The sequence below is a fragment of the Bactrocera dorsalis genome, chromosome 4, assembly GCF_023373825.1.
Source record: "Bactrocera dorsalis isolate Fly_Bdor chromosome 4, ASM2337382v1, whole genome shotgun sequence".
Lineage (NCBI taxonomy): Eukaryota > Metazoa > Arthropoda > Insecta > Diptera > Tephritidae > Bactrocera > Bactrocera dorsalis.
The window spans coordinates 60,964,479-61,036,567 of NC_064306.1; the positions used below are offsets into that span (position 1 = coordinate 60,964,479).

General features: G+C 38.8%; 4 non-coding genes across 4 annotated transcripts; 2 read left to right on the plus strand and 2 right to left on the minus strand.

Annotated features, from left to right (window-relative positions):
* Nucleotides 1-50,159: 50,159 nt before the first annotated feature.
* On the plus strand, nt 50,160-50,231 carry Trnaa-ugc (transfer RNA alanine (anticodon UGC)). Its single transcript has one exon. It is a non-coding gene; the product is annotated as a tRNA-Ala (tRNA).
* A 477-nt stretch (nt 50,232-50,708) lies between these two features.
* Nucleotides 50,709-50,780, minus strand: Trnaa-ugc (transfer RNA alanine (anticodon UGC)). The gene has a single exon. It is a non-coding gene; the product is annotated as a tRNA-Ala (tRNA).
* Nucleotides 50,781-57,049: 6,269 nt separating this feature from the next.
* On the plus strand, nt 57,050-57,121 carry Trnaa-ugc (transfer RNA alanine (anticodon UGC)). Its single transcript has one exon. It is a non-coding gene; the product is annotated as a tRNA-Ala (tRNA).
* Nucleotides 57,122-68,412: 11,291 nt separating this feature from the next.
* On the minus strand, nt 68,413-68,484 carry Trnaa-ugc (transfer RNA alanine (anticodon UGC)). The gene has a single exon. It is a non-coding gene; the product is annotated as a tRNA-Ala (tRNA).
* Between the last annotated feature and the right edge of the window lie 3,605 nt (nt 68,485-72,089).

The window sequence follows — 72,089 nt, forward strand, 5'->3', positions numbered from 1 at the left end:
TATAATGTTAAATAAAATGCGTATCAAGTTGACATTTCAATCTGGCCAGGCAGGCGATTTGTAGCTTTAGTAAACAGCCAACTAACCGCGCGACCGTTCTTGACTTCCTCATGCGACCACCGACTCTTCTGGGGCATGGTCTTCATCTAATCTCTCTAAATGTAACCGGCACTGAATTCCTGCTGGAATATCGATTAGCATATATGTGTTTGTATGCAAATTGTTGTTGTTGTTATTGCCATTTGAACTTCTGCTTATCTCGAGCACAGCTTCTGGCTACCCACAGACATATACTATATACATATACATACATATATGTGATGTCTACATTTGTATTTATGTGAATCCGATATTAACCAGTAAATTGTTGTACACAAGCATCGCATATACAAAATGTTTTTGTTGTTGTAGCATCTCTTTCATTTATTCAAGCCGGCTGTCTAGCATGCCTGTCAGTCAGTTTGAAATTTATCAATGCCCTTGGTTATTCATCAAGCACACATCTAAATTATTCAAATGCAAATTGCGCCGGTGAACTGCCTACCAACGAGGGCAATTGGATAAGTCAGTATAAACTATTGGTTTATTTTATAAATCTCACCTTTCGACTCGAATTCTACGGAACTACTTTCCTGGGACAGGTTTTCTTAAAATCCAAAATATTCTGATTGATATTAATTATAACCACTTTATTCTATTGAAGAATCAATGCAGAAAACGTAATGGAATCAGAAAACTAAGTCTAGAGAATAGATTACGAGTTGGAGCAAAAATATATTAAGCTTTAAGGGAGTCTTTATCTGTCCCCTATCCTTTATTATTCGAAAAAAAAAACTTTTGGAATCTTGGAGTTTATTGCTGGTATTTTCTTGACATAAGATTGTAAGAATGGTCTTCCTAAGGCGTATTCCACATCAGTTTTCAGCTAGCTGGGGGTCCCCCTTTAATAGACCTAAATGTTCAACGTCACTTGTGATCAGTTTTACTTGGATTAATCTATTGCATCAAAAAGTCGGAGGTACCTGAAATATTTGCCGAAACATATTGGTTTTATATTGATACATAATCTACTACGTAACTCACTATGTTGATGTCATAGATTAACTATCTAACTGCTCTCTTATAATCACACCACATACCATAAATTCCTTCTTAAATACATACATATATACGAGCACAGAGGTTGAGGTAAAATTTCGGCCTCATTTCACTACTTTTGCCGTAAAGCTTTAAATTCAATAAAATTCTCATTACTGTCTGACTGAGGTTTAAATATCCAAATTTTATGAAGCGCTTACATCAGCACAGCCTTTGTATATTTCTAAGGCGTTGAAATTATTCGAATTGTGGTGTGAAAAATGGAATAAAAATAATAAAGCATTCACCTACAGATATATCTAAACGGTCAAGTGAGACTAGGCTCAATTTCAATTGACTTTCTTACTCGAACTTTGAAAGTATTCTATAATGTATATGCTGACTATGTCAAAGCAATGGTAGGGAAAATTGATTGAAGGAGAAGAAAAGAAGCTTTGGAGCCTATATTATATTGGTAACGCCGACTCATCAGATGTTGTCATCGCTTGTGCCTCAGTACCATATACATTGTATATGCATATGTAGTAGGACCGGGATGGTGAACGCTTTTTGAATTTGGTCTTTGTCCCTCGAGAGAGTATTTTACTTCTCAATTACCTACTCAGTCCGAAGTAGCACCTCTTGAAAAGAGTTGTTCTGCTTTGGATTCCGAGACTGACATTATAGTTGGTGCTAATGCTGGTTCCAGGATAGACGAAATTATCTACTACTATCTACGTGGGAGCCAAGTCACGAGTGCGATGGCTGTCTATTTGATGACAGGAGATATTACGTCTTACCCTCGATCACTACCAGACCCATCGGGGTACGCCAGCAGTTGGACACTCTTATAGAAAATTGTATCTTCTCTCTTCAGATCTGCTTGAATAATTTTCTTTAGAAGTAAATTGAAAAAGTCGCGCGATAAGGAATCGTTTTGTCTAAAACCGCGTTTGGTACCGAATGTATCGGTGAGGTTCTTCTCGATCCTTTTAGAGCTTTATTTGCTCATCGTCAGTTTACACAGCCGTATTAATTTTGCCGAGATATTAATGTCAGACATAGCGGCATAAAGTCAGCTTTTCGTGATGCCAAAATCACCTTTGAAATCGAGGAAAAGTTGGTATTTGCCGATTCTGTTTTCACTTGCCTTTTCCAAGATTTGGCACATAGTGAATATCCGGTTAGTTATTGATTTTCCAGGCCCAAAACTACACTGATGAGATCCAATCAGTTTGTTGACGGTGGGCTTTAATACTTCGCACAATATGCTCGATAGGACCTTATATGCGATGTTGAGGAGGCCTATCCCACGGTAGTTGGCGCAGATTGTGGGGTCTCCCTTTTTGTGGATTGGGTAGAGCACACTTAAATTTCAATTGTTGTACAAGCTTTCGTCCGGTTCTGTAATTAGTATGCTAAAATCCATGAAAACCGTATAAGCACCGAATACGATGAATGCTGGAACCGTTTGAAATATGCCGTTAGGGCCAAAAATATCGAAAATCCACTTCCTTTTTTTGGAAGGCTATAAAATGAAGTTGATTTAGAAGCTAATAATCCGCAGATTCCAAGTAAAGGTGTTAGACATACTCTTCAGAACAATTTGGTTATGAAAGCTCTGTGGAAAATGGGTTCAATGCGAGTTAAAAAAAACAACGAGACAACGAACCTCAGCGGGTTTTACCAGTTCTCAGACCCCAAAAAAAAAATTTAAATCAACGAAGAGATGATCGTCAAGGCTGAGACCTATTCTGAAGCAAATACGTATTTTGCTATCAAAATAGTATAGTAAAGTTGTCCATGACGATAGGAATCAAGTTCAGTTCGACTCAAATCGTCTGTGTAATTAAAGAAATTAAATCTTAAAGACCTCATTGATTCGTATAATTATATTTATATTTCTAACATCTCTCATATAGGTGCAAGCCAACAAGAAATCATATAAGTAAAACGCACGAAAATCTAAAAACAAAAATATTGAGGTTTCGAGTGCTCGCAATCAATTGGTACACCATGGAGCATTAATCGCACCATCCACCGGCGCGACTGCAGATGCAGCGATGCAACGAGGCGACTGCATTTACAAGATTCTTAACGCCAAACAAAGTAAATGCAATCAATGAATGAATGGGCCTGCGCAAAGTGCTACGCAATTAAATGCGACGCAGCCAACAGCCGTTTGGTGGCAACAAGTGCACTTGCCGAGCGCGCGCTACAGCAGCGTGAGTGTGAGCGAGTGTTCAAGGCTTAGGCGAGCCTATTCAGGCAGAGAATGCGTCCAGTGGAGCGATGCATACGCAATCAGTCATACGATTAAGCAGAAGAAGCAGGAGATGAAGAACAACAAAAATTAGTGCAGTCAGCCGAGCCAACGGTAAGCAGTCACCTGAAGCGCCAGCAGCAATTAGAAATCGCCAATGCGCGCACACATACACACAGGCAAGCGCACAAGTTGGTGCAGCATTATGCCGTCGGTCGCCACTTGCAGATCAAGTATTTTGCGGCTGCGAGGTGTTTGCTTAAGTGCGTGCCACAAAATGTAGTTTCGGAGACGCAAGCTGCTTACCGAAGTGTCACTGGTGCACGGCAGTGTGGTGGCAAGCGTCAGGCAGCTCGCCGCACAGCCGCGCGTTGAATGCCTTTAGGAGAAAGCAAAACTTTTTGTTGGCTTCCAGGCGAGGTGGCGGGTTGGCGGGCGTGTAGCATGCTTGCCGGCGCGTTCAATGCGGCCACTTGAGCCTGATTATTGTTGACTGCTGCAATTTTAAGTGCAACTCATTAATCGTAATCGGCAGCGTAAATACGGCGGCTCACATGCCTATGCGCTTTTGGTACGCGCCAGCGCTGCTTGGCGTTGCAAGTGGGATTTGCCAGCCGCCGGCGCACTACTTGCAGCACGCAGTGTTGTTGTGCTGCGATTTTAGGCTTAACGTTGATTATGGCTTTACAATATTTTTACACATGTTCATTGAATTCCAGCGCTGTTGTTGTTGTTGTTGTGGTTGCTGGTGTTTGCGCTTTTAATTGGAATTATCCGGCAGCGCGAAAATTTCGCATTTTTTCCGCATCGCTTAACGCTCCAAGTGGTTACGCCTTTTGTCATTTGTTAGCGCTTTCGCTCCTCTCAATGTGTGTGTGTGTGTGTGTTTGTGACCCACCTCGGCTGGATATGCAGCTCTTTAACTGGTGTTGGGAATGCTAATGCCAATTGCTTGCAGCTGATTTTGTTGCAAGATAATAAATGTAGCTAAACGAATATAAATTATAATCGCGATTTATGAATTTTAATATAATATTTATGAATGGCGGGAGAAGGGTACTACCAAGGTACACAACAGGTAGTAAAAATGTGGGTATTTAGGAGAACGAGGTCAGAATGAGCGCAAAAGAACTGCAAAGGGAGAGACATATGAACTCAGAGAGGACCTAAAGCGTACCTACGAATGTGGTAATTTTGCCAGCTATACCGTTAAAGGCTAAGACGCGCTACTCCCGTTATTGGCAAAATATTTCTGTCTATACTCTGCTTGATTAAACCCGCACCAAAATGTTGATGCATTTTCGTAGGAAGTTCTTTCCAGACAGAAAAAAACAATCGGTTGATTCCCCCTGCGGACTTTGGCAAGAGAATTGGATGGATCAAGGTTTGAATCGATGTCGGTCCCCATCAAGTATTGCACTCTTTTAGTCCCTTCTACGGCAAAACTTTTAGAGCATTTCCTCCAATTAGAAATATAAAGAAAAAATCAGCGCGGACGTCAGTACTATCTACAATGGTAGAATTTCGAACTCAGACTTAGTTAAAGGCTTAAGCTTAGTATGCAACAGAAAAAGATTCAAGGTGAGACACGTCAAGAAATCAGTCGAGTTGCGCTCTGCCTACTATAGCATTAGGCTAAACGCACGCTTGGACAGAGCCGTCTGAAATCCTTATATGGAAACTATGAATAAAAACAAAACCTCTAAAACTCCACCAAATAGTTTCACAAGTTGTACGAATTGACAACCATACGAGTGTAATAAATTATGCCCAGAATACGGTTGTAAAATAACTTATATGGAGTTTTGGATTAGATTAGATTATGTACAAAAGTTCAGAGTCTAAGTCAATATCCTCTTATGCCCGAATTCCTATGAAGCTCTGACCCGGGCAATAGATGGTTCAGTGTTTAGGCACACTATTGCTTTTGAAGATCTAAAGTGGATAAGCTCCGCCAATCTTCTTATTTAAAGCACTGTCCTGGTTTCTTGCTTGGTCGATTGGTCTAAGGAAGAAAGCAAACGACTTTTGACACGACCGTATACACTTAAGTCAACATTCGAATTATTCTGCTTTCACGTGAGTCCCATTCAAGCACTAGTCAACAACTCGCTGGATTTGATAAAGTCTCTCCAATCCTATAACTGTAACTGTGAAAGTTTTCGTCTCAACTATCTGAATGCTGGTGATTTGAAAAACATGCCTCAAACGTTTTATCAACCTCAGATGTGCTTGTGATTCTTCCGATTCCATCACACCTAATTTGTAAAGGTTTGATCTCAGAGGAATGTGCTTATCCTAGAAAGTTCCTGGTTTGTTCACCATTCTCACCACTTCGCAGTAATTTTTTGATATGTTTTATAATGCTGTTGTTCCAAGTCAGGAAAGGTTTCTTTGTCCATCGTTTCAAATAGATAGGTAGGTAATAGTACTGCCACTTTAGCCATAATAAGCAATGGATGCGTCATTTTGATGCACTACAGTAGGACTTCTAGAATATTGTTATCTCCTTTCGTCGTTGGTGATCTCAATCAAACTACCTAACGCCTTTACGCTTTTTGTAGATAGTCATTTAAGGTTTGGTGCGTAATGTGTTCCAAGTAATCTTTATCTGATTTATGTTTGAGCTGGGCATTCACAGAGAAAATGGAAAACCATTGTCTCCTTATTTCGTTCTAGATTTCAGCGTTATTGAGCATCTTCTCCAAAAAGCCAGTACTGCATTCCATTGTAGTATCTGTAAATCTATAAATATGATTCCTGGACCTTTAAAACAAGTTCTTAGTTCTATTCTTATTATACTTGGGCCATAGTTGCTTCGTTACTTTTCAGTTGATTACTGATTTATATCTGCCCTGAAATATTTGTTCAAGAAGTCCATGAAATATATTTGATCTTTGCCAGTTACTGAATCAGAGAGAATTTTGTTGCTTATGATAGGTATATTTTGAGCTTCTGAAGAGAAATGCTTCTTGACTTAGTTTTTCTCAGTTAAAATTAGGTTAGGTAGAACCATCCATGGAGTGTAATGCGGATTAGTCATGCTTCTGGGTAAACAGTTAAAGTCGTAGTCGTACCCAATTTCTACTCTTGCGTCCTCACCGCGCACCTTGGAAACGTGAACAACCTTTGTGGAAGATGCGGTAGTTAACCTGTATAGAGCCTGGTTTTAAGCCTAAAACAGATGATGCAGCGGAACACCGACCTTAAGCCGATTGAGGGTTCGCTGAAGTGTAATTGCAACATCAATACAGCAGAGGTACGTCTGCGAGCGGGCGTCGGTCTTTTGAAATAAGCGGCTCGCTATATAAATGTATAATAAATATTTCACCACTCGCCTAGCGTGGTTGAACGCTGGGTTTGTGACCCGCTCCGCCAATTAGAAACCACTCCTAATGAAAAAGAGACAGTAGCTTCGGATGATGAAATACCCTACTTTTGATACCGCAATCGTTGGAACGATGAGCTGTACGAGATATACGATGAGACTTTAAGAGTTATACGATGAGACTGACTTAGCCATAATATGAAAAGAAAAACACTCCAGCCTTGAAGGTGTTCGATTCAGAACCCGTTGTTAGAGGAATAGGAAAACCTTCACTCCGTTGGAGAGATCATTGGAGATGAACCAGGAGCTAAAAGAAGGCCAGGCTATTGTTAACTCGACTCTAACCGCGTAAGCGGTATCTAGTACGGAAGAAGAAGAAGGACCATTCGTTATTTTCTTTCAGCAGAAAATCTTTTGTCTACTCTCTTTTGGATCACAAACTGAGGTTGTTTTAGTATGTAAAAACTCCAAAGAATTGCATTTGCGCCAGAAAATATCGATGAAATAGTGAGCTGCAACACATTTGTATATCAATTTCTTTTCATAGGGGAATCATGTATCATCATTGCAAAGAAATATCTTCAAGTCTTCTAAACTAGTAAAAAAAAAGGTTCCGAGACAACTTTCCCCAGAGCCAAAAGTTTATTGATGTGTCAACGTAATTGCTTTGACATTTCGCTGCGCTGCGCGCCGAACATTCTTGCTGCGAGCGCATAGATTTCGCTCCAAATTGAGTTCTATGAATCGCAACGACAAATGTGGCAATTACCCGTGGCGCTGCGTGAATCTGCCACATGTGATAAATATGCATACATACATATATCCACATGTATGTGCGTGTGTGTGTTAAAATGAATTTCGACTTACACTTTAAGCCGCAAACATTAGTCACACAAACTGGCCGCCGCCAACAACCTGCCACACATGCATGCAACAACTGCAACGCAGCCAACAAGTGTCGCCGGCAATGCGCTACGTGCAACACGAGAGCCTACACGACGACGACGACGGAGGATTAATGTTGCATTTTGATTAAGTTTAAGCCAATTTTCTCAGAGTTTAACTTAATTAGTTCGCGTGCGCGCTTGCCACTAAGGCGGCCGTGCAACATTTAAAAACAGGTGCGTGCCACGGCATTCGCGGGCATACAGATGTTTGCGCGCACCATATGCAAGTGTGCGTGTGTGTGGTAAGAACGCTGCTGCACTTTAATTTTTTGTTTTCGACATTGTTGCCACACAGTCGCTTGCCCCTGTTGTTGCTCGCTGGCATTTGCAATTTTCCAGCTCTTTTGCATTATCATTATTTATTATTAGCCACACTCATCCATCCGGTTTTCCTTCACTGCCCGCCGCACTCGCGCTGCCACATTCAAATGCGCGCGGCATGTTGCATGCATGCGTATGCGCTTGCAACAGGGGCAACAGCGGCAGTACCGCCAGCTTGGAGCCGGCATTCAAATGCAGTTTGGCGCACGTATGTGTGTGTTTGTTGCACGTTTGTGTGCGTGTGTGCGCGTTGCCCAGTAGCTGTTTGGGAACAATTTGTTTTTGACAGATTTCGCTATTGACAGCGCCTTAATGGATTAACATTTGTAAATGTCGTGTTGCGTGCATTCAGAATGTCTTAATATTTGCAAGCAATGCTTATGCCCCACCATATATGCATGTATGTTGCACACAAGCGTTGTTGCAACAGCGAAGCGCGCACATTTATTGTGCAACCACTGACACTGCCATTTGCGCGTTGAGTTTTTATCTCTCCTTGCTCTCCAAGGCGATAAATTATAGAAATCTCAAACACAACAAAGTGACCAGCAGCAATAGTGCAACACAACAACAGCACATATCTATGTACATGGGTGCATATAACATATCTGTATTTGCAACATTTATTGTTGCCACAAGCGGTTGCCAGTCATGACATAGTTGTTTGTTTCTATTATATCTTTTGGGGAAACTTCCTCAGTTTTTTCGATTTTCTTCATAAATTTTGAGAAGTGTCCGTTATGTTTGCTGATTATATCTGATTTGTGAGACAAAACTTTTTCAATAAGCAAACAAATTCTTAATGGAGTTTATGATTGCGCAATGAACAATGTCAAGTAGAAGTATTTGAAGACAGAACGGCATACTAATGCATCTACAGGGTGTTCTAAGTAGTGGTTCCATCGATGCTTCACAGTAAAGCATTCTGAGCTTTGCTACCAAAGCTTTTTGACAGTTTATAGCTCTATCTCACTTGTGCTTCACGGTACCGCATAAATGATAAGGTTAAATGCTTGAAACTGCAATCCTAAAGAGACCAACTGACTTCGAAATGATGGCTGATAAAACAATGAACGGTGATAACTGATTATTGACTTTTCACTTAAGAAAATTGGCGTAGTGCTTTTGCTCGATTATACCCTGATTCGTCCAAAGCAAAGGAGAACTCGCAGTGAAATCAAAGAGCAGAAATAATCACCTGCATTGTCGTCAAAATTTGGCCTAACGAGTTTCAATGTAGTCGCCAGTCGGCCTTTGATATATCTCACTAGCTGACACGTTAACGGAAACCACCGAATATAACGTGACAAAAGTCTACGATCTCGTATAGTTAGACCACCGATTGAATTGCGTGAGATAACTGAGTTAGCAGGCATTTCAGGAGACTACGCAGTCATACGCTAAATTGGAAATATTAGGCATGAGAAAGCTATCACAGTAATAAGCGAGACTTTTGCTCAGTCCGAACAACAAGCTCTACATATCGGGAGACCACTTCACAGTAGTATTTGAAGGTTTTTAAGCGAAAGCCGAAGAAATTTCTGCATCGTTGAGGAAACATGGATCCACTGGTACAAACCAGAGACCAAAAATAGTCCAAATAGTCAACTGTTCTTTACAAAACCTGCTCCGAAGAAGGTGAAACCTGTCTTGTTGCCCAGTACGATGATGACTGTTTTTTGAGAACCACCTGGACACAGGAAAATCGGTTAAAGTGTTCTACTTCGCCGAATTATTTTGCTGTTTTGACGCTAGCTTGCAGAAACAAGGATCTCAGGTACACACCAGAGACCAAGAAACAGACAAAACAATGTACTTCATCTGGAAAAGCTGTCTTACGGAAAAAAATCCCACCGTTTTCTAGGATTCAGCAGTTGTAATCTACTTCTACCACCCGAAAAAGGGAAAACGGTGTCTGCATTCCATTACGGCAAATTATTTTGACATTTCGAAACTAAATTGCAGAAAAAGGTCATCGTTTGGTCAAGAAAATAGTATTCTTTCACCGTCTTAGACCTTAAGCTGTTGCTATGATCAAATCGATAGAATAAGGCTATGAATTTTTACCACATCAACGAAATTTTGTAAGATTTTGGACAGGCCGACTTTTTGGCTTCTAAACTTGATAAAGTCACTCATCAGTCAGTCACGGATACCCTTTTTACAACCCTCACGAAGCATTTTTGGTACTCTGATTGGAGTATCTTCAAAATATGCCTTCTGAACTCCTCAACCGCCTCTTTAGATGTCGAAAAAACGTTGAACACTTAGTCTATTTTTTACGTACGGGAAATAAGTCACAAGGTGTCAAGTCAGGACTTTACGGAGAATGACTCATAAAATCGATGTTTTGTGTACTCAAAAATGCGATTGTTTCAGTCGATGTGTGAGAAATCGAATTTTCGTGGTGAAGAGTGATCCGTCTTCGGCACTTGGTTTTACTAACTTCTTGAAAGACAACAACTGACAAATCAATGGTTGTGTACCGCTTAGAATTTACTGTTCTGTGTTGTTCTAATGGTGTGGTTGCGACATTTTCAGTTTTTCAACAAACAGGCAACCGTTTGCTTGATGCTTCCTGCACGAACAACTTTTGTTAGACTCGCCTCATCTTGAAACATCCGTACAGTCGACCGTTGTTTTGCTCGGACTCATAAGCGAAAATCCATCATAGACGTGTTTCGAATCTTATGGTATATTTTAACATCTTTCCCGACCAATCGTCACGAACCTTTTTTGAGCGATTGACAAATTGTGTGGGATTGAACGTGAACATTTTTTTATAAACAAATGTCAATGCAATACTAAATGTATGCTGCACCAAGTCACCTGATCAATCTTGCAATACCAGCTTCTACATAGACTCAAAAGTTCCCGGTATAATAACTGATTTTGGACGACCTTCACGAAATTCGTCTCAGAACGGATCTCGATTGAATTCATGAGCGTGGCGATTTTTAAGTATGAAAACACGATCAAAGACAACGCCTATGCAATCTCAATTTCACAATGATAGTCTTAACTTTTATACCAGTTGCATATTTTTGATTCTTCTCTATCCAAGATTTTACAAATCGAATCAATATATTTTGATATATTTATATATAGATATTGATATTAGTGGAAAGCGAATGAACTTATCTTTCTACTTATGTGAGGCAAACAAGTCCGATAGCCTACATTTGTAATGATCTGAACTTCAGGTCCTGAATATTTAAGTTTCTTTGAGCTATACCACAAATAGAAAATCCTACAATCCCTAACTGCCTCTGAAAAGCTGATTGATTTTTTAAAATTTTCTATTTTGACGGAATCGATAGATTTTATACTAGTTATGAAATTTTGTTTCTTTTTTATGAAGATTTCAAATCAAAATCCTGCGGATAGTAGCTGCAGGGTCATTTCACTATGCTATGACAACCGATAATGTTCACCTACTCTTAGAGCTAACGCACTTCAAATCAAACGAAATAATGCGAATATCTTCACACAAAAAATTTTACTCTGTTCCTTTAAATTCACACTAAAGTACCACAAAACTTTATTGATAACTCACCGCACCGGAAATCTCTCCGAATATTATGTTTACATAATGAAAATTGTGGCGCTGCCTTTAAACTGCGTCCGAAAGCAAACTCCAATCATACAAACAAACACATGGACCACAAACGCGGCAAGACCAGTACAGGAAAGGCGAAAAAAGACGAGACGGCAGAGATGTCGTGGAGGCATTCCGCCGACAGCCTAGAATCACAATGTCGCACTGAATATGGCAATTATTGCTTGTTACAACAAAAAACATTGTGAACGCGTTATTGAAATGCCAGTCAAAGTGTCACTTCATCGAACGCCGAACGCCAAATGCCGACCGCCGACTACCGCACGCCAAAGCGCTGGAGGATGAGCGCGTTCCACACATGCCCCCACATGTGTGTGTGCGAGTGTGTTGAGCATGCTTCAGCTGTCGCCGGCACTGAAGTGCGGGTAATGAGTGGAGAAAGCTTGTAGTCGCACGAAGTGATGCAAAGTAAATAAAATTCTCTGTGTATATTGAAACTAGCGACGGCAATGTTGCGGCGCCACTTGAATTTGCCAAATGCCAATTTTTTCCGACGGCATTACAAAGCGCTGCTGCGGCGACACAGCGCCGTGGAGCTGGGCAATGTGAGCGTTTAAAAGGTTTTCCGTGTTTGTCATGGCACACAGTGGCGTTGAGGGTATCGAGGTTTTGTCGACAAATTTCTGGAAGTTGGGCTTGTGCCGGCAGTAGGCAGGTGTTGTGGCGCTTGCTTCTGCTACACACGCGTGTGTGGTGTATAAACTTAACTGTCTACCTGCAAATTTATATGTCATCGAGTGTTGGCACGGAAGTGTTGTGGGCTTTTGGTTTGATATTTCAAAATTAGCACAAATTCTCAATATTTAATCAATGAAAATCAATGGTTGCACTCGTTTGCTATTGCGGCGGTTATTTAATGAGGTTAAGGGACGAAAAGTAACGGTATTCAAAAACAAAAAAAAATGCGAAGTTTTATACGTACCCTTAAAACAACTTTAAAAGTGAAAATATTGGATATCTGTCAACTTAAATTTATGTCAGTGGCTTGTTCGATTCGCTACTACAAGGTTTGCCAGGACAGCTTACCATTTGACTGAAATTAATAGAAAAGGTCTATTCGTATTATTTACTTATTTTTTGTTATACTTCACCACAAGTTCGCTCGTATTTTTGAAACCAAGATAAACCCATTACTTCTTATCTTATAATTTTCTACATTATGTGCTCTCGCTGGCTTTCACCGCTTAAAACAACCGAAGATTTTCAGTATTAAAAATGCAAAACAATACTTTAATACTTTTGAAATTCTTAAATGTCTTGCTCCGTTCTCAAAACTCGTAAAGCTTATTCTCCGTTCTCCGAAGTCGATTTATGCAACGCAATCCTAGTAAAAAGCTTTGTACTAATCCCGTTCTTAAAATACTCCAAGAGTCGCCACAGCGTTGAATTGACACTGAACAACCGTCTAAAATTAGTTTTGCTTAGGTTAGGTTACGAGGTCGATCCTACCAGGAATCTTAGTGTGAGAATTTATAGCCGGTCGGTTTTGGTACCTTTTTAAAAATTTACTATACAACCCTCATAAATAGACAAAGCGCTTTAAGCCGATCACAAATTCACTGAGGCCTTTTTGAAGCGGAGAAAGTGGCTGAATGTTTGGACTTCACTTTCTTCCATATAACTTTAACGTAATAGTTTGCGTTAAACTGGATGTTTAGCCTAATAGACAACGTTCAGTAAAAACTCCTAGGGTTTCGAAAAGATAAACTTTGCCAAGGACAAGTAGTTCTATAGATCTTCTACATTCTGCTCTAGGTCAGAAGAATCTCGCAGTCGCGCAGAGGCTGGTCGTCAACCAATATCTGCTAAACGCACGCGAGAACCATAGGTTCAGCGGTAGAATTCATGAAAACGGGGTTCGTTTCCCACTTGGATATGAGCAGGGTAAGGATTCCACTATGACCAGGTACCCAAACAAATCGGAAATGTAGTAGCTTGATGTTATATCTAGTGAGGTTAAACTCTACTTGACTAACTTGGAGCACACAGTTAGCGAGCTCAACGCTAGTATTGCCTCGCTGCTGTTACAGTGTACGCTCATTTCCCTGAAAGTAGCAACTCCTCGGAGCAGTAAGTCCACTGCTACTTTATTAGCAGACACGACTGCCTAAAAAACATTACAGTAATCTGGTAGCCTAGATCTAAGCTTGACTGAGAGCAGCTTTTGAAATTTTAGTTTAATGTTTTATATTTATTTTAACTCTTAAATGCAAATATAGTATTAGGTTTTCTTTTCTGGAGAGGGTTAATATACAAGGTGCGTTGCAAAGTAAACAGTTTCAGCAAAATCAATTTATTTTATTCAACATCGTCTTCTTCTGCTTCAATACAGCTTTTTGCACGGTTCAAAAGCATGTCGAACGAGTGTTTTAGCTCTTTGGCCGGTATGGCCGTCAATATGCCGGTGGAAGCCTTTTGAATGGTCTCTACCTCGGCATAAAGCTTTCCTTTCATAGACAAATGCATTCTTCCGAAAAGGAAGAAGTCGCACGGTGCCATATGAGGTGAATACGGGGAGTGGTTAATGGTTAAAATGTGATTTCTGGTAAAATAGTCGGTCACAAGCGTCGATCGATGAGATCGGATTACGAGCAATTTTTGATCGTCAGTCAATTTGTGCGGAACAAACCGTGTACACATCTTTCGTAAGCCCAAATGTTCGGTTAAAATGCGACAAGTCGATGTTTTAGAGATGTTCAATTCCATTTCAATGATGATTTCAGCTGATTTTTGGTGAATTCACGCACAGTTTCCATGGAATTTCCGGTGATCACGGATTTCGGTTGGGCCACATGTTGATCGTCATTTATGTCCTCACGACCACTTTGAAAACGTTGAAACCACTCGTGCACTCTGCTACGGGATAGGCAGTTTGCTTTACAATACAGTATTTTTCTATAAAATCGGAATGCTCGAAAATATTTCTTCATCGGCATTATTTTACAGTTCAGAAGAGTCTGTGGGAATGAAGGTAATGCGTCTTCTGTCAACCTGTAATGCTCTCTCGCTCTCTCTTCTCTTCATCTTCTGTTATAGCCATTCACACCCTTTTGAGGATCGAAGGATTGCTTTGGTCATTAATTCCATCCTAAATATAGACTTCACTGAATCTGTCTTTGACAACTTGATAGTAATATTGTGAAATTTAGCCAACAATTAGGCATATTTTAGTTAAGTCACACACCTAAGTAAAAATGAAGAAAATTTACAATATTATTTGCTGATATTTTTTGTTACAATTCTTATTATAGCTTTCAAATTAGGCTCGTGTTCAGTCATTTAATTCTCAATAGCCTCACTCAGGATGAATTTTGTTTCCATTTTGGCAATATAATTATCACATTCCTTGTAGAAAATTTTAAGTTAAGTTACAATTGGCTAAATTTGACAAAAAAAAACTGTTTAGTGACAACTTTTATTTGGCAATAACTTCTGTTGAGATTGTAATGTGAACTTCTTGGTATAAAAATTTGGTTATTTTAATACGATTTTCACCACGAAGAGGTAAAGCATTGCTTGAAATATGTTGTATCAAGCAAAATGCACTGTTGAATGTTGTTGGTACCTCTCTAACGCTAAATCCCTAAATTTTAGATTACCACTTATGATAATTTTATACTTCAGAAAAGTACCAGCAGTTTTAAGTAAAATTTATACTCTCCAAAGAATATAATTTATATATAATAATGAATTACTTTAAAACATGCTTGGAAGTACAGTATCATTTTGTTCCCACAAATATATTGCTTTCCTAAAACGCGCACTGAAAATCGTTATCCGGTTTCCGATGTTCCACTTAGTACACTCCAAGAATTTGAGAATTCAAGTGGCTAATTTGTAATGCAGTTAAAAGCAGTTAAATAATTTCTTTGCTTTAATCCGCTACTTTCGACGAAACCGAAGAAACAACAACCGAAGTATCCTCTTTTTACCACAAAGAACAGTTAACAAGAATACAAGTAAAACCGCTAATTTATGCAGCCTTAAAAATGTGGATTAAATTTTTGTTTCTTTTTGAAATTATTTGTAATTCCTGCTTTATCTTTTTCAGCTTAATTCCTGCTTTGGCAGCGCCAGAAGTGCTCGTATACGTACTTACCGCGGTAAGTGTATAATTTTTAACTAATAAAAAAATTCCTCCGCATGTGTTATCTATCCCTTTGCGATACAAATCACCTGTCGCCTTGTTGCGTTGTTGCTTGCTGTTGTTGTTGTACTCCAGTTGAGATATTTATTCATTCGCCTGGCAAAAGCGATAAAAACCGGGAAGCCCAGAGTTGAATAACCTTATTAGTGCGAGTTTTGAGTGTTGAATTGCTGAAATTGGGGTGTATTTAACGGTACATATGCAATTTATGTTGCATTGATAGCAAAACAAGAAACACGAAAGCAAGAAACATCACTTAAGCCAACCGATAAAAGTGGCAACTAATTTGTTGCTTTGAAGCGGAATTGAAAAATTAGCCAAAAAATATTGAAGATAAGAACATAAAAAGGGTTTGCGGTTCTTGCAGTGTGTTGAGAGTGTGATGCAGTGATAGTTAAGGGTTTGAATGCCACACATTGTGGATTTTGCTGCAAGAATTTGGCTGTAAGTACTGGTGTTAAGCCGGACTTTGAAGCCACCGAATTACCAAAAGAGACAAATATATGAGGCCTGTTTATAGATACTGTGTACATTTTTCGATAAAATCTATTTTACGTTAGAAGCACTCCTCCTTCAAACTAAAGTCATTTAGTCAAACCTTCCATTTAATAATATTTCCCTCTAACTACTAATATAGACACTTTCTAATTTTAATTATGTTTTTGGTCAGACAGATCCAAAATCAAATTGTGAAACTTTGACTGGTCCTTGACCTCTAGCCATACATAGAGGTCTAACTTTCGCTCAGGTTGGTTAAAAATTAAAATTTTTGATTAAAGTTTAGCATCATCACACAGATTTGGAAGACGTTCCGTAGATTTCCTAAGCAATACTACATACTTAGGCGGTTTTTTTGGGTTTGTTTGCCTTAAAATGCTCATTAGGATAATAAAAGCATTATTGAATTATTAAACTATTGAAAAAATTCTGTTTCTATGTCCATTTTGCTGTAGTGTCCAGGCTTTCAGTTCAGTATATTACAGCATTTCATGAACTAAGAAAATATAAACTCCTACTCTTACAAGGACATCAACCAACTTGACAGCGGCCTTCCCATTTAGCGGCCGGACATACCAATCATCATCATCGAAGGCTGTTTTCTTCCATTCATTGAGGGTATCCTAAACCAGGCCCACAACCCTGGGGAGGGATGGTTCGCCTTCAAACAGATGATTTTTGGCTACCCAGAGTACGCTTAGTCTAAGACCGGAAGTCGTGAGCGGCTTGAGCCAAGTATAAAAGCATCGTTTCTGGTCATTCCCAAGTGAATAGCACCCAGAGATCTTCCCTCACTTGCGTGAACTTCTACGCATGACTCCAAGCCTCCATCTGTTTCTTGTTAACATTGCTAAATTAGTGTTCCGAGGAAAGCGAAGTTCTCAACACTTTTTTATTATTCAACTGTGAAGTTCGAATTTTTTTTGAGGTTACGAAAGTAGATCATGGATTCTACAATGATCTGTATTGAACTAAAATACCATCATAAGGTGATGAAATACTGCTTCTTACCTCATCTTACGATATCCTAAACCTACAAGTTTTGAAACTGAACTGAATTATAGTGAACAGACTCCGTTTCGGATAGTCTTGCGAATTGCAAGACTAGCTTCAAAATATCATTTGAAAAAACGAGATTTGTAATCATTGCCTTGGCGAACTTTATTCAGCAGACTCCATTCTGAAACGTTTCAAGCCATGCTATAACCCCCTAACCTGCTTGAGGTCACCTATGCCTAACATATAAAAAAGTCAAACCTTCCTTCACTCCAAGCTCCTCAATAGTACTCATTTTATTGCATTCGAGTGGAAGTGCATAGCTTTCGTCAACCTTTCGCAATTATTTACTGTTATTTTTTTCCGCTAAGAAAAATGCAAAATTTCTTGGCAATGTAACGTACATGAGCTTGCTTGAGTCATCAATTTACTGTTATGCCTATCGGCGTTAAACTTTTTTATTTTTTCGGTTCTACTTATTTAACTTCTTTCAAGTTTATTTCATATTTCTATCTTTTATTTATTTGTTTTTGTATAAGCAAGTGTCGCTGGAATAACTGAATAATGAGCTCAACGAAGTTTTACGATGATATGCAGGCTTGATAAGCGTTAGAGTTCTATAGGTTGAACTACCCAGCAGGGAAAAGTTGGTCATGAAAAGGGTATCTTTCTATGGTATATAGATCTTTAAAAGATTTTTCTGTTTCAGGCTTACGTAAAAACAATCTATGCTAACCTCATATTCCGTAATGTCTCTTAACTTAAACGTAACTGACCTAATATGATTTGAAAAATACTTCTGAACTTATCCTTAACTGTCAACATAGTAATCTCTATCTTACAACTCTCATTTTCAAAATCTGGTCCTCCAGTTCTCTTGAAAAACCTGAATTTTTTGTAGTTTCCCTAACCTTAACAATATGTTATGATGACTTAACTTAACTTAACTTAATATAAATTAACTTAATTTTTCGCTACTCTTTAATATAAATTAGAACAGTTGAACAAAAATTAAAATAGATAACTTAACATAACGTAACGTAACCTTATAAATTATGTAGCAATTATCACTAAAAGTAGTGTGTGCTTAATTTTGCTTGTAAGAAATCTTAACGTATCTTGAACCAATCTAACGTAATGTAACTTTATAGATTAGGAATCTACTATCACCAAGAGTAACATGGTCGTAACTTCATAAAAACTTAAGGTAACTTAAACCTAGTTAACGTAACGTTACCTTATAAATTAGGTATCCATGATCGCCAAAGGTACCATAATACGCATAGCTTTGATTAATAAAAACTTAACGTAACGTAAACCAACTTAACGTAACTTAACTTCAAAAATTAAATATCGATTATCACCAAGAGTACCATAGCTTAACTTTGCTTAGGAAAACTTAACGTAACGTAACTTAACTTAACGTAACGTAACCTTATAAATTATGTAGTAATTATCATCAAGAAGTGCCATGTGCTTACTCCGCTTGATAAAAACTTAAAACAACTTAACGTAACGTAACCTTACAAAATAGGCAAAAGTATCGCCAAAGTAGTATATGATTAAATGAACTTAATAAAAGCTTAACGTAACGTAAATTTATAAATTAGGAATGAAGTATCACCAAGAGTAACATAGTCGTAACTTAACTTAATAATAATTTAACGTAACTTGAACCAATTTAACGTAACATTACCTTATAAAGGTGATCGCCAAAAGTACCATATGCTTAACTTTGGTTAGTAAAAACTTAACGTAACTTAAACCAACTTAACGTAACTTAACTTAACGTAACTTAACTTAACGTAACGTGACGTGACGTAACCAATTATCATCAAGAGTACCATACATAAGCATACTTCGCTTAATAAAATTATCATCAAGAGTACCATACATAAGCATACTTCGCTTAATAAAAACGTAACGTAACTTAAACCAACTTAACGTATCCTTACATATTAGACGTTTAAAAGTCAACAGAATTCCCTACGAGTCACTCAACTTTATGTTGTCCACATATCCTTGCCTACTTTAACCAAACACCTTTACCAGACAGTTGTGGCAAGTGTAAGTAACTCAAAATATTTGCCATTATTTTCATAATTTTTATGCTTTTATTTATGTACTTGAGCGACTAAATTTCTTACACTTCTATGCAAGTGCTCGTACCTTAACTTAAGCATATGCATTTGCATGTGTGTATGTGTGTGTGTGTGGCAGTGTCAGCGGATTGCTTGCTTTCTTCTTCGCTTACATTCTCCCTTACGTTTATGTGCTAATAAAACAAACTTAATTGCCACTCATCCGCTCATTTGAGCACTGTGCACCAGTGCCGCCACACACAGTTCCCCCTACCACACCGCCACACCACACTTTGCCGTAGCTGAGCGCGTCGGGCCGACAAACAAGCGCGACATGCTTCACTTGCAACACTTTGGAAAGCAGCGATCGTTGCAACTAAAGCAAGCGGTGGAATTGTTGGTGCAACAAAAAATAGCAACAACAACATTAAGTATAATAACACCAACAACAACGGTGAGCGGCACCACCTTTAGATATTTGCATGGCGGCCGCGCGGAATGCGATCACATTACAAAGTTCGTGTTGTACATTTGTTGTACTTGTTGTTGTTATCGCACTCAAATGAAACTGCAAAAATTTAATTGCTGTGCGTTGTACGTCATTTCGGGCGTTTGCTACGCTCGTCTATTTGCATGGCTTATGCATTTGTTAGCTGCCGCATTTTGTGGCACATTATTTTCGGCCAACAATGGCGCTGTGCTTGTTATCTGGCGATCATCGGCGCAGTCGCGCAGAATGTTTTCTTCATTCTATGCCGCATATTTGTTGCATTTACCGTTTTTTATTGCTACTATTCAATAGGTCGCGCTGTTTTTGTTGCTGCCACCGCCGGTCTCGTCTTACACAGTACATATTTTGTTGTCATCTCTACGCCTGGCTGCGTTTCTGATACGCAAAGTGGTAGCTGTGGCGCCGCAAGCGTAAATACACACACATACACATTTGCAAACGCGGCTATGTAAATTCACACGCACACACACACACACATGCACTCACCTGGTGGCACTCATCCAGTCATTGGCTAAAATGATTAGACAGCTTTGTAAGTAAATTAGCCATCACCGGCCGCCGAAGTGACGCTCGTTGCCGCATGTACGAAATGGCTGTGCGCATAGGCGAAAAGCCGTCTCGGACTTCTGTCTCACAGCGCCTGGTTTTTATTTGAATTCTCAAAAAATGCTCATGCAAATAACAATTTGCAAATTTATAAGCCAAATTTGGTTAAGTTGCTTAGCCCATGGTTGAGTAGTAGCGTTTTTACAGCCAAAAGTCTAAAAAAGCGCGTCTAAAATTTAGTAACTGACTAATTCATCCACTTCGTGTACAGTGTGGAGACCAAAAGCAGCTTAAAAGCGTATACTTCATTACAAAAATGTACATCCATGAGCAAGAAGTTAGTATGCTACGCTCAGTTTGAACATAAAGAGAGTTAAGCACTTACAAAAAGAGCGAGATTGAGAAGAGTCTAAGAATTTATATTTTATAGCCTCCTTTTGCCGAATCAAATCAAGTCTCAAAACTGAAACCAGTATGGAGGAACACATTATAGTTAGGACATAATTGAGTCTCCGATCTCCGAAAAAGCAGCCTTTGGCCGAATAATATCCATGGAAATTCAGGTAGAGTAGAACCGGCTGTAGTGGGAACTCAGTCATTAGCGGTGCTCCTCAAGATCTATTAAGGGGCATTCTAGTCTAGAAATGCTATTTAACGACATTTTTTAAAGTCCAATAAAAAAAAAAAACTAAGAACATTTTTACTATCCAATTTTTTATCAGATATTTATTGATATTTTAAGAATAAAAAAAAAAATAAAATTGTGATAATTTGATTAATTGCGGCGTGGTGGCATGGCGGAGGTTGAAAATGAGGGTGCGCCCTTCCTGACACGATTCCAACACTTTGGGTGATCAGAAAAAAAAAGAAAAAAAAATTTTAATCAGTACAAATGCCGCTATCGTCTGAACTAGGATAAATAAAAAAAAAATTTTTCATTAAATGGCGACTGTTTGAATTTTTTGCCCGTTTTTTGGCAAAGATCAAAATTTTTTAAAAATAGTAAAAATCAAAATTTTTTAATAATCCTAGTTCCAACCATAGAGAGATATATAAAGAAGGTCCACACCAAATTTCAAGTTAATCGGTTCATTAGAACTTGAGAAATCATGTCAGAAGTGTTGAAAATAGTAGTTTCGAGAAAAACGCGATTAAAATTTTGCGTTATACGATATTCGCTCACTAAAATGGCTATAACTTTGAAAATAATTTGAGTTTTGAAAAATCCTTTTAGGGAGATATTTTTGAATATCAAAACTATCAAAATATGAAAAAAAAATTCGTTATTTTCAAATTTCTAGACTAGAAGGGGGGTACCTTAAAAAAAAACAAGATCTCTTTCACTCGACGAACCCGAATTCAGAATTAAAAAAATCTCTGCATTGTCTTATACCATTTTTTTGTAGTATAATGACTTACTAAAATATTTTTTGAAAATTTTAAATAAAACCGGCCTATTTTTTCGAGTTACTTGCGCCCGAGAATGTTCTAGAACGTTCGTGTCCAACTTCAAAGCTCTTGTTTTGTTTCGTTCAAGTTTTACTAAAAGTAGGTTAGGACTGTTGTTCCAGACTATTCCAGACTGTCCAGACGGGATAAGGAAGCGAAACAAATTGGTCTAGTAGTGGATGAGGGCAAGGCGAAATATCTGGACGAACAAAGAAAAAACTCTAGAAGTCACTAATTATTCCTGTCGTGTAATATGTCGCAGAGGCATAGGCAATGACAACATATGATGATTCAAGGTTACGAGTTTTCTGCGGAGAATGTATGATCTTTTGCGCATTGGCAACACCGAATACCGCAGTCGATAGAACGATAAGCTGTACGAGATATACGATGATATTGACACAGTTCAGCGAATTATGAGACAGCGGCAAACCTGGATAGGTCGTGTCGTCCGAATGAATGAACACACTCTAGCTCTGAGAATATTCGACGCGGTACCCGCCGGGGAAGCAGAGGAAGATCTCGACTCCGTTGGAAAGACTCGATGGGAGAGACATGGCTACATATGGAAACTCCAATTAGCGCGAATTAGCGAAAAAGAATCACGACTGGCACGCTGTTGTAAACTCGTACGCCAATAAAGAAAAAGAAAGTTAGATTAGATTTCGTCCTTTTGTCTTACTCATAAACTTCCAAAAGTTAATCATCAGACTCTCTTACCATAGATCAACGAGTTGTTTTAAGCCAGCAACTTCGCTATGTCGCCAAATATGTGTCACCGAGATATTCCCATCTCAGTCGGGCTTGGCAATAAAAGAAAAATGGACAAATAAAGCCCGCTCCTTCTTATGTACAACTTTGACAAAGAACGTCCGATAAACTATTTAGCCGCGGGTTTAACGTTGACATTCATTTGTAGATCGACAATATAGGAACCTAGATTTCCACCTGGCACATATACTCACTGGCGATGATGCTTTAGAAGCTACTTTTACAAAGTTCGTCAAGGCTTTAGTCCGTACTGTGCAAGTTGTACAGAGTGCCTAGAGACCTCTGAACACGTATTCCATCATTGCCTCAGTTTTTACTTGGCAAACTTGGTAGAAAAATTGACCGCACTTATGCGTGGGTCATCTGTTAAATGGAAAGCTGTTAGCTAACCGTAAACTCTAATTTTGACAAGATTGAAACATTTTTAAGAGATTAGACGTCAGTCGGTCCGTACAATAAAGCAGAATTAAATAAATGTCTTCTTCTCCCTCATAAAGTAATAATTCCAATGTCCAAAGGTTCCGTGGGAGAGATATGAGATGGGAGTAGCTTAGGTTTTCCGGCTCCGGCTTTCGATGCTTCTTCCAACTATAAAAAAAACTTTGCTCAGAGCAAGTATTTCGTAGGACTTCTTACGGTTCACTCTGAGTTAGAAGGATATCGCAGTCGTATAAGTTCTGGTTTTTGAACAGCGCTTACCGGGCTAACTGAAGGTCCATAGCAGCAGCGCTGGAATGCACGCGGAGATCGGAAAGGTAAGGGTGCTAGAATTCAAATCTCGGTGCCAAGTTACTTATGCTTTTTGGTTTGAAAAAAGTGGATTTTAAATAATTAGCAATCAGTCCAAAGAACTTAAGCTTTTAGACTAAACGAACTTCTGATATTATTGTCGTTCAACACTGTAGCTCATCACTGTGTCTCAAAGAGTGTCCAAATCGAAAGCGTTCGCACACTTGTTCACTTCAGCTTTTAGAACACCTACTTGGTCACTTTAGCTCAACACAGTTAACCGCGGCGCACACACTTTGACAATATAAGCGATGTCGCCCGTTAGATATGCAAATTTGTTATAGAAATTTCTAGGCTCATCTAAATAAGTAATATTCGTACCTGCCTTTGCGATGTGAGAAGCATTTGCCGAACTCATGCTTAATTTGAATTTTAGTGCCACAACTCAACTGCCAAGCGAATAACGCCGTGTGACTGTCCATCTGCCCAACAAGCCAGCTCTCAGGCTACTTTCTGTGCTGTGCAAACGTATGTTAAGCCATGCTAAGTTTCAGCGCAAATTTAATTGACCAAATGGCATAGAGCGTACCCCGAATGGATTGTAAATCCACTAAAGCCACTTATTTACTCCGTAGATGAATGCCATACAGGCTGACTCCCAGCGTTGCTGTACATGCAGTCGTGTTATGACATTGATGACGTTGACTTTTTATCAATGTGGTTGTTGTTGCTATTATTTCGGTATGCCGTTCTTGTCAGCGTCTTTTAGGCGGCCTACCAACCAGCTTTTTGGACATTCGCGTCGTTTTGCCTATTTGGTCTTCTACGCCAAAGTCCATATTTTAGCCAGCTATGCCCATATTTCCTCAGCTCCAGCCGACACATATGACAGCCAGCCGCGTCGGTCGCACATAGTCACATCCACACGGACAGTTGGCGATTTGAATACCAGCCGTGGAGCACAAATCGCGCGGCTTCCAACAACCAATCATATTTTTTGGTTGAGATAGAAGAAGCTTGTGTAGGGGGGTAGAAGAGTAGGTGCAGTTTGGAGGTTGACACATTTTGGTGGCATTGTGTTGTCAAATAGATGAATATTTACTTGTTGATGTTTCTAGTGATCTTTTTTAATATTTCTTTACAACAAAGTTGCATTTTATTACCGTTGACTTCTCACAAACACAGGTGTATATACTTGTATACATAAGTATATATATAGTCCTCAAATATATAAACTCCTTCATATTTCTTCAGTAAACTTCAACATTACCTCATCTCTATGCATATCTCTCAATTTTTTTCAGTCACCCGGTCCCAAACTCTCTGTCCCGTCCTCACCTCCTCCGCCACCGAAGAGTCAACGAATTTTCACAGTTACCAATCAGTCACTTTCAATAATTTTAAGTGTCATTTTGTCAAAATTGCCCTGCCCAAAAATTATTGGCGAGCATTATCGTTAACATAACTGGCATGGTTGCATCGTAAAGTGACAAGATTGTCATAAGAAGGCAGAACATTTTATTGTTCACCAACAACTCACGGTGTATTTCGAATTTCATACTAAAATTTTAGTTATTAGGAAAGAAAATTATCGAAAAATGCATAAAATATGAATAAGTACCCAGAATTGTAAATATATAAAAGTTAGGTTAGGTAGGCTGGTGGTGACAGCTAACCACACCCATAAAGAAACACAGAAAAGTGACACACTCGGGTTTACAATGACGTTTGTTAAGCTCATGACTATCTTGCAAGTGATTACCTTAAAGTAATCTCTGATTTTCTTCCGCTTCCTCCTCTCGTTGAAAAGCTTCAGAATCGATAAAAGATAAGTCAGTCGTTCCACTTTTCTGAAATGTGCGAGTTCCTGCTGGAATTGACTTTCCTAACGTCGCGCAGACCTCAAAGTATAAACTTAGCGAAGAGAATTCCCAGAAAACTCTTTTAAGCCTTCACTTAGATTTGATTTGACATGTGGTTCTATCAGGTTTTCGTTTGATTAATCGTCCTTATAGCTCATTGCTTCATTCTCTTTATCACTGGGTTAAAAAACATGGTAAGTTGATAGTCTTTGACCGAATAAAAACCCGATTGTCGTAGACCCGACCATAGTGCGAACGATTTATCGACTCGCTTCGACCGTTGTAATATAGCGGTTATTCTAAAGCTGCAACCTTCTCTACCGATATACAAAATATATGTGTTAAAAGATATGCTTGAATAACCAAAACTTTCATAGATGTTTCTGTAATGAAAATGCTTCCAATGATTCATTTGTCTAGTACTTCGATTCGCTTTCATTAATAGAACAGTTTTTTGTGGAATGTTTTCAAAACCCATGTCAAAAATATAAAAAATAAGAGGCCAGTATCCAAGAAAGCAGTATTTAGGGATTTGAGGTACAATCTTCCAAAAGTATACGATCTAATGTGGGTTCCAGGTACCGCTGTTTGGTTTGCGACCTCGACTTCTCCGGGGATATAATAGTTGTATACATCCTAACTTTACGCAAGCCTTTTTCTCTTCTATTTTCTTTGTTGTTCTGTAGGCTCTGCACCGATTTTTTTTCATAATGCTCACAACTCTGCTTGAAAGATCTTTTCTGAATAAAAGACCATTTTACCAGGTCCCAATAATTTTGAGCATCCTACTATGGTTAAAGTCGTTCCATCGTGAACAAATCACAGTCCATAGTAATGACTATCCGGGATAGGCAACCTCCTGAGTCCATCAAGTTTTGCACGCTCCATGCATAACTGTTCTTACATCTCATTTCTCCGGACATCTAATAGTTATATATACATCTTAACTTTGCGCCAAACCATTTGCTCTTCTATTTTCTTTCTTGTTTCGTAAACTCTGCAATTTTTTAGTGAACCGGATGGAGTCATGGGTAGAAGTTCACACAAGTAAGGAAAGTTCTCTGAACGCCATTCACTTGGTTAATTGTATCACATATGGCTCAATCACCTCACAACTTCTTGTCTTAGACCAAATATCCACTGGGAAGCCATGAAACCATCCCTGCCCAGTGTTGTGTGCTGAGTTTCGGACCCATCACGAAGAACCACCACTAATTATAGGATAGGAAGAACAACGGCTGCGCTGCCTAGGTCATGTCGTCCGAATGGTGGAAAACACTCCAATTCTGAGAGTATTCGACGAAGTACTCGCCTGGGGAAGCAAGAGAAGAGGAGGAACTCCAATCCGTTGTAAAGACCTGGTGGAGAAGACCTGACTACACTTGGAATTTCCAATTGGCGCAAAAAAGTGAAAAGGACGAACAAGTGGCGCAGTGTTGTTAACTCGGCTATAACCAGGTAAACGCTATCTATACCAATGAAGAAGAAAGGAAAATCAAAGCGCAGTTCCGACTCGTGTGGATCATTTAGACTCGATAATTTCTAAATTTTTATCCCAGCTACAACTTCAAGCTGTCCTGCCTGGTTTCTGGTCTTCTTTAGTCATCTTTACTTAGAAATTAACTATTAGGCACTACCGTGGATATATGTATAGCAATTCTAAGTATTCTAGTGAGTCCTTTCTATGAAAATCTCTACAGGAATTGCTTTCTTGAAAAATATACTTGGCATGGATCAGAGGGTACACCAATTTAGAGAAGTCTTAACCATCCTTAGAATGGTTATCTCAACTGTTGTTGCCTTTTTGAGCAGCTTGGTTCCTTTCTTCGATCCAACAGCCTAGGTTTGGTTCTCAAGCCAAATTTTTCATAGTTGTCTATGGATTACTAAAATATTGATTTATAAAATGAAGTCATCAATTTGCCTTTTCTAACTGTAATTGTTTTTATATTATGAGAAAATTCTGAAGAAAATGCGAAATTTCACGCGAAGCGGAATCTAATTGAACGGATATTGTCTCACCTTGCGTTCAAATGTGCACCGAGCAATAATTTCGCTTTACGACCATAATTATTGTATGCTTCACACACACACACACACACACAAACACACAGAGGTGAAGAGTAGCGCAAATTTAATGGTGTGAATAACCTCAAGACACTTGTCGGCAAATGCTTTTATGTTGTGTGAATGAGCGTGGCATGCATTCAAGCGTAACTGCAGCGTTGCATTTTATGTCAATTTATTATCTGCGATTTGCCCTCAGCGCTGACCAACTGCTGACCAAGAGATTATATAACTTTGCTATGTTTTTGTAAAGCGCTTGTGAATTGCTAAAGTTAATGCATACACAATTATTAATCTAACGGTACAACGTGCTGCATGTTACCAAATTAATAACTGTATGCCTGCCGCCGCTCAAACTGCTAATTGCTTACGCGACAGCGACTTATGATTAAAGCGAGCGCTTACATGAAAAACAAGCCAACAACAACGAATGGCTCGATTTGGTAAACTGTCAAATTATATTGACAATGTTGCATGTGGCACGCGCCACATTAAAGCTAGCGCGCTGGTAAATATTGAGAGCGCGAGCGCGTTGTGGTCTGACAGCTGCTATCACTGTAGCGCTGTCAATGCGCTGGCATTCTGAAGAGGCGCAGCAGCGCGCCGAAACAAACACACACAAACAAGGAGTCGCGCGCTCAATTGTGGCATGGCGCATGCGTGCCACAAACGCACATTAATTACAGCGCGCCACATATACGAACAAACGCATGTTGCGGCACATAAATTGCTGTTGCAAGTACTTTTATGGTGTTGCATCAATTTTGTGCAACAACTGAAATCACACTTTAGCGCTTCGTTGATGCCACAAGGCGGCGGCGGGATGTGTGTGTATGTCTGTCGTTTGCGGCTTGCCGCTTCAATGACCGCCAACCACCAGCAGTCAGCCGCTACCTTGTCATTCGTACGCGCACTGTGTGTGTGTTTGTTGTTGTTGCAGCCCATAGTGTCATTGGCGCTGTTGCTGTTATTGTGTGCGACATGTAATTGCCGGCTAGTGTTCCTGTCGCGCTTGTTGGTTTGCTGGCTGACTGCAACCCAAGCCGCCGATGCTGTTGTATGCGCTGGTCAAAAGCGTGCAACGCGCCTCTTGTTACAAGTGTTGACAATAAACGTCAACATCACTTGCCTGTTAATTTATTCGCTTGACGCGTTCAATGTGTCAAGTGTCGCCACATATACAGACAAATGTCCAACGCGCGCGCGGAAACCTCTACAGTTACATGTGTGTAGACGCGCTTACACCGCGCGCCGCCGCCGCCTCTTGCCCGTCGCCGCACTTGTCACGGTTGGCAGTAAATAAAGTAGTAACTTGTTCTATCGAAGAGCGCGTCGCGGCGCGGCTGCAGCTGCGGTGTAAAGCGTATGAAATTGCAATTTGCTGTTGCCACATTACACAAGAAAAAACTTTTCTGTCTGCTGTTTGCCGTTTGCTGCCGCTGTCACCGAACGAATTACATAAATTGGCTGAAATTGAATGAAGCGCGAAATTTGTATCGATTTGTTGTGCAACAGCCAGCGTGCTGCTGCTGGTAGAAGGGACGCATCAATTGATGTGTGCACAATTACATGTGTTGCTTGTTGGATAATTACTTCAACATAATGGTACAGCATGTTGCATACTGCACGGTATGGTGGGGGATCCACCATCAAAAAAAAGTGCAATTGAAGCTGGACATTGATCTTTAGAGTTCATTTGGAAGGTCAATTGATACCATATATGGGTGCTTGGAACTATCATATCCTTGTAGGTCGATATGAACGAGTTAGATCTATAAAATGTTTCACAGATATCTAAATGGTATTAAATGTTCAAGTCATATGTATATCTGAAATATTTTCACATACGAAAAACTCGACAATTAATACTGAAATTGAAAGATTTTTGCGATTGTTTCGCTTCAAAATACATATTCCTTCACAAAATAGTATTACAGACCCTTTTCTGAGTTCCTCACCTCATTTTCGTATAACTAGATATCCCCCCTCATACGTAGTAATATATAGTATAAGTAAAATTGTCTCTACCGTCAATGAACTCTCCAACGTCGTTTTAGGAGAAGCCTGTCTACACAAAACTAGTCTCGAAAAGTAATATTCATATATACCTGATGATCATCATCGAAACCTATTCTTAGATTCCCCACATTTTGAGTGAAAATAGATCAAATAATAGAAAATTTTTAGTTTACGCAAAGCGACAAGAAGAGTTTTGATTACTGGAAGAGGCTTGATTACTTGAAGACTTTGGATATCTTTGATGGATACTTTGTTGAAGGAAAAGAAATGAGATGACTCAGAATTTTAATACAATTTTCCAAAATTACAACGCAGATTGGTTGATCCTCTTTAAGGAAATTCGTAAAAGTTCTGTAACAGCTCGATGTTATTATCTTGTCGCGTTAGAGCTCCTTGTGAGCTTTAGCCTCCTTCCTATGTTTCCTACAAACCTGTGGGTCACTTGCGGTTTCTTTATGATATGCTAAGCCTCTTTATATCATCTTTGAGTTCGTCAATCCATCTTGATCGAGGTCTTCCCTTTGCTTTAGTGGTGTATGCTTTGGCCGCTACATTTTTCTTCTGTGTTCTCTTGTTGTCCATTCTCCTTACATCATCGAGCCATCTTAGTCGCTGCGCTTTGATAAAGCATATTCACTTTTTATAAGCTGGTCTAGCTCATTGTATTTGGTGTACTCTCTAACGTTCTTTTAGGAGAAGTGTCTCGGCATAAAACCAGAATCAAGCAGTAACAATCACAGCTACCTGAAAACTCACATAGGAAAAATAGGTCAGGAAAGGAAAGGTTCGAAAGGAATTTCGTATAAATTCTGCAAAAGCACAATGTCGTAAATTACCTCCTATGAAGTCTTCTAAATCCAGAAAAACTTTCAAAACTAATGTTGAATAGATGGTTTTAGTAAACAAAGTCTATGGCCTTAACTTTCAATTATAACAAAGAGCTAACCGAACCTATAAAAATTAAACACAACAACAAAGTGTGATACTTATTGAATTGATAATCCCTTAGGAAGGCTTATCCTTAATTGACTATCTTATTTTTTTGGAACGACTATCTTAAAGGTATGAGAGCAATTAGATTCTGGAACAAGGGATTAGCGCCACTCCTTTCAGGATGGATAGAGTTTAATAATTCCCGCTTAAATGTCTGAAGTAGTTTTCGTCTAGAATATGTGGCTATAATGGGTGATTGCATTTGATTCTTGTTAGTTAAGCTCAAAGGAGACAGAACCGGAAAAACTTACTATGCTATCCAGCAAGCAAGTTAAGAACCGACGTCTTCTCATAACAAATTTTAATCTACAACAAACCTTGAGTTTTCAAAAATTTTTATAGTATTTTTGGGTGCCAAAAGTTGCAATAGCTTTCTGGAGACTAAGAGAGTCGGGATCAACCAGTAAATTCCAGTATAAATATAGATCATACTGACTACTCCTGGTCGAGCTAGGTTTTGTGAAGCAGGGAAACATTAATCTGCGAATTTCAGAGAGGATTTACCACAAGCCAAACTCTAAATTATCTGAGGATAATGGAATATGGATAGTGGAATATTAACTGACTTCCAGGGCTACTTCATGCCTCTCTCAAACAGTACTTTATCTCTGAAAACTTATTTATTTACAAATGCATTCCTGGAATGAATTGAAAGCCTACCTATTGAATAATTAAATTCAAAGTTCTATAAAAAAGTTGAAGATTGACATCTGAGATTTTGGTTTGGACTGAGCGCAGAACTCTAATTAGCGTGTGCTAAGTCCATTTACACTCGGCATTTGCATTATACGAGTATATTCGTATGCCGGCTGCTTGAACGTTTTGTTTGAGCAAAATCAGCCGAGTTTTTCTTCATAGGCGTTGTGCTGGAAAAATTGAGGGCATTTCGTGAAAATGAAGTATGCAAAATTTTATAACAAAAAAAAACATGCAACAACAACATGCAAGAGAAGAAAAACTCGCCCCTGCTGAATACACAACTAACCATTTAATTCAATTGCGAGTGCCACCATTTTTAGCCAACGATAATTGCGGGCATTAACCCTGCTTTGGAGGAGAGGAAGATAATAATAATTGTAAGGGAATATTAAATAGTGATGCGAAAAAATAGGGTTGAGAAGAATTGTATTTTAAAATAAGAAAGGGAACTTTATTATGGGATATATATTTATTTTTTCTAGCTATTTCATATCGCTTATTTTAGGTGTGTGTCTTAGCTAAATATGCTCCTAAATGTAGGCAACGTTTTTTGCTCTTCTTAGAAAAACTAGGCGTTAAAAAATTTTATTTTAAAATAAAACAGAAAACCATATTATGGGGTACATATTAATTCTACCTTATTCTAATCTTTTATTTCAGGTGAGTATCTTAGCTACAAGTGTCCCTAAATATAGGCAACATTTTTTGCTTATTTTTATTTTTAGTATTAAAACATGTATGTCAAGCGTAAGGGTGTATGTGCAAACTAAAAAGCTAAATAAAGTGAAAATTTTCGAAATATTAAAAAAAAACTTGTATAAGATTTTAAAATCCCATCGGTGGAAATCTAACTTACCTTGAAACAATTTTGTAATGTTCATAATTAGTCATCTACCTTCACTGAAAGTAGAATTATCTGGCGTATAATCCTATTTTCAGCCCAAATTAATTAATTCTACTTATCTTATATGGTGTGTGTCTTAGCTAAAGTTAATCCTAAATGTAGGCAACACTTTTTTCTCTTCTTTATTTTTAGTATTGAAACACTTGGCATATATTTGGGCTGAATCTTCAAACTTAAACGAAAAAATTTAGAAAATTTAATTTTTTTATTTTCGAAACTTTGAGAAATTTTGGAAAACGAAATTCTGAAAAAATTTCGGAATTGTAGATCTTTGTTTCTTTAAAATCCTTTCGCAACTGCCATAATTAATGCTCCACTTTCATTCAAAATAGGGTTAAGCGCCAGCGCCCAGAGGCAAATTCAGTCTAGCCGAAATAAATAGGGGAAAGAGGCAGTTATTGCCAGCGGAACTTATAGGGGGCAAGCGAGCGAAAAAATTACCCACTCGAACGCGCCTTCAAAAGTGTAATTTATTGTTGTTTATACAAAATAATGGCACTGCCCACTTGTTGCATGCACCATAGCCAACGCGCAAACACTTAAACGCCCTTCATTACGGCATACTCATACCCATGCACTTGTATATGTGTGTGTGTGTGTGAGTGTGTGCAACAACAAGTAGCCAACATAGCCACTAACAACCGTCTTGTGGTAGGTTAATTTTATTGGCCAAATAAGCAGTTACCTGCAACGTGCAACATTTAATAGCAACAAAGCCAACGCGGAAAAAAATCATCAACAAAAACAAAACGCGCTGAAGCGAAATATAGCGAAGTGAGGCGACGCGTCGCGACGCTGACTGCGCTGACGACGAGAACGTCGCCGACGCCGATGACAATGGAGGAAATGGAAATTAACATAAACAAAGATATTTGTATTGCATTTGGGCGTTGCGCGGTCGCTGGGTCGCTCGGCCAGCCGCTTGTGGCATGGTGGGTGGTTGGCCATGCCACAGCCGGTGCGAGTGCATGAGGCATGAAGCCAAAGCAAAAACAATTAAACCTAATAAAGCAAACGCAAAGTGGACGCATAGCAGTGCTGACTGCCGCAAAATGTTGCATGCACTGCAACAATGCAACGGCGCAAGTGGTCAGGCGCTAAGCATAAGAAGCACAAAGGAGCGCGTTGAAACGAAAGAGGGAACTTCATATTTTCTGATCAACAAAGTGGTGAACGCAAAAAATGTGTGGCAAGTTCAGCTATGTAAGTGTGCGTGTGTGTGTTTGTTGGTGTTACTAACGATGGTGGCGCAAATTAAAATGGCTTACCGTAGGTCAGGGGCATGGCTGTTTTGCATATGCTTATTTTGACTTTTTGCAACATTTTGTTGCAAGCATGTTGGCTTGCACGCAGCAACAATTTTCACCGACGGCTAAATGTGAAATTCCGCACACACACACACACATGCATATAGAAATTAGCGTTTGGCTTTGCATACGCCGCTTTTTGTTGCAAATATAATTTCTATAATTTCACTCCACTTTTGCTTTTATAACTGCCTCATACGGCGCAGTAAATTTTCACATGCTTCATGCCACACGCGGCTGCATGCGCGCCGAAAAATCACCTCATGGAAATGAGAACTTGAACTTTTCAACCAGCTACAAGCGCATCTGTGGCAATCAAAGTGCTTGCAACGTTGCCGCTTGCAACGCGTTGCGTTTACCTCAACCACAGCGCTACGAGTAAGTCGTGCATTTCGTGCAACGCGTGCAACTATGTCCTAGTGTACTCGTAAAGGACACAGCATTTAGTTGTGTGTGCGTGTATGTGTGTGTGGATGCCATAGCGGCCCATTATTTTCTGCCCCAAAAATGTTGCACATTGTTAACGAAAGTGCAACAACAAAAGCGGTAGCTGGCAACTAGCAACGGCGCATAAAGTAAAGCAAAACAACAAAGTCTTAGTTGTTGCAACAACAAGAACAACAACAACATAAATGGCATTGCATTGCGGTGAGTCGCACTTGCGCACCATAAAGATCGCACTTGATCAGCCAATTTCAACGGTCAATGTTCAGTGCAACGTGCAACATCATGCGCTCACAAACGCTCACACATAGGTGTGTGTGTGTGTGTGAGTGTGCGCTATTGAAAATCCGCAAAAACATCTCGAACGGCAATTTTCCACTTATTTGCGGTGCAATACTGGTTTATTATAAACTTCCACACGTCGCACAGTGGGCTGTAGGCACTAAATTAAGGATTAAAAATTAAAAAAACACAACAAGAAATACGTTAACTTCTGCTTTACCGAAACTATAATGCCTTTCACATGGATATTTCTTGTAGTATAAGAGGATATAAAAAGAGCTTTATCTTGATATGGACGGCCAGTTTGTACGACGGCTATATGCTACAGTAGTCCGATGTAAACAATTTATTCGGAGATTTCATAATAACCTCGGGCAATAATTCTTGCCAAATTTCTTGAAGATATATCGTCAAATAAAAAAGTTTTCCATGTAAGAACTTGATTTTTATGGGTCACTTTATATGACTGCTATAAGCTATAGTACTCCGATGTCAGCGGTTCCGACAAAGGAACACTTTCTTGGGAAGAAAAGAACGTGAGAAAAATTTCAGATCGATATCTCAAAAACTAACTCTCTAATTCGCCTATACAAAGACGGACTGGAGGACATGGTTCAATCGACTCGACTCATCGCCCTTATATATGTGTTATATGTATATGCTTTATAGATTCTCGGAAGTTTCGTTCGTGGCTAACTTAATATAGTGTTATAATTATGCTACTCCAATCTAAGCGAGTAATCTTATGTCGCAAGCATACAAGAAAAGAGGGCTATTAATAGAAAGTAGTCCAATAATTTTCAGTTCCTTTGAACTCCTGGATATTTAAAGAAACATCCGTCAGAATTATAGGATCTTCAGGGATAATGTGATCTATCCTCAGAACCTATTCTTATAAAGAGGTTGGCAGAATAAATATTCATCAGCTGAAATTCACACAATTCCATGAAATTCTGAAACAAATCTGCATAAATCTACCGTCTACACTCTACAATCCGACACCTAAAATTCTGTGAGAATGTCAAACTCAATATCATTTTTACTTGTCTCAACTTACCTTCAGGATTCACCTAAATGAACGATTAGCTCTAGCTCTAGTTCCATTAATGACTACAATGTGCTTTCTCTTCTTTAGAGACTAGCGATATTCAAAGATATATTCGCCTATAAAGGACCATTAAAATGGATTCAAAACCATACCTTCTTCGAAACTTTAGTACCTAAGGAAGGATGGATGGTTTTTCATTCAATCTTTCGAGGACCTTAGGAAGATGTTTTTTCTCTGTCAATAAAAAGTGAAAAATTCACAGAAATAATTGATTTAATTGTATTATACAGCCCAGCTTATTTTTTTGTTCGTCCCGTAATATCTATATCTTCGAAGTTCATTCTTAGGCGTAAGTTTTCTCCTACGTAAGTACAAATTACTATTATTCGGTGAAGTCCTCCTGGTCTGCCTATCGTTTACCTGCAATACCTACCGAGAATTTCTTAATTCTTCCTCTTCTTTGGCACTGCAACTGCCAGCCGGACTGTGCCTAGAACACAAAACTTCGTCAATTGCCTTAATCCTTTTCAAAGTCACGCCAGTTGTACATCTCAAGTGCAAATAGGTCGCTATTCTTTTGGTTCTTCCTTTGAATGCGTAGGCGCCGTTGCTTCCGTTACCCACCCATGGATCTGGAATTGAAGGAGCTTCTTGCTGGAGCATCGTCTTACAAGTATACGTAATGGCTTAAACAGGGTTTTTTTTTGTATTATCAGATTAGCGCTCATCTACATTTATCCATGTCGCCGTAGAACCCATAGAGCTTGTGGTTTCATCTTCTCCAATATTCATCGCTCTCCTGGACGGCTCTAAAGAGCTTGCAGAGAACAGTTCTCTCGAATACTCCAAGCACTTGTTCATCTCTATTCGTCATTGTAAATATTTCTGTGCCATATAAAAGGACGTTAATAATAAGAGACCTATAGAGCGTCATTCTTGTTCGCCGATAGAGGGACTACTTTTCAATTGCTTCACGATTCCAAAAAGCAACTGTTAGCATGGGTTTAGCTTCACATCTAGGCTTATATTGTTGAGGTTATTTATACTAATCCGGCGATAGACCAAGTCCTTCACTTTGTCAAATTTTAAGCTGCTAATAGCCACGGAGTTTCCAAAATGCAAGAAACTTTTATGTATAATCTCCAGTTACTTTGTCCTGCTCTCGTTCTCCAAAATACCAACATCTATTGTTTTTTCTTCTTGTTAGAAAAAGGGTTCACTTACGTCTTTGTTGTTTAGACCTACCAATATCAATAGGGATAACGTAATTTTGAAAGCTCGTGGCATCCATGGATTCATGGATTGTGATATGGCGGCATCATCGAACCTTATTTCTTTCACATGCGACAGGAAATACCGTCGCCATCAACAGCGAGTGTTATAACACGGTGTTGGACAGTTTTTCCTGGAATTTGAAGAAATCGACGCGGACGGTCTCTTTTTCAAACAAAAGGGTGCGCCACCTCAAGTTTCACGTCCAAACAGGGACACATTGCTTGCAAAGTTTAGCAACCGGTTACACCTGAGTTTTTAAAATGAACAAACAATTTTATCAGACTTATTTGTTGTTAGTGAAATTACATCCATTCCGCACAATGACCAGTAGGAGGTTATTTGGAAACGTATAGAATTCGTATTAAAAGAAAATACACTCGGCAGCATTTGGAATTTGAAGATTTTTAACCGAAATAAATAGTTATGACTGCTAAGGACGGTACTGGCTTCTACGTGTCAAAGTTCGGAAGATCTGTCGATCTTAACGGAAATGCGTATCAGACTATGATTGACCAATTGACTATGTCCTCAGCCTACAATTTTTTGTTAGAAGAGAGTTTTGGAAACTAAGGTGACACGAAAACGAACTTCGGAGCTTTCCCTCGAATTTAAGTGATTCTAACGGATTATTTTCAGCAATCCCGTACAAAATTCTTGAATCTTCGTTGTCCACTACGAAGTCACGAACCAAATAAAATTCTTTAATTTAGTTCATCGTCAAAGCACAACACTGTGCCACTTAAAGAAGCGGAACGCAACAACACCCACGACTTTACGCGTGCTGCGGCAATCATCAGCCGCTATGTTGAGCGACGTTGTTGTTGTGTGCGACCGCTCACACAGAGGGCTAAGCAATGTGCGATCGCAAAAACGCGATCACGCTTAAAGTGCTCGCTCGCTTCCATAGGACGTTGGCGGTGCTGTATGGAAAAACGCTTCCTTCTTCACACGCGCACCACCACAACCGACCATACAACGGTCCGGCATGACCTGAGTTGTGTTGCAACACAACAACAACTTTATCAAGAGTGCGGAAATATCTCAAATTGGTCCATTAAATTTGCCAAACGATTTGTGCCTCCCGCAACGTCGCCGAGGAATCCACCGCTTTCGTTAACTGGATGTAGGTGTATAGTTGTATATGTGTGTGTATAAAATATGTAACTCCTACAATCAACGTTGTTGTCTACTATTCGCGGTCACTTCGTGCGTCTAACTGCCGAAGCCGCCAACCACCGATCGGTCTCCCCTCACCCACGAATAATTTGCTCTATTGAGAGGTTGCGCAATGAATGCGTCGCACTGATCGCGATGCGCTGCTCTAAGTGGATGAATGTTCCGCCGAATTTCAGACTTTGGAAATTGTGCGCTTGTTGTTGCCAACTGTGCCCGTGTTGCACGTTTGTGCGCGCGGCTTACAACGTTTCTAATTTAATTCTCAATTTCATGTAGCTCCATCTACTGCTCGATTATGTGTGTACCTTACTGTTGTTGTTTCAATTTCTTTGTCGCTATCTTGTTGTTGTTGCGTTGCTCGCGTTCGATGTTGTCCACTAACGTCTCACACTTTACGAGTGGACGTCCGAGAAGTCGTGATTTGAAAATTGTTTCTTCGCCGCTTCGGGATGAGTTAAGTGCGGATTTTCACGCAACGACACGCAGCGGCGATCAGATGCGATGATGGGAGTGTGAACGTGACCTGAAATAAATATGTCTGTTACCGAACCGATCTATTGCATCTAATGGCGCTGTTGGTCTCGCGCTGTTGTAAGCGAAAATTGAGCGAAGTATGTGGAGGCTCAGGCGCAGGCAGCCTTGTTTGGCGGTATTAGAAAGTCATTAAAGCTAAAGCGGTGCTGGGAGCTCCAGTTGAGGCATGAAGAATGTAGACAATTTTTATAAGCGCTCTGCGATTGTGTGATTGTCAAGTCTATTTGTAAGCCTTAAGCTCTGTCAAGTACTCGTTACGTGCTTCGAGGGAAACAAGGTTTAAAATAATATTTATTAAATGAAGTAAGGCTAATGATTTTTGCTTTCAGAAACCGGCAACTGCTTTACATTGAAGGTGTCTTTTACTTGGCGTGTCCCGATCAGCGCACAATCCTGGGGAGGGAGATGTTTCGCCTTTCACTTAACTCGCCCTAAAACGGATGTTTTTTGGCTACCCAGAGGATACTTCGTCCAGTACTTCCAGCTATTCTTTGGGTTTCAAGGAGACATAAAACCAAATTAAATCTTTAGGAACAAGCCAAGAGATATCATTTATCGTCCAACTCAGTCATCAAGTCCAAATGTAACAGTTTAGATTATTTGATGTATCCACAAATATATTAGGTACATCTATAATATATAAGATCTATGGTTGATCTAAGGTATAGTAATCATACCTGGACTACGAAGTACTTTTTGGATCCAAAAAACTTCTGTTATTGGATTTCATCTATTGACATGTCGCCACGAGCTCATACAGCCAATCATTACGGGTTCAATTTCCATCCACCTTAATGGCTGAATATGTGAAATCCTTGGTAGTTTAGTTTAATCTCACACACATGGAAGGATGACATCGGGACGTCGTCTTCTCCAAATAACTGAGACTACTGCCTTAATTTTTAACATTACCCGATTCACGCCAACTGAACAATGACAGGACTCCCCAACTAAAGAAACTTGAATCGTACTGAGTGCTAGGAGCTCATTTTATGATTTTTCCTCGGTTATCTATGTCAGAAGGATCTTGCGATTTAAAAGGACCAGGCTTCGTCGGTCTCATGAGCAGCGCAGAGAGCTAAAACTAAATCGCAAGAAGACCGCGAAGCTCCAACTTGAGGTTAAAGTATTCTCGATTCCAAACTCATTAACTCTAGGCTTCAACGGTCTCATGAACAGCCAAAAAAACTGAAACTAAATCGCAAGAAGACCGCGGAGCTCCGACGTGTACCCATTCTGCTCATGTTGAGGTTAAAGTATTCTCGATTCCAAGCCCATCAGCTATACAATTCTCTATGATTTATACTAGCGGTGTATCAGGTAGATATAAGTTCATGTGAGACTTAGGTTTGAAAACTAAACTCCAACCAAAAAGTCAAAAATATACCTGTGATGGGCCTATCGACTAAAGTTCTTGGACGAGGAATTGGTCTTCTAACACTTCTTGAAGGGGTGCTAATGGAAGTCTTAGGAAGTCATAACATAGAAAAATAATACCTATTCCTCTTTCATACTATCAAACTTAGAGGTATTTAAATGCGAACTTGTTTTTTTATTTGACTCCGCAAGTGGATTCTTAGTAGAAGTTAATTCAGTAGCGTTGTTTGTTACTTATGGGCGTTGGACCACAAGTATCCACACTAAGGCCATCCAAACCATCAAACCAAATTAAGCCTTATCCGCAACTCAATGGATTTGGTAAAAAACCTGGTTTTTTCCACCCAGCTGTCCAATGTCTCTTAAGTTGGAGCATTAGGAGCCGTGGTATATATTCCATCTCATCCGGCTGAAGACTAAGCAGGTGAAGGGGAGCTTACAGCGTTTAATCATCTACCGCGCGCGCTCTGCATCATCCGCATCCACTTTTCCCATTTCCTGAAGGTGGGAACTCAAGTAGATGATCTACATGACCCCTATAATCTTACAAACTTACCTTTTTGCCCAGAAGTAGATGTTTTTTGGTACGTCCATCATCAACACGAACCAAAATCAACTTTATGGTATCGCTTGGGTTGTTAGTGCTCCATGACCTGAGCCGTTCCTCTAAGAACCAATTCTTCAAACAACACTTGAAGTAGCTGAATGGTCTGGGGCAGCCTCCGTCGATATCAAATGTTGGAAACTACATCAACCGACCCTATCAAACGTGATGAACTATACTGAATATCTGTGCACACATGACCGCACGCAGCATGGCAAGTACATTGCAGTTGGCAGCAGTGTTAATGTGCCACGTATGCCACATTACCGTCAAGATCATTTACACGCTACGCTTAAGCCGAAAATGTCAGATCACACAAACCAAGCGCAGCGATCTACAAGTATTTCGTAAGCGACGAGAATGGCTTAGCAAATGTGGCATGCCGAAATGCCACTAATCTTGCACGCTGCCGCTACTTCCTGCTTGATAACACATAAACGAGCGCAAGCCACAGCAAAACGACGTACGATATGTCGATCGTGTTATAAACGCTTTTGGCCCTTACGCAGACGCAATGGCAAAGGCCAACACTCGCGCTTCAGCCCTCATATCAAATGGAACAGCGCGCAGCATCGCTGCTGACGATTCGTTGCAGTCGCAATTATGATTGATCGGCGCGCCGAGTTCAGAGGTCAATTGCTGCAGAGCATGCGGCACCAACTGCCGGCGTTCGCTATGCACACGGCATGTATGTGTGTGTCTGTGCTTGCAACAAGGTATTTTAACTAGAATTTCAGCAGAGCCGCTGCTCGTGTTCTCATGCGCTCATGACTGCTTCATATCAGTACCTTCGTGCAACACATCCGTTGCGCTGCAATTATTGCAATCGATACGTAAAGGCAATAAATTTTGCTCATATTACGTCGAGTGCAGGTTCTCTCTCTGCTAAATGCCTGTTGCGGCTGCCGGCTGCTTCAGCGCTTATTGGCAACTTTACACTTTCAAGCTGGCGAAATTATATTTGAGTTTTGCGGCCATCCAACAGCCCAGTGGGGCATTGGTAGCGGCCAAGCGCTGGCTGTTGCACGTTGCAGGCCTTTCAGCCGCTCGCCGCAATCAATCGAGATCGCAATCGACGACTTTTAATACTTTGATTCCCATTGCTCATTTTCTTGCTTGTTTTTATTGCTTTTATTGTTGTCTTTTTACGTTATTTTAAGCCAACATTGCGTTGCACCGGTAGCCGCGGCGGTGGCAGTGTCAGTGGCTGGCAACAGGCGGCAGCAACGGCTACCAAATTGGTATAGCACCGTTTGCTGGGCCTTTGTTTTTGTATGGCCTCGGTTCGTCCTCATCCAGGGGGCACATCAAGATGTTAACTTGCGAAAAAACTGCCGAGCAACAGTTGTTGTGATTTCTTTTGTTGTTGCCGTTGTTGCCACTGCTGCCACCACGCTCATTCAATCGTGATCGATTACCGATCCTGTGTTGTTTTTATTGCTTTTGTTTGCGCTTTTATTGCTGCTCCTGAAATTCTGTTGTGTTTTGCTCGCTTTTCATTTTTGGGCTCGCGATTTGGATTCGATATGCGGCGACAGATTCGTTACAGCGCAATCGTGTTGCCAACTGCCTGAAAAGACAACAAAATCCAGGTGGTGTTTGTTGTTATATTTATGCTATATCGTAGGTGGTACTGGATTTGATTTGAGTTCACAGAACTTTATGAAGTACTGTTATTTTTAAGCGGTGTGTTGTTCCTCCGCAGTTGACAGGTGCGAACGCCGAACACAAGTATAGTTCAGTAGCTCTGGTCGATGGCGGCCTTATAAGACAAATACTTCATAAGTTTGCTTCCAGGTAACGACCTTTTTCTGACATCAGAGATGGAGCTGGAAGCCATCTAATTACAAATATGCGCGTCATTAGTCCCAAATATCTTCAACTCGCGGTATTACGGAGCTCTGCGTTGCAAGTTGAATGTTCTCACAAACCTTTAACTTTGCTTGATCGATGTATATTGTTTAACTGAGCGGAACTCTTCCGGTGGTAAGCTAATCCAATATGCTGATTATAATCTGAGTTGACTCATAGACCTTCAAGCTTTAAGCCCATCTGGAATCAAAATTCTGCAGCCGAAACTTTCAGAATGTTGGAAAAGGCCTTCGGTGATAACTTTATGTCTTATGCAAGTGTTTTTGATTGGCACAAATTATTCGAAGAGGGTCGAGAACTCATTGGCGACGAATCACGTCCAGCCATCAACATGAACTAATGACACGACAATAAAATAAAGGAATTGGTACTAGAGAATTGAAGACTAATGATCAGAGATCTTACTGGCATCGATGGAAAAATCATTTTGGTCTAAGAAAAATGAAAGCACAATTGGTTCCAAAACCACTCAATGATTTCAAAAAACAGCGTCGCATTAACGTCTGTGAAAAAATACTTTCCGGCTACCAGGATATTATGAAACTCATTACTACTGGCGATGACTCTTGGATCTATACTTACGACCCGGAAACAGACTATCTATCGGCCGAATATCATGGTAAACGTAATCAGAAGTCGAAAACACCACGTCAAAGCAGGTTAAAAATCAAGGTTATGTTGACAGCATTCTTCGATTATAGAGGTGTGCGGCACTCCAAATTCCTTCCGTCTAGCCAAACTGTCAACAAGGAATACTATTTGAGAGTTATGCGTCATTTTTGTAAAAAAAGATCTGAACTTTGGGCCAACAACTCTTGGTTTTTGGACCACGACCATGCACCGTCGCATACTGCATTAATTCTTCGTCACTTTTTCGTCAAATTTTCAACCAATACTCGTATCGTGCCGCAACCAATGTATTCGCCTGATTTAGCTCAGTGTGACTTCTGAATACTCAGCAAACTCAAACGACCGCTCCAGAGAAACTCCCTTGAGTCAATAGAAGAGACCAAACGTACATTGCTTTGAAGGTTATTCCGGAAACTGACTTTAACAACTGTTTAGAGTCTCTCGGATCTCCAGGAAGACACTTCACCCTTACTATTTTTTACTTTTAGGTTAGATATTATAACTTGAACCTTTTAGTTTTTCGGCAAGGCCTGATTCCTCTTCTGCCATCAGTCGACTGCAATTGAGCGATCAATCAATTGTTCTAAAAAATGTGGACACCGAACCGTGTAGATTGCTAGCTTACCTTTTTTTTAGTGAGCGAAGCATTGAAAGGCGGAACGTTAATCTGTTAAACCTAATATACATACCTCCAGCTCATGTATCTCCCACGCAACCACCGGATTAAGTATTACTTCATGAGAAAAAAGAAGACATTTAAATCTCCTTTATGGTATGGACTGACTGAGGTTTCTAATCTGTGGGCAGCTTTCCATTTATCAAAGGACCGATCGACCGATATGTGCTGCCATAGTTTCCACCGCAGATCTAACACCGAATGTAGATTTTAACTTAACCCTTCTGTAAGGCCTTGGAGCATTTATAAAAAAAACTCGTGAATATCCTGAAACTGAAATATCTGATGTAACCGCAGACGATACACTAAAAAGTCTGTTCAAGGAAACAGATTCTACAACGAAAGTAGCAATTCTAACTGCGGCCTATAATCTGGCCGTCGAAAAATCTTACTATACCATTTCTCCGTAGTCTATGAAAATTTCTATTCAGAATGCGACATTTTGGCTGACCTGCTCCATCCTAAAAAAGAAAGATGCTTAACTGTCCTTACGCTGCATGTTGACCAAAGCGCGTTGACTTCGCTCATCTCACGCTCCGAGGCATTTTCATTACCAAAACGGCGAAAATCGTTCGATTACTGCGAAGCCGAGTAAAATCAAAATAAGAAAAACAACAAAGCTACAACTTGCAACAGCAACGTATATACACACTTCATCCACCATAACCATTGTTGTTGTTGCAGCTGCTTCTGTTGATCTTGCTGCCGCTGTCATCTACTGCACCGCTGCTGTTTACACGGAATTTGTACTGATTGCTGCTAGTCATGCCTGATTTGTTGATTCACCATTTTCGATTAGACTTTGCGGACCCAAACACACACCAATACATGCGCAGCGACGGTCAGGTGTTTGCATGTGGTGTGGTTTACATGTGGTTGTTGTGTGTTGGTGCACCTCTGTGTGTGAATTCGGTTGCAACCATCTTTCCTTTGAAATTAAATGCATTTCTCTAAATTGGCGTTTAATTGGTGTCTTTTCTTCAGCGAATTATTCGTGTCGCCTTGGTGTAGCTTCTGTGAGTCGATCACTTGATCGTTGGCTTGACAGTTGCTGCTGCGTTGAATTTGAATTTGTCGCTTCGCTTCAGAAGCTCACCAAATTGCTTTATTTTCCATTTTCTACTCAGCACAACGCTCCGTCTGCGATTGATCTCGCAACTGCGAAATAGAAAGTCATTGAACTTCATGTGATCGCAGTGTGTAGACATTTTTAGTACTTTATGATTAGTTCAAGATCTTTTTGTGGCAGCAGGGAGACAATAAGTTGTATAGATGGCTTCTGGTACTGAAGACTTCGAGAAATAAAAGAGCATTGCTCCCTGTTAGAAATGATGCTTGGTTTCCTTTTTTATATCCGACATATGGAGGATCCTTTAAATTCATATGTCTGTTGACTAATATCGCCTTCCTAAAATCATTACGCGTCGCAACAGCAAAGACTTGAACCTATTTATGTGTGACTGGTCCAAGCTTTCATCCCAAACAAAATCATCTCAGAACAGATGATGTATCAAAAAGCAGCTTTCATAGCAAAGATATACTCGAGGTTGTTCGTTACCTACCCAAGGGTGACATCAAATTCTAACTGAATCCAGTCCCTTAGTGACAGTATAAACCAAGATTAGCCGATGCTTAGGTTAGATTAATCTGGTAAGCTAATAAGCCACGCGTATACCAGGTTTGGTTCTTTGTGATACCAGATGGAGTTCAATTGATAGCTCATCCTTTGGGATGCTTGAGCATAACGCGAATTTTAACAGACTCTGCGGCCCTACATCCTCCAGTGTATCATACTGTGGAGGCACCAGATGCTTACAGCGTAGTCTAGACACAAGAGTATACAAGAGATGATCCATTGTTTGCCTGGTGCCCAGCTCTAGACATTTTTTGCAGACTTCTCGATCTGTCAGTCTCATTCTTCGGGGGTGTGTCGTCACCAGACCAGTTAGTATTCCCATCATGTTCCTACTTTTATCGATTGTCAATAGCGATTTTGTGTACTTCCGATCTCAGGTAGCTCGTTCCATCGGATTTTGATTTTCTTTACCATGATTCTGTCCAGATCTTCATATGGACAATGCATGGACTTCCCAATGTTGATCACGTTTTCGGATATTAGCCAAACACAATTCTTGGCAAACTCGTCCACTATTTCATTGCCCTCTAAGCCTTTGTGACCTGGCCTTTTGACCCATTAGTAGTGAAGTTGCTCGCATCAGGCAATACTTTACACTACTTCCCGAGACACTTTGATATGCGATACGAAGTTACTGCCTTGATTGCTGCTTGGCTCTGAACCTAGATATGGACTCTGGAATTGCCTGCAGGTGCATTAGAGGCCGGCTTTCGCAATAACAAAGACCTCAGAGTATTAAAATATACTTTAATGGTCCGACAACATAAAATGCTGCCTTATGCCTAACTCTGGACAGTATTTCCCCGCACCAACTCAATCCTCCATTTTTGAGCCATCCGTTTAGATGTTTAGAGTGATGCGCTTAGCTAACAAACCTTTCCGCCAGCCAATTTTTTCTATGTTTACTTCGAACCTTCTTTCCCAGTTGAAAAGTGGGATCATGTAGTCGATGCTTGCCAAACCGTCATTACCCACCGAGCTATGCCCGAAGGTTCTACATGTATAATAACTTCTCCTGCTGCCAGTAGTCGTCCCGCCGATTTTGCTACGCAGTTTGCAGTAGCCGTTATTTATTGGAATTCAAGCACTGAGGTATAACAGTTTTTTAATTTCAATATTTTCCACGGAACTTTTCTATTGGGTTCGTTTGCCGTCTTCTTGGTTCTTCCATTCTTTTCGATGTACATTCAAACCTTTCAAACAGCTTTTTTTTTAAGTAATCTCTCCTTCAACTATCTAGTTATAAACTTAACGCGCTACTTCAAAATCAGTCTGAAAGGCTCTTGGGTCTGAAAGTCAACCTATTTCACTAAGCTCGGACAAAGTTATTTCTCCTAAGATATTGTTTTCTTAGTGTCAACTCCATCTGTTTACAATATAAGCCCCTAAGTTTTGATTAGTTTCAATAGGATATTTGGGAACTCGTATGTATATACAACTTTATACGCTTTCACCCCATATAACCTAACCTAGAAAATCAGGAAGAAGATTAGTGCTTGGGGTTGGTTATAAAAGTTAGAGGTTTATTTTACAATGTCTTGTTCCTTTAGGAAGTTATTCAGTTAGGCGGCAGCAAATAAAGTTGACCCAGCAATATTTTCTGAATCTATTTAGGAAAGGAAATCGGCAAATGTTTTATTATGGAGCACTATTAGTAGGGAATTTGGCTTGTTGGGACCTTGATTCTGCGAACAAATGGTCGCGCCACGTCGCGTTTATTTGTCACGCACTAGGCTGAAACATACATACTTAATACCACATCGCTTCGCATTGGCCATTTAACCCGAGCATCAAACGTGCGCGGGTGTCTCAACCGCCGCACCAACCGAAAGCTGCGCCGTAAATCGCTCACGATCCGCGCACTACGCCAGCAGTCCTGATACCTTAAATCAGCCACATATACGTTTATATAAACGTATGTGTGTATCTGTACTTAGCTCACAGCAGCTGCAGCTTTGGCTTGCGGCTGTCAGCAAGTAGATAATAATCGCGCACATGTGAGCGCTGATGGGCCGCGGCCGTAGCTGGCAGGCGCGTATGATTGCGATAGGCGGCGATGTGTATGAAGCGAACAAGCTTAGGTTGGGAGTGTAATCGCGCGGTGCAACTATCGACATGAAATTGATCGCAGTTGTCGAGGGACCACTTATGACTATGGCACATGCGGCACGTATGTGGGTGCTGTGGAGGCGCGCTGGCGCAACTTTAACGAGATAGCAGCGCGCGTCTTACGTTGTCTGAACAGCTGAGCGCGCGCACTGACTTAATCTTATCTGCGTGAGTTGCTTTCTTTCGCGCTGGCCTGCGCTGATGGACGCGCGCCTAAACAACAAAATTATCGCGCTGATAGCATGTTGCAAGCGAGTGCGCGCGCATTATTATTTTCAGTTTTTTTCTATTTCATTTAAGCTGCTTAGCAAATATATTAAAACGGCAGTCAATAGCCAAGTTGGCGCAGCGGTTGTTATTGTTATTGTTTTTGTTATTTTTTATTTTTTTGTATTTTTTTCTGCTGCTGCCTGCCAGCCAACGTGGTTCGAGGCAAGCAATCATGTCAAAACTTTACCCATTTGTGGGAATTATTTGCCGCTGTTGTTTTTATTGTTGCCTAAGCGGCGCGCTGCATGACTACTGGCGTACTATGCATTATTATTGTTTTTTTTTGTTATTGTTGCGTCATGAACACAGCAGCGTGTTGACGTGTTAAGTGCTCTAAAATGCCCAGCTCCACACACCATCCAGCCAGATATGAGAAAAATAATGAAAGAAAATTTCAAAAAACAAAAAACAAACAAATTCTAACAACCAACAATAGCAACAACAGCAAAAATTTACGTGGCGTTGCAGTGCACCTCGTAATTTTGGTATTTTATTAAAACGTTTTTAAACTAGAAAATTGCGCGCGCCATCCGAAAAGGTGGCATAAATTGTCATGCAGCGCACCCGCGCTCTTCTGCCGCCACTCCACGGCAGGCACGCGAAGTGCGAAGGTGTTGAAAGGTTGTTGCCACAAATGTACACACCTACACACAGGCGCGCACACTTTGACCGACCGACGGGTGTTTGGTGCTTGGTATATGCGACCAGCCAGTGGACACTATGATTTCTGGCAGTCGTGAGGCACGAAAAACGAATTGAACGCCTCAACTAGGCAAACGCTCGCCACAAAGGAAATCGGCATACTTTCGTGCTTACACTTACACTTATGTACTTACCTGCTCGCATAAATCGCGCCTGATAATTTGCAATTTTCAGCTGATTTTGCATTTTTCACAAATTTCCCCAAGCGCCCATCGGCTGTGCTGCAATATGCCTGCTTTGTGGCAATCTGTTGGGTTGCGGCTCTGAGGTAGTCCAAAAATTTGAATGGCTAATTGAATTGTATGATTTAGGTTTGTGCCTTCGTCGTATTCTCGCCTCGATTGAAGTTTGCAGTTATCTGGCTATAAACGAATAGACCACCGATTAGAACAGGGTTGATTATTACAGTTTGAGACTGGTGAAAAGACCTTGTATGCTGGTTGTACGTTTTCGATGGGCGAAGTGACCAACTAACAAGTCGCCAGGATACGACAAAATCCAGGTTGAAAGTGTGGCCAGACCACACTGTAAAATCTCTTCTTCTTCTTTACTAGAGTAGACATGGCTTACGCGGTTATAGCCGAGTTAAATACGGCGCATCAGTCATTTCTTCTTTTCTTGACGTCAATTCGAGATACTAAGTGCAGCCAGCTCCTTCTACACCTGATCTCTCGCATGCAATGGAGGTCTTCCTCTAGTTCCATCGTCGTGTACCGAATCGAAAACGTTCAAAGCTGGAGTGATCTCTTCCATTCGGGCAACATGACCTAGCCAGCGCAGCCGCTGTCTCTTGATTCGCTGAACTATGTCAATCTCGCCGTATATCTCGTACAGCTCATCATTCTAGCAACAGGAACTTTATCGAACATCTTGAAGATCTCACGTTGGCCTCTTTCAGCGAATTGAGTATTCACACCGACAACAAGGCGGCAATATTAGCGCTGAGAACATAGAACATCTACTGAACTACTTGCGCTTAGCAAAATTCATCTAGCCTCACTTGTAGGGGTTGTAACTAGACACTGTAGAATGGGCATTCAAGCGGTAAGACTAAAAATCTTGTCGGACTCTACTTACCAAATTTGTGGTGGAAGCTTCTTGACACTTTTTCCGCCATTGTCCAGCTTTTGCAAAACTGTAGTTGAAACATCTCGACAGTCTTACCTTCGGCAAACCAGAAGACATAACTGAAACATACTTTAGCCGTCTCAGCAAATTTTTGATATGTTTAAGGCGCTTTGTTTGATTTCTAAGTGTCCTTTTATCAGTATCAATTATATAGAAGTTTTATCTACCACAATGGAACGACGTTTTTAGCTGTCCAAGTGAGATCCATGCTATGATAGACCTCTTAACTTACCTAACCTAACTTTCCAAACAAAACTCAGACTATTTAAATTTAACCTTCTGTACTGCTTTATGAATGTGAAACCTGACTAGTAACCAACCACTTTATTGGTAAGATTGAGGGCTTTGTTGACAGATGGCTACCGCGTATCCTCAATGTGTGGTGGCCTAACGCTATCAGCAATGACATATGTATATAAAAATTTGTAATTTAGAACCCATGACTTAGTATATCAAATTGCGAAAATGGAAATGATTGGGTCACATACTAAAAAAGAGATGCTGCAGATGTTTGCCGACAAGCTCTAAATTGGAATGGACACATAAGTCGTAAGAGAGGCCGTGCTAAGACCACGCAGAAGAGATCCTTACAAAAAGAAATTGATGATGTGCGAAAAATTATGGAACAAACTAAAGATATTACTACAAAAAAACCGAATCGTATCAAAATGATTTATGAAGGATATATGCTCCAGTGAAAGATACGGGTATTGATGCTCTTTGGCCGATTATATTTTGCATTTATTACTCCCAAAAGATCTTTATCAACGTCTTGTTGTCGTGTTGTTGAATAGTTCAAGTGGCCGATATTCGCCGATATTCAAAGGTTTCTCGAAGCAGTGGCAGATTCAGAGGGAGCAAATGGGGGATTTCAAGAAGCGAATATAAATACCACTCGTTCAACTTTCCTAGGTCTGCTTGACAATGGGTAGGGTTAATGAAATTAAGTTTTTATGTACGTAACGGGATTGTTCTTTATTTAATTTTTTTCAGTCAGTGAAAAATCTTTACTTTTAGCAATAAATCTCTTTAATACTTCTAAAAATTTGCCAAATAACAGCAATTGACCAAATGCAAAGAAAAAAATTCTCGAGAAAACATAAAATAAAAAGTATGGCATGCTCTTAAGTACATAAATAACATAAATAAAACTATTAAATCTCAACAATAATAAAATTTTAGTGCAAAAATATTACTCTACTTTCTAAATGAACTTTCTACAAGTGTGAAAGGGTGTTTATTTGGCGCGGGGTCGGTAAGAAGGGGATGTAGCTCAGTGGTAGAGCGTTCGCTTTGCATGTGAAAGGCTCCGGGTTCAATCCCCGGCATCTCCAAGCTGTTACTTTTTGTTATTTATTTTCTTTGCTTATTTTATTACCTGATGTTAGTTCTGCTTTTATTATTTTTATTTATACTGTTTCGCCTTTCCAATTATAAAAGAGGGCAGCTGTGTACATACATATATGTGTGTATGTATATTTCTATGTTTATGTATATTTGCATATTTTGCCCAAAACAGCCAGATAAGCACAAAATAAGTAATGGAAAATAAGTAAATGGAATATTATTTACATTTTCTCCTTATTATTTGGTATGTAGTGATCATTATAAATAACCACGAATCTTTATATATATACTTGTATTCTTTTATATTTACTTGTGGCCAGACAAACTATACTTTCTTAAACATTTTTTTTTTGGTTCGTTCGGAATTTTCTACAATTTTGTTTTTCCGTATTCATATCTATTACATGTATACATTCGTTGTAAAAGATCTAAGATATTTATCTAAAATATTGGAGGTATACTTCTGGAGATGCCGGGGATTGAACCCGGGGCCTTTCACATGCAAAGCGAACGCTCTACCACTGAGCTACATCCCCTCCACGAACACTAGGTATCTACTAAGGGCTGATTTACCTTCACACCTGTATCCAAAGCCCTTCCAACTGCTTTCTAAGCTTAGTTCTGTCGAACTATTGCTTCTCTTAGTTGACTTACCCAATTCAGTACCATTTAGAACTGAAGCAACAACTCTAAAACTTAGTGTTTATGTATGTAGAAATACATACATATCTCATATAACGGGTGACTCAAGTAGAGGTATATTTTTTAATAGATCACGCCTGAGTCGTGTCAAGCTCCCATGTCATTTTTGTTCAGTATTGTTGGGCATTTCACCATAGAAAGACTAACGCCTGAAGAACGTTTACAAATCATTCAACTTTATTCGAAAATTTACGTTCTGTAAAGAATGTGTTTCGCGCGCTTCGCTCAACTTATGGTCTACATTATCGGTCGACTTCCCGTTCTATTCACAACACCATCACATATCTGGAGACGCAACAATCAATATTGAATAACGTTCGACCCAATAGACCACGTCCAGCACGCAATGAAGGAAATGTAGCAGCCGTAGCTGGAAGTGTAGACAAAGACCGTGAAGAGTCGATTCGGCGCCGTTCGCAGCAACTCAGACTCACGTATGGAACGACTTTTCGCATTTTACGTCGAGATCTTAAATTGAAAGCGTACAAAATACAACTTGTGCAAGAACTGAAGCCACTCGACCTTCCCAAGCGACATCGCTTCGCTCTATGGGCTCTTGAAAAGTTCCAAGAAGATCCGACGTTTTCGAGCCAAATTTTGTTCATCGATGAGATCCATTTCTGGCTCAATGGATATATAAATAAGCAAAATTGCCGCATTTGGGATGAAGAACAACTTTAAGATATTCGAGAAAAGCTATTTCATCAAAAAAAAAGGTTTAGACGATTTGTAGGCCGGTGGAATCATTGGTACATGTTCTTCAGAAATGATGCCACTGAGATCATAACCTTCAATGGCGACAGATAACGGCCATTGGAACCACTGGAGCCCATTATTTGATACCTGAAATTGAAGCTCGTGATCTCAGCGATATTGGGTTTCAACACGACGGCGCCAGTTCCCACACATCGCATCAATCAATGCATTTATTCAGAGAACACTTCAGTGAGCTGATAATTTCACATTTTGATCCAGTCGATTGGCCACTAAGATCGTATGATATCACACCGTTAGACTTTTTCCTGTGGGGATATGTAAAATCTAAAGTCCATGCGAATAATCCCGCTTCAGATCAGGCCTTGGAGCAAAACATCACTCGTATCATTCGTCAGTTATCAGTCGATATACTCGAACACGTCATCGAAAATTGGACTCAACGGATAAACCATCTTAGGCATAGCCGCGACCACCATTTAAAACAGATAAAGATCAAAAAATAAATGCCAAAGAATATTATTTCGAATGATAATAAACACACCCCATTAAGTTTAAAGTTGCTGTGTTTTTTCTTTAAAAAAAGTAGTGAACCGCGAAGTGGACCACCCTTTATATACATGTATTTTATATACATATATAAGTATGTAGGTGTACTCGTATATGTAAATATATTTAACGCCAGCAAACAACTTTATTAAAACAATCACTAAACCAGCGATTTGTACGCTTGTCAAGCACTAAATACCTTCAAGCGCTTTAAGCGCCCTCTTCGTAGCTTATTGCCATTGTTTTTATTACTTTTGTTTTTTTTTTTTGTAAATATTTGCAATACTACATGTCAATGAATGCACGGCTGCCGGCAAGAAGATCGTGACTCTTCCCACTCCTCAATGGACTCGCAGACGACATTGTGTGCTGCGCAGGCGCACAAGTGACTTTAGTAGATGCTGTAAATATATTCATATTTCTAAAGTTTTTGGCGTACAAAATCAACAAGATAATGGGTGGTGCGAAAGCGGATCCTTTTTAGTGTCGCTTGATATATCTAATTGTTATAGACTAAAGAGGGTTTGCCACGAAGCTTAAAAGACCCAGAAGCAGACGTCGGAGATAATATAGATAATATAAATTTTGCACATGCTTTTTTCTCATCAAGAAGCTGTTTATTTGTCGGAACTGTTGTTTTCGGGCCACTTTAGCGCATAGCTATCATACAAACTGAACGATCGGAATCAAGTGCTTGTATGGAAAACTTTTTTATTTGACAAGGTATGATCACGAAATTTAGTACAGAATATTTTCCAAGTCAACGGTATAATCTCTGAAGAAATTGCTCAGATCGGATTACTATAGCATATAGCTGCCATACGAACTGACTGATCAAATTTAAGTCCTTGTAGTGAAAACTTTTTCATTTGTCGAGGCATCTTCACGAAATTTGGCACATAATATTTTCTAATACAACGGTGCAATCTCTGAAGAAATTATCTAGATCGGACAACTATAGCATATAGCTGTCATACAAACTAAGCGATCAAAGCCAATTCTTTGTAGGGAAAACTTTTTTGTTTGACAAGATATCTTGAGGAAATTTGGCATAAATTATTACCTAAGGTAACGGTTCAATCTTTGAAGAAAATGTCTAGATCGGACTACTATAGCATATAGCTACCATACAAACTAAACGATCAAACTTAAGTCCTTGTAGGGAAAACTATTTTATTTGACGAGATATCTTCACGAAATTTGATACAGAGTATTTTCCAAGTCAACGGTACCATTTCTGAAGAAATTGCTCAGATCGGACAACTATAGCATATAGCTGCCATACAAACTGACCGATCAAATTTAAGTCCTTGTAGTGAAAACTTTTTCAATTGACAAGGTATCCCCACGAAATTTGGAAAAAATTATTGTCTACTGCAACAGCATAACTAATCGATCAAAATCGAGATCTGAAGTGAACGGGTTTTCTTATTTTTTAACTTTTAGCGCTTTGGTGTCACCCTGTGCACGTACATTTGCACTTCTAGGTGGATTCGCGCATATTTAACATTCGCATAAATTTTAAACGATTTTCAACTGTGCATTGTGTAGCGCTTATCAGTGGTGTTGTTGCATGAAAAAGCAAAAACAAAAAAAAAATATACCTAAGAATTACTTTGTCTACAAATTTGTATAGCAGCGCGCTTCTTGCAAATAAATTGTTTAATATTTTTTGTTGTTTTTTCAACGACGACTACATATTAACATATCATTTAAAATTCATATAAGAACACATGTTAGCCGAGCCGCGCCAAGCCGACCCACAAGCTCCTGGCGCATGCGTGCGCGCCGTGTGGAGACGCAAGTGCTTGCCGCTGCGTTTTGTTGCAGCTGGAGGCGCATGCGCCACAGTACAAGAGGCGGATTGTTGCATATGATGATGATATTGCAACAACAAGGCCAACATATGAATGTATATGCATATATATGTGTATAGATGTAAACCTCGATAGCTCTTGGTGCTTTATGGAAATCTGCGGAACACACCTTTACCGCGCGCCAAGAAACAAAAAGGTGGCATGTATGTACGAATGTATGAATGTATGCATGTATGTCTGTATGTATGTGCAACCTAAACTGCGCGCCACCGCAGCAGTTGATAATCAGCAGTCGCGCTTGCACTGTGCCACAAGTGACAGTAGTTGCAGCCACCACAACCTTCAACAAGCTACTTTGCATATGTGCAGCACCTTTTAGTTGCGATTATTGTTGTTTTTATTGTTGTTGTCGCCAGCTTAGTGTCAACCAAAGTATCCAACACGCTATATTGTTGTTGTTGCCACATGTTGCTTGCATTATTGACACAATGAAGATGTTAGCTGGCTGCCCGTCCAATGACAACAAAGCGATTACAATGCCAACAATAAACTCAAAAACAACAACAAATGCAATAACATTATGCGGCTCAACAGCAGGGCAGAGTTGCAATAAATTTGTAAACAAAAGTGTTTAATTTATGACAACGATTTGTTTTTGTTGGCGCATAATCAGTTGTGTATTTGTGGCTGTGTCTGTGTATGTTTCGGTGCATAAGTGTGTGTTTCGGTGTACTTATGTCCAAGCTTATGTAACTCATTGTGTTGTTGTTTCTTTCGCAATTATTTGTGTTGTTGCTGTCCAGTTTGTGGTGTCATATTGTTGTTGCCATCAAAAATATATTTAGAAGGGTGTTGCATATTAGTGAACATCTTTTGCAAAATGTGGCAAAGTGATCGACTGATTATGTAATTGTCTGGGAGGTTTTAATCTTAACAGAAAACAACAAAAAACGTTAACTTTGGCTCCACCGAAGCTAGAAAAACCTTAACAACTACAAAAGTTTCCTTTCAAGTACTTAATTTGGAGCGTTCAGTTTGTATGGCAGCTATATGCTATAGTAAGCCGATCTCAATAATTTCTTAGGAGATTACATTATTGCTTTAGATAATAATCCATACCAACTTTTGTACAGATATCTCGTCAAATGAAAAAGTTTTTCATACAAGGACTGGATTCTGATCGTTCAGTTTGTATGACAGCTATATGCTACAGTGGTCCGATATCGTTGGTGCTGGACAAAAGAGCAGCTTTTTGGGGAGGAAGGGACGGGTGCAAAATTTCCGATCAATATCTCAAATACAGAGGTCAGTTCGTCTTAGCTCGTCACGCTGATCATTTATACATATGTATATGCACTTTATAGGGTCTTTAACGTTTCCTTTTCTTCTTCTTCTGAAACCTCCTTTGGTTCCAAATGGCTTCAAGAGTTCCTTCCCGAACCTGATAGAGCTTTTCCTATTATTCAACGTCAGTTTACACAGCCGTATTAATTTTGCGGAGATACCGAATTCAAATATGGCATGAAAGAAGCTCCTTTACGTATTGTCAAAATCAGTTTCAAATTTAACAAAGAGGTGATGTACATCGATCCTCTTTTCACGATTATTTTCCAAGGTGTGGCGCATGGTAATACAATATCTGGTCAGCTGTTAAATTTCCACGACTGAAGCCACACTGATAAAGTCCAATCAATTTGTTATCTTTACACACTCCTTTTCATTAGAAGTGTTTTTTTTACGTTGCGGGCCCTAAACCCAGCACACAACACTGAGGAAGAATGATTCGCTCTCTCACTTTAGCTCGCCTTCATACGGAAGTTTTTTCGGCTACCAAGAGAATACTTGGTCTTAGGCCGGCAGTCATGAGCTGCTTAAGCCATATGTAAAAGAATCGCTTCTGGCCAGTCCCGAGTGACTAACGCTAAAATATCTTTACTCAATTGATATTTTAAAATGGTTTTCACTGATCCTGATGATATTCTAACGATACGAGTAAGATCTCAGACTGTTAATCGACGATTCTTAAGCACCAATTCCTTTAATGGACATGGTTCGTCATCAACATATTCTCGACCCTCTTTCAATAATTTGTACCAAGCAAACACACTTGTCGGGACAAACAATTATCAGCGAAAGCCTTTTCAAATATTCTGAACGTTTCGACAGCAGAGATTTGATACCGTACACAAAATTTATTGGAACTTCTTTGTTGTATAATTCCACTCTTCGTAAAAATCGCTGAATACATGCTCTTTATTGTCAGCGTCTCTTGAGATTTTTCTCTGGATTAGAAACATTTTAAACTATTTTTTATTGTCGTGTGAAACATAAAAATCACTTGGTACCAACCGCATTACTACTGAAGTGAGATTTCTAAAATATTATTTTTCATTGAGAGAAAATATTATACCTCTCCATTATAAATTCAATTCGAAATAACACCTGATAGCATCCGGCATTCTGTAATTGATAAGGAAAAACCAAATATCTTTCATTCATTAAAATTATTGGCCATAACGATTTTATAGAACGCAGTCCACAAACTGCCTAACGATAGGTCCTAATTATATTATCTGTAATTCAAGAGCGAGTCTGCACTTAAATTTTTCTGGATGGAACTTAATGGAGTCTCGGCGCTTGATCTTCTATCTAAATCACACGAACATCTGTTTGAGTGTTGCTAACTGGATCCATAGGCAAACTCATACAAGATAGCTAACACTTCCGCATTCAACTCACAGCTTATCATAAACTGACATTAAATTTAAAGTAGTCTAGTGCTTCCACACTAATATGAACTTCAACAATAATAACTAAAATATTGTACATATATTCGTCTATGTTTTTAGTATTAGTATTTTGTTATACTCTCTCATAAAAACTTATGCCAGAAAACCACTTAAATCAATATCACAGGCAAATAAAAACAATTACAACTAATTTTCACGTCACGTCGATAGTTGATCCAAATATTTATTCGCCGAATGTTAACGGCTCTTTTTTTGGCTAACAGTAAGTATGGTGGGGATGTAGCTCAGTGGTAGAGCGTTCGCTTTGCATGTGAAAGGCCCCGGGTTCAATCCCCGGCATCTCCAGTCGGTTGAAAAACAGGCAGATTTTTTATTAAAATGAAAACAAAGAGCAAATTAATATAATATTATAATTTAGTATGTAAAAATCAAAATCGAATGGATGATATAAATTTATGTGCAAATATCTACTGCGAAATAGTTAAAAATACCTTCTTTTTCTATTTTTTTTTCAAAATATTTCATTAAATTACTTAATAAAATAGCGTTCGTCGATGTAAAATTGGCTGTTAGAAACCACGCTGTGAACTTACATAATTCTAAACTTTTAGTTAACAGCATATGTATGTTTGTGTGCGTATGTGCCAGCACATGGCAATCACATGTTTATGTAGCGTATTAGCAGCAAAGTGGCAGCACTAAATACGCGCCTGAAAGTATGCTATCGTATAGACCGTCTGCATCGTAAATATAACGATGAAATAGCAGTACAGGGTGGCGCTGATAATTAAAAATTAAATACTATACACATTTTTTATATTGTTGTATAAACTAAATAATTTATTAATTATTTAATATTTGGATTATAAAATTGTAGTCGTTCCTTCTTTTCAATATTTTGCGCTAATTTGAGATACTAAGTGCCGCCAGGTCCTTCTCCACCTGATCTCTCTGGGGGAGTGGAGAGCTTCCATCGACGGGTACTGAATCGAAAACTTTTAAAGCTGGAGTGGTCTCTTCTATACGGACAACATGACCTAGCCAGCGCAGCCGCTGTCTCTTGATTCGCTGAGTTATGTCAATGTCGCCAAAACAACTCCGTATGTATGTAGCTACTTCCAAATTTCATATAATGCTCCATATTTGTTATTAATAAAATCTAGTTTGTGAAGATAAAGGAGAGTTGAAACTAGTTTTGGTGATTGAACTTTTCATAATAATTCCATCAAAATCTGACCCAAGAACTGACACTGGTCTAATTTGATGAGTCCAAAAGCTTAATTATTGCTTCAAAAGCAAAACAAATTTGACTCAAGTTTTCACTGTAAAATTATTAGAAAAGAACTGATTAAAATTTTTAATGGAATTCTAGCTGCTTCATATTTTTCTTAATGGACAAACTAAAGCTTCACGCATGATAATTAATGACAAATATATTTCTGAGATAATGTGCTAAATTTTTCAATTTGACTATATCCAGTACTAGACATCTTAGTTTGAAGTGTGGCAAGCAATTCAACAGATGCCAGAAAACACCGAAAAACTTAAAATCACTTAGCCAAAATTTAATTTAGACAAACTATAGTCAAAAGTATTTCTTTCTACCAAAACAACTCAATATGTAGTTACTTCCAAATTTCATATAATGCTCCACATTTGTTATTAATAGATTGTAGATTGTGAAGATGAAGGAGAGTTGAAACTAGTTTTGGTGATTGGACTTTCTTATATAACTCATCATCTCTTTTTTCTTTAAACTAGAAGTCTTGTTAGAATATTAATAATTTCGGAAACGACTTGCTGTTGGAACAGTTTTTTTTATAAAATCCATCTCGAAAATAGTCCGTAAATGAGATTTGAACTTGTGAAACAGTCCGAAAGCTTCGTTTAACTTACAGATCAGTAATCTGCTTAGTACTATTACAATTGATGCATGAGTTAATGTAGGGCAGCATATACAGTGGACCAATACAGTTTACATATACCTAGTTCTATTAAATTACGACGCGTTTATTTGTTTTAAAATGAATACATTTTGTGATTTTTTCTATCCATATCAAGATATGTATATTTAACATTAAATATAGTATATCAAAAAAACTTTTTTTTTATACACAAATAAAAAAAATTAATGCTAAAGCTTAAAATGCGCCTAATTTATATCAAAAAAATTACGTACACCAATGATTATTTACATATATAAATCAAAAGAATTACAATAGTTTTAGCGGTTTTTGGCCTACATTTTGTTGATATTATTGTGCCTAGACATCGATGTATGCTCTTCAATTTCAATTATTTCCGGATATTTTGACCCAATAAGTCCATGATCCAGCTTTTTGGCCTTATTTTGATGAAATTCGATGTTTTCGAATACGATTTTCCGAAAAGTTCCAGATATTTTGAACAGTATTAAAGTATGGTAATTGCGGGACCGATGGAGTTATTTTTAATTCCATAACAACCCGGCACTTACAAGATGAGACGGGTGTTTTCGGTCGTTATCTTGTTATAAATAGAAGTGGCCTACTTTATACCTTTAAATATGAAAGGGTCTATATGAAACTCAACCTTTAAATAATTGCAAATCATCCGAACCAAGCTGATCAGAATTCCAGTTTTGAGTTCCGACGAATAAAGCACACTAATATTAATATTTTCCAATACTAAGACTATAACACTTCTTAGACCTTTCTGAAGCACTTTCACTAAAAGAGCTCTACTGTCAGAAATAAACAGCTGTCCAACTAATCTCTCATTGGAAGCAATTGCTAAACGGCAAAACCTACTAAACATTGTCAACTGTCAAAGCTCAGGAGGTTTGATGTTTTAAAAATTTGAAAAAGGATAACCACAATCTAACCAAAAAATAAATCCTAAAAAAAATATATAAATGGAAGGATTTTTTGTCTTCTTGGAAAGAATGAAAACGGAATAAGAAGTCATGACCATTCCTTAACTTTCTCACCCAATAAAACTCTTCTGTTTTATCCAACTACCCTAACATATAAGTGCATTTTATGTATTTCTAAGTGTCTTCTTAAGAACCCACTACCTTGAACCTGTTGTTTTCAAGTACAGTTGTGCTGTGTGTGACAAAACGTTAAGCATAATTAGCCGATTCTGTGAGCAAGTTCCTATCAAATGTGGCGAATCGCTGAATGAGCAAGTAATTACTTGGACAAAATAAATGCAGCTTAAGCACATCGAGTTACCAGATCGCACACACGTACGTATATGTATATGTATGTATATTAATATGCTTACTTTGAGCAGTAGCGAAAAATAAATGAAGAAGTTATTTCTACCATTTTTTGCTCCTTTAGTTTACTAACCATAACCAATGTTTTGATATGGCATAACCGTTAATATATAAGCTGACATTTACACTTTAAGCTAGCTGCTGTTCTTTTGTCTGATCGTTATTGCATAATGTACAGTGGGACTGCATATTTTGTATTGTTATTGCATCGAAAATTTAAAGTTTTTCAAAGACTTTGAGTTTTCCGAAATTGTTTTTAGCATCTTAACCTCTTAAAGAAGATATTGAAATCTTCGTTCTCAAAAATTCTGGAGTTTAGATTCCTCATAATAAAATCTTCATTTGGAAGCCTCGATAATCATCTTCAAGTTATTTTTCTATCATTAATCATTTATAACTGAAATAATGTTCGTAAGTTCTATTTCTGCATTTTTCTGTTTTCTAAATACAACTGGTTAATTTCTCCAGATATAAGTATATTTTCAAAAAAAAAAAAAAAAATCATCAAAACCCCAATAACTACTTCTTTACCAACGAGTTTGCTAAGACACTCTCACTTTCGAAAATGTTTGCCAAAATTTATGCTGCCTCTTACCAATTGCTGGCAGATTTTATTTATTTTTCTGTCAAACCAAAAATATGTTGAGGCAAAGAAAATGCATAAAAATTGCGATAAAGTCGCTTAATTATTCTGCATAATTTTTTAACGAACTTGAAAAAAAATATTCAAAAAATGCTGCTTTGCAATCAAAAATTGGAATTTTTTTCAAGAAAATTTGCACGCGTTTCGAAATGAAAGTGAAACTGGAAAATGATAAAAAATACTGTCGAAACACTTGATCAATTTTTATAGCATAAAATTAAGACTAACCAAAACAGATAAACAAAAGATAACGTAGAATCCTGTTATGTAAATACAAGTGCCACCGAATTTTTTTACTACTTTTTTTCAGTGGTATTGCTTCTCTAGGGGATATCCGGAACCGTCAAAAACTCGTAACTCAAAACTTAAAATAGGTAAGTGACTTTTTCGCAGTTTGAGTGATAGCAATTTGTAAACCAAACTTAACTTATTGTCGTCCTCTCTTCTCGATTAACGCGAGTAAAACTAGTTTTCATGCACTAGCTGAAGAACGATAGATTTCGCAGATAGTCAAACATCCAGAATTCCGAGGGATCATTTAACAGGAGCGCAACATGCTTATCTCAAAGGCAGGTAAGGGGATACTGCTTTCCATACTATCGTGTCATGGCTTGAGACAGCCATTAGGGTTAAGGAATTTACTGTTGGAACCTTCCTTGGTATAGAGAGAGCTTTCAATAACGTCCTGCCGGAAGCAGTCGTAACTACTCTAGACGGTCTTGGGGTTGAACTAAACCTCAAAAACCTCATTATCAGTCTTCTGTGTGACAGAGTGATGGAAACGGAACCAGAGGTTACAGTGAAATATTTAGGACTCATTCTGGATAGGAAGCTTTGATGGAAGCCGAATATCGTAGAGAGAGCAAAAGAAAAAAGCATCGATTTCCTTATACTGCTGCAGAGGAGCCATTGGCAAACGGTGGGATCTCCCGAAGGTGGTCTTCTTGCTTTAAGACACCATAATCAATCCTATTATGTTCTATGGCGCCTTTATATAGTAAAATCCTAGCAAAGAAACTCGAGAGCGTTCAACGGGCAGCGTTCACAACCATGTGTGGTGCACTAAGGTCCACTCCAACTATGGTACTTAACGCTATCTTGCATATATTGCCCGTAGACATCGTCGGAAGGTGTATGGCTGCAAAAATTGCCACCAGACTCAGAGGGTTTGAGTTCCTAAAAGAATACGTGTCTGAACTCGCACATAGACTTCATCCCGGTTCACTTGAATCATGGAGTCGCCAAACCGAACTCTGATGACTCCTTCTCTACCCATAAAGTTGATGGGACAGTAAGCTTCTTTATGGATGGTCGAGTGTCTTTGCGATAAGACTGGTATGGGTGGCAGGCCATGGTCACAACCCAAACATAAGTATATCTGTCAAACTCACTCCCTAAAGGCAACGGCAAGTAACTTTCTCAAGCTCCATTGCAGCTATTCTTAGCCCTTGATACAGTTTGAAAGTCAATTTAACAGATGTCAGCTAATTATCAGAGTTGCCATTGACATTTAAATAAAAATGCAATAATTTATAATTAAATTAAGTTAACTAACTCTCTAAGCTAAAGTAATATCCAAATTAATTACGCAAATGTGCCGTTAAGTTCGCCTTTGGTAATTGCAAAAATTAAAGTCAAAAAAGCAAAAATAATAAAAACAATAATTGCTCAGATAAACTTGACCTTCAGCAAAAACATGTGATCACATACATACATATACAAACTATGTGTACATATGTATATGTATAAATAATCACAATGTAAATACCCGTACTTAGCAATGCGTCGACTGCGTTGGCTGCGTTAATGGCATCATACTTGAAGCGCTTGAAGTGTGCGTAGAAGCGTAAAAGTAAATAAACTAATAAAAAAGACAAAGTAAATGCGAAAAAATGTCACAGAAAAACGAAAAAATAAATATAAATATGTGACTTCCAAAAATCACACAGTGTGAAAACACAAATAAAAACGCATAATAAATAATAATAATAAAATAATAACAACAAAAAAGCAAACAGTTCAAATTAGACTACAAAAAAAATAAATAAAATTGAAATTCAAGTGCAAACTAAAGAAGTAAACAAAATTATTATAAATAAAGTAGTTGTACTTTTGTGTGTGAATGTAAACATGTTTGTTATATGCTCATAATAATGATGTTAATTAGGTTAGGTTGAATAGCTGCCAAGTTGGTGCTATTAAATCTTGACATACTACATACAAGTAAGAAAAGCAAATAGACGAAAAAGGAAGGAAGTCAAAAAATATTTTTTTAATTAAACTAAATTTAATGGAAGTCAAATGAAATATTTCTTAACAAATCGACTTGAAACCCTTGGAATTGGTCAGTTCGCTTATGTTTTAAATTAGAGAAATATTCATAGTTCCCTTAAAGAAATATTTTTCAAACCGGAAAACCTTTCGCCGTAACGTTACCAACATTGCTCGTAAATTCTTTAAATTTACAAATCAGCGATTCAACGAATAAAGGTCTATAAATTTTTAACCGAAGATTTCCCTCGATATTGATATCGAGTAGTTTTCAGAGAATATAAAAAAAAAATGTCTTTCTTTCGACAGTCACAACCGGCGTCGATAATTACCTGGCATCTCCGAGGCATGCTTTCTACTAATTTAACGGCGTATACTAACTAGTAGCAAGGAATTCCAGATCCGACGAATTTCGTAAGACAATAGGGTTTGTATCGGGCGACTGCTACGGCCAATCCAATGTAACGATTGAGTTTTCCACTGAGTACAGAGCTGCTCTGGAGTTTAGGATCGCGATACTATTAAATATACATATGTATGTATATTAGGGTGTTTTTTTAAAACTATTTAGAACTTTTTTTCAATCCAGTCAGGAAATTTCCTTGGAAATACCCTAAGAAAGATTCCCTGAAAGTTTTGACCCTTAATATTAACATTAAGAACTGGACCAAGGCCTGTAAAAACTTTCCATAGAAAATACACTACCATCGTGAGTTTTTATCTTTAAATTCCTACAGATCAGAGGTATTTTATGGCATCACTTTGACTTTAGACGCATATTTCTCAGAATTGTTTACTCTACCACCATTGCGACTGACCATGAGACTGATTTTCTTGCCGCGCTTGTGGTAAACTTGTGACCTTGAAATTCCCTTTCTCTTTTTCCGGCATCCCTCCCCTGATTATTGCCTTTTTTGATAGCCGTGGAATCGTCCACATAGAATTCGTTCCACCGGGGAAAACTGTGAATCAAGTCTACTATTGCCAAGTACTCGAAAACAAGTCAACAGGGTGCGCACAGACATCGCTCGTAACTGGATCCTTCATCACGACAACGCGCCTTGCCACGCCGCCTCCAGCGTGTCCCTGTATTTGGCCTCTAAAGGGATCACCGCGTTGCAACAGCCGCCTTATTCGCCCCACATGTCACTCTGTGACTTTTTTTATTTCCTAAAACAACATCGGAGGTCAAAGGAACCTATTTTGAGTCGATTACGGACATCTAGGCGGCCGTGACGAAGGTACTCACGGACATCCCAGTCGAAACGTTCCAGAAATGTTACGAAGCATGGAAAACGCGCTGGAATCGCTGAATAGCTGCCGAAGGGGACAACATTGAAGGGGATGGCAGAGTTGTAGAATAATTTTCAAATATACGGTTTTTATGGAATCAGTCTCATTACTTAATTGTCATATCTACACGTTCAACAAACTTGGTTTTCAATAACTCGATTGTGACACACAGCGAATGGCTTGTGGCCCCGTCCTGTTGGAACCACATATTGTCCGAGTACATGTCATCCAATTCGAGCTAAAAATATTCGGTTATCATTGAGCGGTAGTGATTCCCATTTACAGTAACCTGCCGATCTTGACATCACGGAAGAAGTACGGATCAATGACGCCGCCGATTCATAAACCGCACCAAACCGTAATTTTTCGGGATTTACTCTTGAAGTACGTGGGGATTTATGCCTAGCCAATAATGCATATTCTGCTTATTGACGAAGCCTTTCAGTCAGAAATGACTCTCATCGCTGAAGATAATTTTTTGATGAAAAACCGGATAATTTTCATGTTGTTTCACAGCCAAATTCACGAATATACGACATTTCTGTTGATCAAGCGGATGCAGTATTTGCGTCAATTTGATCTTGTAAGGATGTAGGCCAAGATATTTTCGCAACGCTTGAGAACGACGTGTGAGAGACTGGTTTGGGTCTTACTCAATTGATGCGCTAGCGGCACGGGAATATTTTGTACTGTGTCTGTGAATTCAAATTTTTTCACTAGATGCTCAATTGTTAATCTGACAGGAAGATTATGACGACCATAAATTGGACGTAGCGCTCTTGAAGTTGAGGCGACTGACTCAGAATTTCGGTAGTAAATTTTAATGATTTTGACTCGTTTTTGAATCGTGGAAAAAATGTCAAAAGAGCAAGAAAAAATTTGGCGTCGTTTAGTGTCCCTATCAGTCTACTTTTACGCTACAAAAGAATTTATTGAAAACCCCCTGCTTTTGGTATACAAGCTGAACAATCAAAATCAAATCCTGATATGGAAACTTTTTTATTTGGGAAGGTTATTCTAGCTTCGAAACAATAAAATTTAAAGTTTTTTTTAACGGCTAGCAGGTTTGTTTGAAACCGAAGCTCCATAAACTATTTAACAATCGAAAGTGGCATCAGGCAAGTACCGGAAAAGATCTGGCAGTATTTAGTCTTTTAGTTTTACCGCTTCAGAAAAATATTTGAAAAGGTTGTTGAATATAAAGAATAATCATAAAACATTTCTTAATAGAAAACGTAAGCCCTGACTTAACACGTGACGCGGCAACGCAGCAAAAAGTGCCACAGAGCGTTTTCAAAAATTTTATGGTTTAAAAATTAAAAAAAAAAAAAAAACAAAACAAACAAAAGACAACAAACATGAAAACTAACAGCTGCTAAAATAAACTAAAAGTCAGCAGTGCATTACCGTTAAGCAGATAACAGCTTATGCACCGGCATACGTAGCATATAGGTGTACATACATACTTTCATACATATACATATATATGAATCTGTGTGCCAGTGGGCCAGTGGAGCTGCCCAAAGCAGCTTAAAGTCGTCAACGACTTCTTGATGGACCCGAAGTTGGCAGCTAAACAACTTATTCAATGATCATACACATAAATAAATATGCGAATATATTTAGACATGTGCTTGTGTGTGTATATGTGCAGGTGCATGTGTGCTTTTAAGCTGTCATAACGCAATGCAAACACTCGGCGATGATCATTTTACGCTCATTTGTTGACTTTTCATATGCGCTTGCGATGCGCACACACATACATACACACACACTCATACTTACATTCAAAAATTTTGCACATAAATAATTTCGAATAGTTTTGTTAAGCATATTTATTGCATTTAAAACTACCGCGTCTAAAATAAACAATACATTCGACAGCATAAAATTCGCAATACCTTTTCTTCTTCTTCTTCTTATGCATTTTTATCTGACAACTGTCATTTGTTTGTTGGAAAAACGGCACAAAATTTGGCATTGCATTTGAAAATGAAATGAAGTTGGGTGCGTTTTCAATAGTTAACGGCACACCGCCACATACAAACATACACATATGTATGTACAAACGGATTTTTCTATAATTTTTCTGCAAATCATCTGGCAGGGCTGAGTTACGGCTCGCAGCTAACATTTCCGCATAGCAAAAGCACTTATTTTTCTTGCACATATTTGGATACATAATTATCTGGGTGTTAGTTGGGTAATAAAACACTGTGAGGTTTTCATTTAGCATAGTGGGCATAATGGTTCGATAGAGTTCAAAATTTTTACAAATAAAAGAAAAAATATTATTTTCGAATGCTTTTTTTATTTTTTTTTTCAACACCATTCAGACGATTTTCAAATAATTTTTTTGTATTGAAAAAATTATAAGCTTACGACCCAATAGAGGTTAAAGTAGATCCTTTGGTAAATAGGAAATTTTAAAATAAGATTCCAGACTTTCTCTAGATTTGCGAAAAAATTGTTGTTGTTTTGGTCCCAGCAAAAGTAATACGACTGGGTTAACTAACGTTGAAGCAATACCAAAAGCCTCGTCAGGATCGGGAAGGACCTCTCCGAACCGTTCGATACCAAACGAGGTTTCAGACAAGGCGACCTCCTGGAAATAATAATTCGAGCTGTAGAACTAAATAGAGAAGGTAGAATCTTCTATAAGTGTGTACAACTGCTGGCTTACGCCGACGATGTATATATCATTGGCCCCAACACCCCCGCCGTTAGTATTGCTTTCTCCGGACTGGATAAGGAAGCGAAGAAAATGGGTTTGGAAGTGAAGGAGGGCAAGATGAAGTATCTTCTGTCATCAAACAAACAGTCGTCGCACTCACGATTTGGCTCCCACGTCCCTGTTGACAATCATAACTTCGAAATCGTAGATAATTTCGTCCGTCTTGGAAGCAGCATTAGCACCGGCAGCAACGTCAGCATCAAAATCCAACGCAGAATAACTGTTGCCAACAGATGCTGCTTAGCACTGAGTATGCAATTGAGAAGTAAAGTCCTCTCTCGACGAACAAAGACCAAACTCTACAAGTTACTCATCATTCCCCCCCTGCTATGTATATGGTTGAGAAGGACCTGGCTACACTTGGAATCTTCAATTGGCGCAGCGAGAAAGAAGAACGAATGGGGCTCTAACCGCTTAAGCGGTGTCTACGTCAATAAAGAAGGAGAAGATTTGGCCTTAAAAACTGAAAAGTGATGAATTTGTCGCTCGAAAGAATATACATATGTATATATAATATGACAAAGGATATTAAAGTTATGAGGATGAGATGTTCGCTGGCTAGAAAAACACCTGATGCAGAGTTTTCTAAAGGAGACAACAATAAGCTGAACGAAGACTCATAAGAACATAATTCCCTTATCGGTAACAATGTAAGAGATCTTTTATTATTTTTTGTTTTTGAGGGATTCTTGAATATGATTTCGAAAATATGACTTTGACTTCCTCTGGCGATCACAGTTATAGTTATATAGGTCTCAACTGGGTCTGGCCCAATATAACGTTATATTCTGTTGAATAGTACAACATTATGTATGTATGAATAAGAGTACAGCAGGTACTCCACCTAGGGAAGATTAAGTGGAGAAAACCTTGCCTTTGAATTTGTGTTTGGTCGTAAAAAGAGGAAAAGGCTGACGCGTAAATGAATGGTCGGCCAAAATTAAATGTCTTATCCACCCTCGCTGTAACAAAGTTTAAAATAAATTGTAATATTAAATTTTAGAAGTACGATCAACCCTCTTTAGATAACTCCAAGTCCTCTATTTACCCATCTTTACATAAGACTTCTTTATTGCTGTTATGGTAGAGAAGTTTTAGTCTGACACTTTGATGCTGAAATGGTAGTGGTTCCGGACATGAGACATATTTCAGTCGTAATGTCCACAATGATATTCAGATAAGACTCGTAAGTGTGCAAGAAATCGCTCTTCCTCTCCACCTTTTTCTCTTCTTCAGTTACTATACTTATAGGAATTTAAAAAACACTTCATCCGCGGCGCCCTCTACTAAATAGAACAGGATACTTTTATAAGTTTTGAAGATTTTTTCTATAAAATTTTAAGAACATCATTTTACTACTCTAACCTTAAGTTTTCAAATCGAAAAAGTTCTGAAAACTATTAATAAAACGCTAACACAAAAATAAAGTCGACTGGAGATGCCGGGGATTGAACCCGGGGCCTTTCACATGCAAAGCGAACGCTCTACCACTGAGCTACATCCCCTCACATTTAACAAACGCCGAGTAACTGTCGCGTCACGCTGTCAGATAAGCGCTTATCAAATTACCAATGTTAATGCAAGTAAACTAAAACAGTTAAGAGATTATGTAATGCAATTTTTGCCAGTATCCGATGTACCGAAGTAATGTGAACGAACTGTTTTGAAATTCACGACTCGCTTTCCCACCCATTTAGCACAATTTACGTTTTTTGCATTTAAAGCACAATTAATTGATTCGAATGCGAAGACAAATTGTCACCAATATTCTCTGACAGTCGCCATTATTGCTTGTAGTGCATTACGTTTTCAACACACTAACGGTTTTACTTTCAACGTGTTTTAAATACGAAAAATATTTGGAAAATAAAATGCATTAAATTAAATTATCTCATTAATAAGGCAGATGAAAGACAATGCGGGATAGCCATAAGAGTATGTGAATGAAATTGTAATATAAATACAGACATACTTACATACATATGTGGGGGAGTATATAGTGCAGAGTGAGTAATGGTGCAACTTTTCCTCCAATAAGATTCAACATAATAAATTGCTGATAAAAACGTTTACGAAATTAACTATTGCGGCTCATTGAAATCTGATGAAATTAATTAAATTAAAATTGAGATAATTAAATCTTGAATGGTTTGTGAATAATAAATAGTATTGTATTATAACATAAACAGTTGTGAATCGAACGAATAATTGGTATAAGTTTCATAAACAATATGCGAAGGTTTGGTCTTATCAAAGAAATATACTAGTCAAAGCATTCTTAGCTAACGTAGCCGCTGTCTCTTAATTCGCTGAACTATGGCAATGTTGTTGAGCGGGGATGATGAGTGACCTGTAAAATTTGGTCTTTGTTTGTAGAGAGAGGACTAGTAAGTCCGAAGTAGCCCTTCGAAGTTATGATTGTCAACAGTGACGTGGTAGCCTAGTCGCAAATACGACGACACTTTGTTTAATGACAGGAGAGAGTTCCCTACCCATTTTTTTCGGTTCTTTGCCCAACCTGGAGAAATCAGATCTATCTGCGCGGTTGTTATGGCCAATAATATCGATGTCATCGGCATACGCCAGCAGTTGTACACTCTTGTAGAAGATTGTACCTTCTTTTATTTAATCGGCTTGTCTGAAACCTCGTTAGAAATCGAACGGGTCGGAGAGGTCCTTTGCACAGCCTTATTAGTTTTGCGGACATACCAAATTCAGACATAGCGGAATAAAGGCAGCTCCGTTTCCTCCTGTCAAAAGCAACTTTGAAATCGTCGAACAGATGGTGTGTGTCGATTCCCTTTTCACGGGTCTGGTTAGCTGTTGAATTTTCAGGCCTTAAGCCGCACTGATAAGGTCCAATCAGTTTGTAGATGGTGGGCTTTAATATTTCACACAATACGTTCAATAGATCCTTATATGCGATGTTGAGGAGGCTTTTCCCACTCTAGGCATCAGTCATGAGATCATCTCCGAGTTCCTACAAGAGTATGCTCCGATCTTAAAAGCTTCTGTTAGTCGCCACATCGTTTCTTAGAATTTTCGAGCATTATCCCTGACGGCCAGCTTATCATGCTCTTCGTACTCAAGCTTTTCGGCCTCTCTCTCTTTATGTCTGCAAATGCGTCTCGCTACCTCGCTCACGGTATATATCCTATCCCGCTCGTGTTGTTGTCGATCGAGGGATCTTATATATTTGATCTAGTAAAAAATCTATTATTTCTCCAAAAGATGATTTTGTAATCTGTATCTGTCGTAATATAAGTGAGATCAGGCACGCCGTATTCCGTGAGAAAAGTTAAATTCAATACTAGTTCCAATATTCTCAAACGGTTTCGTAATTTCTTGATGAAGTATTGTTTGAAAGTGAAAAAACGACCAATTTAATAATTTTCCTTTCATAATATTTGGTATATTCCGTTCCGGTAATTTTGATGTCACAGACTACCCTGATTTGGAAGGTCAATTGTCTAAAATGGCGACAAAATAATGGAAATCATAGAGAGATAAGGTTGACGAAGTAATTATTATTCTAATTGTCTACGAGCTAAACAGGATTTATAGTATACATATAAGTCTGAATATAAAAAGAAGCTCGATGTATGGGTGTCACATGAGAAGAATGGCAACAAAATCGATCCATTTCTGAAGCGGATACTTACTGGTGAGTAAGTGAGGAACACTTACTTCATACAACGTCATCTGAAAAAGGGCGGGATCGAATCGCGGTTAACCGCCACAAACGGTGGTCAAACTGTGGTTGAAGGCCAGGAAGGTTTTGCTTTATGTTAGATGGTCCTTTATTGTTACTAATTGATCTGTCAGAAGGGAGAAATCGCCAGGAAGCAGCAAGCTCATCTCGATATGAAAGGAATTCAGTTCCATTAGGACAACGCCAGGACGCAACTTCAAGAGTTTGGTTTAGAGGTTCTTATCTCTCATTATCCTTTCATCTCTCTTTTAGTTCAGATAACCAAGTTTTCATAATCAGTTTTTGTATATTGCGAATTGTTGGTGAAAAACTCGCCTCAAGAGATGCTAATGGAAACGATTCTCCTAGTTTTTGCAAACATGGATGAGGGTTTCTATGAGAATGGCAATATGAAATTAACTTCAAAATGGCAACAATTTATTGAACAAAATGGTGAATGCTTTATTTAAATCGGATCATTCAGATAGGCGAAATAAATTCCTTCAAAATCCTTCGACAAATAGCAGGAGTTTCACGGTTCAATTTGAGGCAAATAAACTGATGGGATAATCTCTCTTGTCATACATAGTGTTATACCGCTTTACCTCGGACATAAGGAAGACGAAACCGATTTAATTACATTATAGGTTTTCAAAAAGTCAAAATTATTTACTTATTTATTTGAGTAATTTAAGTAAATTATTTCTAGAAATGCCAACAAGATTCGCTCAAATAATACTAGGTGTCTTTAAAAGCAATTTAAACATTTAAATCCCAAAACTCGCCGAAACGAAAACGCACGTGTTATCTGACCTTTACTATAACGAAGAGCTAAAAAAAATTAATGAAATAAATTTAATCGCATCAAATAAACTACAACTAATGTGCAATAAAAACAATAACAGCAACCAACTAACAAGCTAACTTGCTCGAGTTAATCTTATCTGCGTGTCTATGAGACGCTTGAGAAGCGAATTGCGTAGAGCTCTTGAATGACACGTTCACGCAAACACACAAATATTTTTGAAATAAGCCGCACTTAGCCAAGCCTACCGCTGTACTGCCTACCACAGCGTTAATAAGTAGTTGTTGTTGTTATTGTTGCGTGGTTGATTAATGCACTGCCGAGACTGGGTGTGAATTTGTTTGTTGACTGCTCAGATGTGGTTACAACAAAAGCAAAATTATGAGAAAACAAAAAAGCAGTTGAAAATGAAAACAAAAAGAACAACAAAAATATGAGAATACATAATACAGCAACAACAAAAAAAATATGGAAAACATTGTGCAACAACAACAACAAAACCCATAGAAATATACAACAGCATCACAAAAATACAACAACAATAAATAAACTTAAAAAATTGCAAGCAACAACAACTATGTACCTAAACATAAAATCCAAAAATAAATACCGCA